The sequence below is a fragment of the Diadema antillarum genome, unplaced genomic scaffold (genome assembly GCF_040938485.1).
Source record: "Diadema antillarum isolate AM-2024a unplaced genomic scaffold, OU_Dant_1.0 seq00001476_RagTag, whole genome shotgun sequence".
Taxonomy (NCBI): Eukaryota; Metazoa; Echinodermata; class Echinoidea; order Diadematoida; family Diadematidae; genus Diadema; species Diadema antillarum.
Genome location: NW_027272215.1, coordinates 615,384 through 687,472, shown reverse-complemented (window position 1 = coordinate 687,472; position 72,089 = coordinate 615,384). Strand labels below are relative to the sequence as shown.

The window sequence follows — 72,089 nt, the reverse complement described above, 5'->3', positions numbered from 1 at the left end:
TAAAGAGTCTATCATATGAATTTTAGAACCCCGATTTCTTTCACCTAATTTGAAGCTTTTAATCAGCCGGGTCAGCTGTACGCGCATACACTAACCGACTAAGCGTACAATGTCCGATCAGCTGTGCGGTTGACTCTGAGTGGATCTGATTGGATCGCGTCAGGTCCGCGACCGTTCTATTTAGAGTAAGGGGGTGACACGTACGGAGCTCGGTGCCTATTTACGTGGCAGGGACACGAAGGCGATTTATTTACCCGGTCACGCACTGACTGCATCGGAACTGTTTCTTTTGCAGCAGATTTTTTGGCTAAATTGCAGAATACCCCGGCAATCCTTCATTCCGAGCGTGTCTCCCATAGACACTGTGCTTTATTCCGTCAGCGTACGGCCATAGAAACACGTTATTAAGGGGAAGCACGCACAAGAGTGCTGGGGTATTCTGCAATTGCTCAGATTTTTTTTTTTTCTTCAGATATAAAAAAAAAAAAATTCTATCACTTTTTACTTTTTTAAAGGCTAGGATAGGAAACGGCTGCCCTCGCCGTCTAATGTGGGGCATGAGCGTTCAGCTAACGTTAGCCGAGCCCGGGTCTGGCCCGCTAGACACAGCCGAGCGAACAGCGCTCGTGCTAACGTGTGCATGCATGTATACATGCATCTACTGCCCCCTATAAAGCTAACAAAATAGGTCCAGTTATGTTTTGTTGGTGGTTACAGGATGTTTAGATACTAGTATGTGATTAGATATGGTATTTTGTGGATATTATATTTCAAGTTTAGATACAAACAAAATAAATCATTTTTACAACGAACATGTTTGCAAAAGACTGAATAGCTCAGTTGGTAGAGCACTGGACTGATAAACCGAGGTTTGCAGGTTCAAATCCCATTTCAGATTTTTTTTTTTTGGTTCACTTTATGTATTCAAAAATGATTTTTCTCGGTTACTTTCTTTCTACTTATATGGAATTTATTCCAAAAACTTATTGTGAGAACAGCTTTACAAAATGATCTGATCAAACCAGTCAGTCCATTGACCTGCAAATGACATGGAAATATTCATAATCTTTGGAGTTTTAGATGTTGTAATTCGTGTAGTCATTCTGTATATTGTCTCCATGAATCTTGCATTATTATATTGACATGTAATCTATGAATTAGAAATGAGAAATCTGGCTCAAATTGCTGCAATCTCATTTCAAATTTCTTACCCGTATAAATAAACCTTACAATTCTCTGGGAAAAAAGAGGAATGTCTTTTGTACATAACAAATTGATATTTCCAGTGTTGGGTTCCTCTCTCTCCCATTCTTTCACTCGTTCTCTCATAATTTCATCTATCTCCTTATACTTGTCGAAATCTGCCCCCCCCCCCATCCCTTCCTCTCTCCCCCTCTTGCACACACTCTGTCTCTCTCTCTCTTGCACACACTCTCTCTCTCTTGCACACTCTCTCCCCCCCCTCTTTCTCTCTCAATTGCTTTCTCTCCTCTGCTCTTTTTATTTGTTTCTTCCTCATGTTTTGTTTCTGGAATGTCTACACTTTCATATCAGATAACTCGATTTCTCACTGACCCCAAGACTGCTTATTGCTTCCTCTGGCTCTCAAAATTTTGATAATTTTAATACAAATACTACACGTGGAAGTTTGGTTTCTTTTTCCAACAATTTATTCAAATGTGATAGAATTTCAATGGCAGAACAATTTTAGGCACTAAACTGAACTACATTTGGCAACACAAGCCAATGCAATAAATATACTAACAAATTCATTATTTGCTCAGAAATAGCAATACTGAATGGAAAAATTTTACAGTAGTTTCCATAACACTAAAATTGTAGCACTCATTTACAGGGGAACTTCGTTACGAGCTCCTTGGGACCACAGAAATTTCCTCATTATATCGGGTATCTCGTTATATCGGCTTGTACCGAAAGGTTGGGTTGCGTCGCGTCGCGTCACGTTGACGCCAACGCTCCCAACGCTCCCAACGCACCCTTTCGGTCAAACCGGGGGAGCTTTGGCCGAATGGTCGCGTTCGCGTCAACGCGACGCGACGCAACCCAACCTTTCGGTACAAGCCCGTTATATCAGGGATAAAAACAAAGAGTATAAAAAGAATGGGACCTGAAAAATTACCTCGTTATATCCGAGCTTGTTATAACGAGGTTTCACTGTACATATGCAGAGATGCCAGGGGTGCTATTCAAAATTTCCCGAACTACTATCTGTAACACTCACCTGTTTATAATAATTGCAATTTACCTACAAGAATGGACGCAAATGTACTGTAGTAATCATTATTTTCTTCTTTCACAGTCTTTTCTTCCCTTCTACACTTATTATTCAGGTACAAACATTGTTTAAATTTCCTGAAGTTCTGTTTTTCCTTGGAAAAATTTCCTGAATTCAGGAAATTTCCTGAAAAGTGGCATCTCTGTATGTGGAACATATTTTACAAATAATCAAATCTATTTAATGAAAAGCCTAATTACTGGCTTCTACTTGTCAATAAGATATTAATATTCATTGCAGTATGTTAGATCAGAATCATCAGATGTGTTGAATCCATAGAGTTACATACTACTAAGTACTAAAGTGCGCACTAACCCGGAAGAGACGCCCTTCATTGAACGCGCCCTGACATTTTAATAGGGGACTGTGCAACCATTGAACTCTATGCTGAAGACAAAGCTAGCTGGCTACTACTTGGCTACTGCCTACGTGACGCGTCAGATCGCCCCAACCAATGTGTGTAATTACGCATAGGTGCACACGCTAAAGGGACTGCGCTGTAGTTCAATTAGGGCTGTTTGATAACATGCACTGGTACGCGTACTACTCACTCTAGTCTTCGTAGTATGTAACTCTATGGTTGAATCACAGTAAACAACAAACCATGAGAAACTGATCAGAAAGAAGTAATCGTAGTCATGTTGCATGTTACTGCATACTTCGATATAAAAGGTATCAAAATCTTCACTAGCAATAACATCAAGTTAAAGCCTGTATCATATAACTCATGTTGAATGAAAAATATGATCTATGGGTTAAACTTCTTTTTGGTATAAAATCAATTCCCAATCTTCTCACTCGTGGAATTAGCTGAAAAATGCACGATATAATCTTCCTATGCAGGTTTCTCATACTAGTATACAATGACTACATTTTAAGAAGGGAAGGGCATTTTTTAAAGAAAAATGAAAACATTACCATGAAATGGTTTAAATATCCTCAAAGGTGAAATTCAAATTTTCCCAAAGAATCAACCAATGATAACAAAGATGTTATTGTCACTACGCTTTTGTAAGATTTGAATATTGGATACACTGTAGTCCAATATGCCTAACATTATCTAAACTTTAGCGAAGCTTTAGAAAAGGCTTTAAGTGAAGGCCAATGTTTTCCGAATTTTGCAGGCCATTAATGTGAATAATCAGTAATGCACAACTCCACATTCATGTTTGGTTGCTTTTTGTGTTTTTTTTCAGGACAGGTACGCTTGTTGTGCCCAGAAACTCCACACACACTGCATGTCTTTCTGTAACCTTCACGTTTACATGATGGTTCCAGGTACTCAACTCTATTTTGGATGTTCATAACTTGTCTCAATGCTTCAATATTGCGTCGATTTGAAGAAGAAAAATACCAGCTAGTTATTCGATCGTTCAATTTTTCAAAAGTTTGTTGTGAAAACTTGCTGAGATTGCCATGAAGGCGGATTGAGTCACTGACATGTTTTGCAAATACATGCATGTATACTGTGATATCACCTGAAGTATGGACTCGGTAGAATTTGTCAACCCATGCACAAGCTTGTGACTGGAATTCCACCAACTCGTCCTCTGTCATATCCTTTTTCATCTGGTTAACTAGCTCTCCAAATTTCGACCACAAAAACTTGATATCTTCAAGCTTAGGATTATCAGAACCATAAAAATCCTCTAAACATATGGCCTTTTGAATTTTTTGATGCTGTGGCCCAATGAAGTCTTGATGAGTGAGATAACCTTGTTTATCAACATAAAACTGCCATTCGATTCCGAGGTTTTGGACAAACTGTTCGAATTTCAACATAGATGGGCAATTCAATTTGTCAACATTCTTGTCATTCTTCTTAATGTTGTCGTTTGTCCTGATGCGTAGTACAAGTTGACGGGTCAGCTGGTCCGAGATGCGGAGATACAGATGGAGGGGATCTGGTATGACGTGAGTGACTGGAATGTGGGGGAAGATTGGAGCATGCAAACAATTGTAGTTTTCCGTTTTCTTGGTTTTCTTCTTTTTGCACAGCTGGTTCATTTCGGATATGTTCCTTGCAGTTCCAGATTGGTTGAGACGGTGAAATTCCCCTTTATGTGTTTGGCACCACACACAACAATAATTTGCCGAGCAGGCACCTAAGCCAAGGATGATATTAGTAAATTTCAAATCAGCACAAATAATGTATTTCAGTTTGATAGTTCTGCCATGAACTGTAATTTCCTGAAGTGACTGGGTATCTCGTACTATGTCTTGTAGTGCATCTGCCAATTCGTTGTACTTTTCAGGGATCTTTCCAATTGCTAACAATAGGTCATCCGACCGCCAAGAATCTGTAATTACTGTCATTCCAAAATTGGTTACATGTAGACGGCCAACCGATGTTCCATCACCTGTGATTTTGATTACAAGTTCATCATCAGTTATCGGCCAAGCACTTTCCAAGAAACGTCTGAGTTTTACTTCAAGTCTCTCTTGAACACCTTTTTTGTTTGGAAGTAGCTGTACAGAAAATGTGGCATTTAATTCTGCCCTGCGTTGTTGAATTGCATAAAGTGATGGATAATTGGTTCGTATAGGCAGGTGATCTTTGAATTGGTTTAAGAATTGTTGATTTTCTATGGCTAGTTCTTGGTAGGCATCATCTGAAATAAGGTTTGAGTCCTTTATGTATAGCATCCGATCCACCGAGGGTCCAGAGGGCAAGTCGTCTGTTGGATAATCATGGTAGCCTACAGTATTTCCATAGTGATCTTTTACAAGCATTTTCTGGATTTTGATGTTATCTTCTGCCAGCAGGTCACGAGCAAAGTTCACACTTTCATTAAGGTTTTTCTTTTGTACACTTTTCCAGGTTGGCCCATATTTTGTTTTAGGTAGGACTTTCCTTTTGTTTGTGCGTCTTTTAAGGAGTCTTCCTAATAACACATGTGCTGTTTTTGCACTCTTCTGGCATTCTTTCGCTTGTCTTTTCTGGCCTCTAACTTCGTCTTCTGCTACCTTCCTACGTTTCCTTTCATTTTCTAGTTCATGTTCCATTTGTCTTTTAACTCCACCGAGATTTAATTTATATATGGTGCTTTTCAACTTGTCCAAAAATTGTTGACCTTGCCTGCCACCAGCACTCAAAGCCTTTGATGCAGGTCGCATAATATATCGTATTTTGTCATCGAGACGTTTAACAATGCCAGCATCTGCATATTTTGCATCAATGCTGTTCAAATGAAATATTTTCTTTAGTACAGATTCACTCTGTTTGAGTCCAGGTCCCATATCACTTTCGCGTACTAGCTGGTACAAAGTAAAGCAATTGATGTAAATTACCCACGATTCTGAATTTGTTCCAGAAGGTGCACCAAATACTGCAGGTAGAAAACTTACACTAAATACTAAGTATAGTGCCAAAGAGGAAAAAATTAGCTTCACAGTCAACAGTTTCATTTTTTTTTTTTTTTTTTTTTGGGGGGGGGGGGGGTTTAAACAGTAATTTTTAGCACAATAGTCATAATTCAATACAAAGTAAAGTCAGCTGGAAACTTAGGTTTTTAGATTGAAGCTTACACAATTCAAGCAGTGTAATTCTCACTGTAAGTACTGTGTGTCCAAAGTTGAATCGACCAAAATGAGTCAGCGATGAACACAATCAAAAATCTAAATCAGTTGGAAGATTTCAAAACTTCCACCCAGTTCAAACACCAGTGTAAGTTACATCATTGTACACACACAGTTTGAACTCAGATACACGCATATCTGGAAAAGTTTCAATTAAATATGAATTTGAAAGTTTGATGAGCTAAACAACCATATGAATCGGTCCGAATGTGTACTTGAATTACTTGAAAGTCACAGTTTGAACTCAGATATATCTGGCAAAGTTTCAATTAAATATGAATTTGAAAGTCTAATGAGCTACACAACCATATGAATTTGTCCGAATGTGTACATGAATTACTTGGAAGTTACAGATGAGATAACAAGCCCATGCTTTATAAGGTGACCCCTACTTTGCCTAGTTCAAACTTGTTTCCTCGATCTTTCACGAAACGAAAAACAAGAAGATGTCCACGATGGAGTAGTTTTTTGTCAAGTTGTTTTGTTTCCACATTTACAACATATTGTTCCAGGCACCTTCTTTCATGTATCCATATCTGTATAGTGCTCTCCACAACATAAGCAAAGTCTCCTGCTGCATTGACTATGCGAAAAAACCAATCAGTCCCTAGAAATGTGGCAACGGATGCCCAATCAGCTGTGAAGATGTCTTTCCTTTTCAAACGGACTGGATGACCATTTATGACCTCCACAAACCTATTGAATGTTTCTACTTGTATGGGAATATGCAGAGTAACTTCGGTGTCCTGAACACGGGAAATATTGAGGTTTTCTTTCACCTTGACAAGCAAATCCTTTTTCACAAGTTCCAGAGCATCTGATTTTTCCTCATTCACATCTACAACTTCACTTTTAAGTCTCCATTCATTGTACTTATCTTCCCATCCGACATAATGGACTAAAACTTCATCACCTTTATCAGATATTCTTTCATCGAGGACTTCCAAGCGGAATAGCGTAGCTGTGGACCATTTGTCTTTCTTTTCGTGAAGACGTTCATTTAAGTTCACACTGACATCTTCAAAGCCATGGTCGTGAATTGAAGCATAATCCACACGCCTCTTCTTTCTCAGATCCATAACCTGAAAGAAATATTTACAAAAAGAACACAATTTTTGGCTCTGTGCATGGTCCCTAGTACATTTTATGAAGACCGAGGTGAAGTGGAACAGGAGGTGAAGTGGGACGGCTTAGTGCAAAAAGCGCGGCGCGTTAAATGGCCCGTCAATCAGCGCGTTAAACGGCGCGTTGCAAAAAGCTCAATTCTTTTCCGAACAATTGGTATTTGCGCTGTTGGTATTCATACAATGACATGCACTACGTGTTACAAAAAAAAACATTTCCCACTTTTGATCCTTAATAGTTCGAAAACTAAATCAGATAACACTGTCATGGATTTAGCTGAATAGTGTACAATAATTTAGTTGGAGTCGATTTGAATATGAAAGAATAGGTTTCATTAAATCCATGATTAATTTTAAAGTTAGGGTCCAGATTTTGGTCAGAGTGTGTGCTTACAATGACCCTGAACAATGGACATGAATACCACTTTTTCAGAGCTCTGCCGACTAGGCTTCTTGTCTCTTGCTCCAGGGCACATAAATACTTTATTATCAATTCATGTGGCTTGCCCTGGGCTCTGCTAGTCTGAATTCATGGTATCGAAAAAAAACTATAAATTTGTCAGATTACTAGTAAACAATTGTGTTAAAAAAACTTTAGATTTTAAGCTTATACCAAATTTAGTGATAGCCTCATTGAGACAAATTTTGAAAATGATTGTCAGCTGGAATGAAACGTGTGGTATGCAAGCACATGGAAACAGGGCTTACTTTTTTGTGCGTGCATTTTACCCTTTGCCATGAATTCAGGTTAGCAGTGTCTAGGGCAATCCAACATAAATCATTAATAAAGCATTCATGTGCCTGTGAGCAAGAGACCAGAAGCTTAGTCGGCAGAGCTCTGAAAAAGGTCATGAAGGTGGTATCCATGTCCATTGTTCGAGGTCATTGTAAGCACACACTCAGATACACAACATTGCTTTCTGTGTAATTAAAGATCAAGTTTTCTACCGAGAATTAGAATTTGACCAAAATCTGGAATATAACTTTAAAATCAATCATGGATTTATTGAAACCTATTTATGCTTTCGTATTCAAATCACCTCCAACTAAATTGTACACTATTAAGCTATTTCTCATATCCACGACAGTGTCATCTGATATATAGTTTCCGAACTATTAAGGATCAAAAGTAAGAAATGTTTTTTCTAACAAGTAGTACATGTCATTGTATACCTTACATACATTTAATAGCACAGCCATAGACATGACATCGTCTAAGTTACCGACCCAAAGTTAAATGAAATTCGTGGTGAGTAGCTTTTAATACTTGTTTTGCATATTTTATTTCCTTGTGAAAACCGCAAAACTAATTCAATAGAATGTCCTAATCAATTTATTCGGCGTTGATTGATTCTAATCGTCTAGTTTTAAATAGGGTTGGCCGCTCATTTCCCTATTAATTACAGACGTCCTTATAAAATAAGAGGCCAGTGAATTTCCGACAGATTTTCATTCGGTCTATCCTACTGGCAAATCAGTTGACCGATTAGCCAGCAAACATAAAATACCATATGTGGGACTGCACTGGTATTTTCACCAAAACACGCGCAGAATGGCTCCTAAAACTACAGACGATTAGAATCAATCAACGCCGAATAAATTGATTAGGACAATCTAAACTGAATTAGTTTTGTGGTTTTCATCAAAAAAGAATAGAATTTCCAAAACAAGTAAAGTTACTCACCGCAAATTTCGTTTAACTTTGGGTCTGTAACTTTGACGGTGTCATGCTGACTTTCCGTAACGCTCCACTACCGCCCATCAGCTACAGTGTATGCAATACCTATGGCATAATTATGCTGTGCTAATGTATATGTATATATGTATATGTATATGTATAATGATCGACATGTATAAATACCAACAGCGCAAATAGCAATTACTCGAAAAATAGAAAACTTTTTGCAATGCCACAAAAATCTATATTTTATTCATTTTTTACGCGCCGTTTGACGCGCCATTTCACGCGCCATTTAACGCGCCGCGCTCTTTGCACTAAGCCAGTGGGACAGCTCTATAACTCAAACACTAATAAACTGATGAACAGTCTGCTTTTGAAATATCCCTTAACAGGTGTTGCTAAGCACTCTTCATCTAGATTTAAAAACGTGTCCTTTTTTCACAGGTCTTGCTGCCTTCTTGAAATGGTAAGTAAATTTACAGATACCATACAAGGCTGTGGAGCTATTACACCTGAGTTACATAATGGTCTGGTAGATGTGTAAAAGAATTCACGAAATTTCTTAGGATAATACCTAAACCTCTGATTATGAGCTAATTTTTAGTATTTTTTACCAATGGGGTAAACTGACACACCGATTCTTATTGCACTCCCTGTCCAACTTCTCCCCACGATGTCCCACTTCTCCCAAATAAGTTTCTTACTGTCCCACTTTACCCCTGCCAGTGTCCCACTTCTCCCCAGGGTGTCCCAAGTCACCCCCTAATTCCCCAAATAACAGTTTGTAAAGTCATTGATTACATACAGAGGAAAGACGAAGGCCTAATAAAAACTACTGCACAATACACCGCAGTACCCATTGTCTTTGACGTGTAAACAGGAGCTGGCTATCCTAAATATTCTGGGAGTTACAGGGTAGAATTCATAAAATTGAAAATATGTCCCACTTCTCCCCAGTCTCCCCAACATATGCATAAATCAAAACTGAAATGACAATAACTGCCAGTATGACTAAAACTATTATTGACTTTTTTTTTTTTTTTATTCCAAGCAAATTATACAGTTTAAGTCCTAGCCTGGCTATTCATAACATGAACAGAAACAAAAATATAGTGATACTTTAAGTTTATAGCACAGTGACAGAGAAGTCAAAAAATTCATGCAGTGATTTTACCAGTTATAATTCTAGCATCTTGCTGTGCAGCAGGTCGACTGAACATTCGCTTGTACATCCTGGCTGATCAGAGTATTTCGTCTCTGGCTGAGCACCGACTGAACATCATGAGCTGCAGTAGAGGATGATGGCAGTGGAGGTCTGTCTGTGATATATAAAACAAAAGGAAATTGTTTTTGTCTATTGATGACTTTTAAAGAAAAAAAGAAAATTGTCTCAAATTCCTTTGGCTTGGGGCTAAAATCGTGTTTTTTGTTGTTGGGTTTTTTGGGGGGCCGAAGAGAAAACAGTAGATCTATAGGCTACACAGAATTTTTTCAAATTGCATTTTTAGGTAATTATTTTGCATACATGTAAATTTGCTTTGCAGCCAAATGAATTTCCTTTTATTCCCTTGAAGTGATGCAAGAAAACAAGAAAACAAACAAACAGAAAAGAAAGCCAGACCCAGAGTCTCTTTAAAACCAAAGTGAGAGAAAAAAAGGAAATGCAGTGTCAGTGCTAGACAGAAAGATCCGTCTGTCCGGAGGACTCTTTTGTATTTTGCCATTAACGCCGTCCTCCGTAGACAGACGGAAGGTTGTAGTACCCATTGCTGTGTGGATGTTCTTAACCACTGTCTCTATGGAAAATTGGGTGAGGTACCTCACCCTTCTCGATTGCGTCTAATTCACGGCCCTAGGTCGGCAAATTTAAGCTTGAATAGTTAAATCAACCCTATATCCCCCCCCCCCCCCCCATTGAGAATGATTTTCATTCAAGATTCTCTTGCTAGTCGGTGTGCGGTGACGGGAAAAAAGTGCCCCCCCCCCCCCCCACTGAGCATAATTTTGGAGATTCTGCTGACGGCGGCCGACGATGGAAAAAAGTGAGCCCCACCCCCCTTTAGTTTAGGCTTTAGAGGTTTCTACTAGAATTAGGGAATTCCTGGATCCACCGCTGCTAGGACTAAGTCTAAGCCTGTTCATCGATCAAATGAGTAAGATTAAGAAAGATGATGAATCATTAATATAGACATACAAATGCACACACACACACACACACACACACACACAGTTCAATACAATTATTTTCCTTCTGTATGCATGCAATGCACGAGTTCTGAGAGTACCCAGTAAGCGCAGCCAGCTGATCCGCGTTATTGAAACCCCTTGACTTCCCCTGAGCAAGGATGGTACGACCCGGTTCGCTGGCTGCCTGCAGATTTCAGTGTAACGACATCGTACCGAAAGAATTATGGATTTTATTCAATCATCCCTTTTAACGATTCTGTGCATGCCATCAGGCTCAACATACTTTACAATGTTCCTCAAACGTTTATTTATAAACAGGTATAACTTTGGTGATATAATATTAAAGAGAAACAAGTTAAACTTACCAAAATTTGCGGCTATGCCCGAGCCAGACAGGAGGCAACACAACCGGTGGGCAACGTAACACACGTAAATCAGTGCAATTCCGGTTTCCGCGGAACTCATAGCAAACTTCCCAAAATGAGACAAAGCTCCCAATTGGTTTAATCTTTTGACGGGGGTATTATTCATCCAATGGAAATGCTTTATATATCAAACTGTTCAGAATAACCTGAAGGACTTCAATCTTTTTCCGGTGATGAAAAATAGCCCACTCCCGGCAAGAAACCGCTAGATATAGTCGGAAGAGTTCAGTAAGAAAGATCGATACCACAGAAATTTTGACCAAATTAATGAAAAGTGAGCAATAAATGACGGTGCAATGGAACAACAAAAAATCTTAATTTTTACATCATCATAAAGAAGAAAAGTTAAATTTTCTAATGCTCTTTCCGGTGGTGAACTAGGCCGATCGAATCAGAAGATATGGTTGAAGAAAGGAGGAAATTACACATTTTTACTGCTATTTACTGCAGCGCGCGGTGGGTTTAAAGAGGTTGATGCTTAAGTGTATGGGTAAAATCCATATGATCTGGCAAATATTGTAATGACATATAAATACCTGTTTTGTTGTCAAAGGAACAGTATCATCAGATGATTCACTCATTATTATCGGCGACTTTGAGTGTGAGGTCCAAAATTTTCTAGGCTTTTTTTTTCCTCTTCTCTGTACCACTCCCTGTATTGACATCTGTTTTGACTCCATCACTGTCACAAACTTTATTTCGTTTCTCAATATGCTTCTCCTGGGGTGGGTGGGGGAGAGAGGAACGGGTAGAGAGAAGGGGGAGAACTCTCTACTGTAAAAGTGGTTTCTTTCGCGTACAGAAACTTTCGTGGTTTCCATCGGTGCCGACTTTTTCGCGTGTGTTTAAATTCGCGGTCGGTAATGGTGGCGTTGTAACAACCCACGAGTTCAAAACATTTTCGCGTGATGTTAAATTCGCGGTTCAACCTCAAAGCGTGAAAATAAAACCACCGCGAAAGAAACCACTTATACAGTATTTAAATCATTTAAACCATCTCCACAAATGCAAACATTGCAAGTTATTGGAGACATTCCTCAGGAATTTCAGGGAGTAACCACTTGCCAAAAAGAATGGAATGGCAGTAGTATGTAGACCCTATTTATGTCATCTAGAAAAAATTGTAACTTATAGCAAACAAGTGTGAAACAGGTTCTCTAAGTTGAATTTCATTGGTACATTAAAAAGAAAATCATTAAGATCTAGGCTTATGTCAACAAAATGGCATACATAAGCAGCTATGAAAGGCATGATGGATATGAATGACATTTACTGTATGAATTTGAAATAAAATATATCCATGCACAGATTGATTATTAGTCCACATTATCATTGTTCTGAGTGTGATTGTTATGTGCTGAAGGCTTTGGTTGATGTAATAAGTTTAAATAATAATCAAAAGCTCTTTTTCGATCAGATTCTTTTTTTTGAACAGTGGTAAATTGTTCTTGTGCGCCCATATCAGGATCCCAGTACTTGTCCCCAGGTAGGTGGTCATGGCACTGCCTCTCCAAAATCAAAAGAATTGAACAACAGATGGGTTGCAGTGCCAGAGTGCACATATCGTCAATGTCATTATTTGATAGCATCAAGACATCACTCTCACATTTTATTGATAAACCTCGTGAAGAAAGTGCAACACTGGCCACACTTGACAGGATGCAGATAAAACCTCTCTTAAGACCTCCCCAGTATTGTGTTGCTTGTAATCTTGGTACTTAGAGAATATTTTCTTGAATGCTGACACTGCTTGTACCAATGAGGTGTGATCTTCTGCTTTGTAAACCATGACAATGGTGCCTAAGGTTGGAATCGTATGCTCATCTTGGCTGTTGTATTTTTCAAAGAGAGGAGAATGCACAGGGAACTGCACAGCTGCATTGATGTAGCCCAAGTTCCCAATGTATGGGATTCCCTGAATGTAAAACGTAGGATAGACAACACAAATAATAATAATTAAAAAAAAAGATTTCTGGTCTCTTGAAGATGGCAATCATCTCCTCTTGAATATTAACACGATGAAAATAAACATTCAAATCCTCAAGACTTGATGACTGCCTCATCTGTTTTCCACCTATTTGACTGTTATTTGGAGCTGAGGATGAACTCGGTACATTCATCAGAATCTGAACAGGTTTCCTGTTGCACACGGGTGATCTGCAAAGTCTCTACAGATGAATTATCAGGATCACGATGCCCAATATTGCTCGTCGGCAATCCTGAAAGAGCATCTGAGTCTGATGACAAAGAGTGATCATCCAGGATGATGGCTTCATCAAAACTATCACATGTTGCTCCCAAACCATGAGGGTAAGGGATGGTATTGTCCAAGTGAGATGGAATGATACTACATTCCTCTATCACTTTCACTTCACTTTGGATGTCTTGTTCGTGGATCTCATTCGATACGGAGCTTTCTTGTGAACTACTGTCCTACCATTCTTCTTTCTTGTATTTCTTTGTACAGAGACACAATCTTAACATTTTCGCTTTTGTGTTGTCATAGTGTTCACCATCGGTCAATCATCCAACTTCCGCATCTCTGAAGTCTTGAATTGTCAGTTCAAATTCTTCTAGACAACCCTTCTTTGAGCTTCACATAGGAAAGAACAATCCCTTTGACAAATTTTCTATCAGCTTATTAGCTCCATGTTATTTGTTCACACTTAATTGGGGCTATCTCGCTGTTCTCGCTATGGACCTATTTGAACATTCACGTGAGTAATCATACTCCTATCGTACTTCTACTCTCATACTTCTACTTTCCTGTCCTTTTTTAGTGCATTCACATTTCCCTTCCAGGAAGTCGATGGTTGTTCATCAGGTTCAGGCCTCAGAAATGAGATCCTTCAGAAGACTGCTTTGCATCCCTTACAAAGATCACATAACCAATGAGGAAGTCAAAAATAGAATAAGGCCTAGCCATTGGTTCTTGTGAAGATCTTCTCACCACCATCAAGAGACGTAAACTAAAATGGTTCGGCCATGTAACAAGAAGAGATGGGCTTGTCAGGACAGTGCTCCAGGGAACAGTCAGAGGAGGAAGGAAGAGAGGAAGACAGAAGAAGAGATGGGAAGACAGAAGAAGAGATGGGAAGACAACATCACAGAATGGACAAGACTGAAGCTGAGCGAAGCGGTCACACATGCGAAGGACATGGAAGGATGGAAAGGACTGGTTGCTAGGTCATGTGTAGCGCCCCAACGGCAACCGCCATGAGGCAGCGTGAGCGTGATTTCCCTTCCAGAAAGTGGATGGTTGTTCATCAGGTTCATGCTCGACTGACTTTCCATTTCTACTTTTTCACCAATCTATTTTCATAACCCATTATTTTCTCTTTTTTATGTTTTGCTGGTAAGCTGCTGGCTCCTCAATTGCTGCAGATCCCCAGCAGACTTATTTTTCCTGAACAGTAAATCCATAGTCATCTAGTCATTTCTGCTAGATACCAAAAACAGATGAGGTGATAGCAAATGGGAGATGGTATATATAAATCATAATAAAAAGTACTTGTGCCTGCTGTGTCAATGAGCTGCAGCTTCTTCCCAACTCTGGTAATCTCTTGAATTGCCAGTGGTGTCTAGTAGACATTCAGGATATCTATTTGTTTTTTCTGAGTGGTCCATGTGTGCATAAAACAGGGCCCTGTCAGGTAGAGGTAGCTCAAGTGCGACATACAGGGTACTCATTCTGTGCCAGTTCTTGATGGCATTCAGTTTGCTTTACACTCTACACCAGTATTTTTGAGCTTTCTTTTCTTCTACCACCTCCCATTTCTTTGCTGATGCTTGCAGTGCCTCCCACTTCTTTCCCTTGATTTGTTTTTTTCTTGCAGAGTATTGAGCCAGAAGCTCATCAGAGCGCTGTCGAGCAGCCTTCATTTACTTGGTGCGTTGTTCTTTTGGGAGTCCATCCAACCATCGTGGTGTTTGATTATTTGTCCACATTATTGTTTCAAGAGTGATGAGTTTAGCGGATGTTTTTTTTTTTTTTTTTTTCTGATGGGAAGATCCAGCTGTGCGAAATCCCTTTCTCCAATGAAATTTGTACTTTGAACATTATGGTATGCTTGCTTCACGCTGTCGGCAACATCCCAATACTTCCCTCCTGGCAGTTGAGCTTTCCATTGCCTCTGAAGTATCAGTATCACTGCACATGAGATCGGCTCAAGAGCTTGGACTGTGATCATCTCAGACTGTGCATCACATGTCTCCAGAAGTTTCTGGGATATGATGTCAGTCACATCAATTGCAAATGGACTGTCACAGTGAAGAATTGAAGATGCATCTTCCTTCCAATCATTCAGCTTTGTCTGCAAGATTGTAAAAGTGAACTGGCTATTTCTTCTGCAGTATCTCTTATTAATTGATCAAGGGATGGCATGAATGAAGACTGTGCCCATGCAAAGTGTTCTTCTTTGATAAACTTGATAATGTCCTAATTTGACCCAGTTGGATGAAGTCCAGGCGATCTGCAACTCTTGGATTCTAGTACTCAGTAAATGTTTTGCACTCCTTAATAGCAGCTGACATTCGCTCCTTGAAGGTGTTGTAACTGTTATGGATTGGAAGCATTAAAGTGAAAGAGCAAGTATTTGCGCACAGAAATTCAGCGGAGTGTTGATTCTCCTCTGACAGTGATGCTGGATGCCTAAAAACCTAATTTCAGAGCTTTCCATGAATCCCATGTACGGGATCTTCCTTGCTCCAGTGGCAAAAGTCATTAGATCCTCCAGATGTCCAGCATCTACAAAACAAAAATGACATATTACATGATTTAAAATAAAAGATATTGCCATGAGTGACATGCTAATTTCATTTGTCCAAGCCCAGTTCTTGTGGCTTCTTACAAGGTCAATGAACAGTTGTGCTCAAAAGTTAGTGAACCCCACCATAAAATGCACTCCTTCATATTGGTTGAGCGTTGAATGCAGACAACAACACTACAATGTTCAGTGAGTCAGAAATTACAAACTTTATTGAATGAAATATAGTAGAAACTGCACATGCTGATCCTGTGTTACTCGAATTGTCAGACAACTCAAAGGAAAAAAAAAAATCAGATTTTTCTCCATAGACTTACATACGATATTAAGTAGCTGTTTTAGCAAATTTTTTGAACATCAAATATTCGCCCAACTCGATGAAAAAACAGAACAGTTAAGTAGAAAAAAAGCATGTGATTCACATCTTATCCGTAAAATTTTGTGAAACCCCCACCCCCCCCCCCCAAAGAACAAAAGGTCGAAAAACAGAAATACATAAATAATTCATAAAACAGTAGAATACAAAAATAAACACAAAACATGTGTATGTCCTTTTGGATGCCAACTGGTTCATTCTGGTACTCAGTAAATGTTGTGCAGTCCTTACTAGCAGCTAGCATTCTCTCCTTGAACATGTTGTAACTGTTTAAGATTGGGAGCATCAAAGTGAGAAAACATGTATTCGCATATTATGGAAATTCAGCTGAATGTCGATTCTCTTCTGCTAATAATGCTGGATGCCTAAAACCTATTTCAGGGCTTTCCATGAATCCCAGATATGGGATCCTCCTTGCTCCAGTGACAAAAGTCATTAAATCCTCTGCATCTCCATCATCTACAAAAGAAAAATTACATAGGATGGAAAAAAAATAATTTAATTTGTGCAACTCCCATCTCAAGATTCTTTCTCCCCAAAAATGAAGAGACGGGGGAAAAAGAGGAAAAACATGTGTTTGAGGTATTCATTAATTAATTTATATTGCTTCAACACATTTGAATAATCTATTATGGAAGACTGATTATAGTCAGGAGAAATGCAAACCTATGAATCCATTATAAAATGAACATGATGTGAAACATAGTTTTATGTTTGAACATGCACACATTTATGTTCAAAGCCAAAACTACCAGATCAGGAAAGCCAAAATTTAATTCCACTACAAGATCAGCAGATCTCATTTTTTTTTTCCTGCAGTTGTGTTTTCTAGGGGATGGCCTTTCTGTGCTCTGATATTCCATTTGATTGACCAACAACAGCAAACTCATTGATCATTGAAATTTGCTCGAAATTAAAGCAATCGCACACTTTTAGTAATTTCCGATGTAATTTTGATGTAAAAGACTGAAAAAGACGCCCTCTCTACCACCATTCTTCACCTGCTCAAAAGGTAGTTGAAGTTGACCTCAGCTGATGTCAATCTCCCCGTATCTGGATATCCCTTCATTAGCCAGGACCGAAGTGGATACGCTGGGTTCCCAATGATGAGTAAGGGTATTTCTACTCCTGCGATCAACCGCCTTTCCTGTAGAGAAGTAAAAATTAAGAGGTAGAAGGCATACTGACTGCCATGTGTGGGATTCACTGGTGTAGATGATGCTGGTAGATTTGTTACAAGTTCAGTGTCCTCCAAATCTAACAAAGGCAACAGTTCTGGTGGATCCTCATCGACAACGATAACATCCTCAATTTGAATGGTGGCATTTCTCTTACGTGAAGTACTTGCCACATCTGAAACAGCAGACAATACATCTGGTAGTTCTTCTGAGGAGTCAACCTTCTCTGAATAGGCTAGCAAATAGCATCTGAGATGCTTCAGGCCCAGACACTGTACTTCTTGGTGAACAGATTCATCTTCCGTTATACGCCGAGTGCCAGTGACATCCGTGGCTAAATAAAAAACGATAGTTAAGTGGCGGCCGCCAGTTAGCTCAACTGAAATTGTTATCCTTGCATGGCACGAATGGGCTTCCGTATAACTGTCATAAATGGGGAGCATAAAAGTGAGGGAACATGTATAAGCGCACAGAAATTTAGCTGAATATTCTCTTCTGCTAATAATGCTGGATGAAGCCTAAAACCTATTTCAGGGCTTTCCATGAATCCCAGGTAAGGGATCATCTTTGCCCTGCACTGCTAACTTGTGATTCTATGTGACATATCTGCTCATGCCCAATTGCAGAAGAATATGATGATACTTGCCAGTGGTCATCTTCCGCCATTCCAAATCTGAAGATGGGACGAAAAGTCTCAGTCAAGACGTACAAGCTGCCTCTATGTGAAGATTGTGGGGCAGTAATAATCAATTGCAGCTAGTTCGTTTTCAGTTCTTACTGTGATCCCCACGCAAATCGCATGCACCCAATTATCGTCACATCCTCTCTCATCGCATCCAATCCATTCTCCACTCAGAATTTTATTTTTTTCTTCTGAAAGCGACGTCTTTCCCAGTTGCGAAAACAACATTGCACTTGCGACACCTGTTTCTTAGTGATTTCTTTGGAGCCGGAGGTGGGGTTTTCTTTTTCCCAGGTAGATTTACGACTTTGCTCGTTGGGTATTGTTTTGTCTGGGTTCCTGAAATGGGAATGACTTGGGTAGGGGCAGGAGCAGAGGTTGGAATGGGGCAGGGGATGGGGTGGGGGATAGGGTGAGGATGAGGTTGAGTGGCTGGTATTGTCGCAACTGTCCTTCTCTTTATGGTATGAAATTCAGTGCATTTGCCGCTAGGGAATGTAATTCTGATCGCAATCTTGCACCTCGTTTGCGTATGGAGCTCTTTCATCTAAAAATGAAGTAAGATGAAAATGAGAAATATCAATTATCATGCAGATCCCCAGCAAGCTTATTTTTCCTGAATGTCAGTAAATTCCTTTGCAGCAGTAGTCATAGTCCTTTCTGCTACACCGTAGATACCGAAAAGAGTTAAGGTGATAGCAAATGGAAGATTGATATACACGTACATAAATCGTAATAAAAAATACATGTGCCTGCTGTGTCAATGAGCTGCAGCTTCTTCCCAACTCTGGTAATCTCTTGAATTGCCAGTGGTGTCTAGTAGACATTTAGGATATTTAGTTTTTTTCTTAGTGGTCCATGTGTGCATAAAACAGTGCCCTGTCAGGTGGAGATAGCTTGAGCGCGGCATACAGGGTACTCATTCTGTGCCAGTTCTTGATGGCATTCAGTTTGTCTTTACACTCTACACACCAGTGTCGTTGCATGCTGTGTTCAAAGCATGCCACTGAGCCACTGTTATGTTCTTGGGAACCTCTGATGCTGGCAAACACATGGATTGTTCAGACGAACTATAGCAGTAGCTCTGGCTTTTGGATTGCAGAGCTTTTTCATTGACTGCACAGTGTCCTCAGAAAACAGTACTGAGAAATGATGATTGTTACCTTTCCTCGTCTGATGATATAAACGTCGTCTCTCGAGTGGGTCTTGCAATAGATCTTTCTCTTTGTAGATCCATGATTGCCTCTCTGATATATCTTGAATCAACAAGGCTCTCCCCCATGCCTGGCATTGAATAAGGTCAATCTGTCTTCTGTTTCCATGTGTCTGATAACATGTTTATTTTTAATTGTTGGAGATGTCATCTCTCGAGTGGGTCGTGCAATAGGTCTGCTTTCTCTATGTCGATATGTTCCCCTCTCTGCGTCTTGCCTGTCTGATATCTCGAGTTGACAAGGCTCTCCCCCATGCCTGGCATTGAATAATGTAAAACTTGCACCTGTTTTCACGTCTGACAACATTTTTTAATTGTTGAAGAAGTTGTCTCTCGAATGGTTCTTGGAATGTAGATCTGCTTTCTCTCGGTCAAGAGATGCTTAACATCTCCGTTACAGGAAAGCTTCTCCAGAACATCATCAAAATCCTTCAGGATGGGTGACACAAGATTGCCGTAAACTGTACATGACCATGTTCCTCCTGACTTTATGGTCACCACCTTTTCTCTGTTTCCTTCATCATCCAGAGAAATGAGGAGTGGAAGTGATCAAAGGATCAGACAATATTGGAGCAGATTATCTGAGCCGCTGCCCTTTTGCAGAGTGAGAGGGTGATTTTGTAAATAATCTTGTATATAGTAAGCAAATTGTCAAAAGGGGAAGTTTCCAGGAGAAACTGATTTATAAAACCTTTTGAAATGTTGACATTTAGATTTGAGAATAAGAAGTTTGGAAGGAAAGCTGAAAAATAAATGTCAATTTTTTTTGAGGGGCAAATGTCACAAGTAAGTTGGAAATTGCCATGTATTTTAGGTTGTCTCAGGCACTACTGAGGAAATATCCCCCTGTGTGAGTTAAAAACTCTGTAGCACCAACCTTTCCCAAGAAGGTCATTAAACTCTGACAAAGATGGCAAGAAAAACTGAGATTTTTTACATTTTCTACCAAGTGTTGATATCTCATTGAACAGCCCCTTTGAGATAGGAGTTTTGACGATGTTCACCACATTAAAAATTAATATTGAAATCAAAAGATAAATATATTGCATTTACATGGATGCTTGCAAGACCAACAGAGTATTATGCCAGTCAGATGGGATCATATTGTATCACTACAAGCCGACTCAGATACATTTGTGTTATGAGGTCAACATTGATGAAGACATTTAAGTAAATGTTTGTATATTTAATTAGTACTTATTTATCACACACATATGCATAGATTACAAGTAAAAAATAATACAAAAAGACATGTTTTGTGTGTGATGTACACAAAATATGTTTACCAGGCTAGAAATTCATATTAATGTATCCAAAGGTTGCACATTGCAAAATCCATGGAATTACAATGAATTGTGAATAAAATCAGTCGTTAACATAATAATTGATTACATTGTAAGTGTTAATGATAACAATTTGCATAAAAATGCAAACTCGACATTTCCTCTTACATTGGCTCATGAAATGCTATGCACTTCCATTTGTGCACAAGTAAGGAGAAAATGAGTTTTGATATCGTCTCCAACGATGCGATGTGTGCTGATGGCTTCTGACGTACAAGTAGATCGAGATATCCAAAATCTCTCTCTCCGATCATGTTGGTTGTGGGGACATTTTTTAACCTTTCGTGTATTTTTTTTTGCTTGGGTTCCAGTACTTCCCACCAGGGAGGTTATCTTGACATTGCCTTTCCAGTATATTTAAAGTAGAATTGCACAGCATATCAAATGAAGGGCTTGTGTACACATATCATTAACATCATCATTTTCCGCCTTTGTGATGAGCTCATCGAAAATTGCATCTCTATCCACAACTGCTCCTTGAAATACAGGCTCTCCATCCATGAGGCCTTGTGGGTTGTCTTTCCAAATGTCCAGTTTGGTTTGAAGTTTATGAAGGGTGTCATTAGAGAGAGGATGTTGTCTTACGTTTTAACTTCGTGCTATAGTGGCTCTGTAATGAATTTATGGACTAACCCCAATGCTTTTAACTCAGCAAGGATGATTGCCTCAATTGCGTCTTCAAAGGCGGTCTCAACTCTTAACGTGCCATGGTCGCCGAACGGCGACCTTAGTCCTGACGTGCCATGGTCGCCGATCGGCGACTAGGAAGAGCGAGAAAAGCATTGATCATTTAAATTCTTATGGTACCGTAATGCGTTACACCAAGAAACTGCCAATGATATGTACTGGTAGCTAATTAGTATAGCCATCGTTTCCACTAAAAATATGAACATGCTTACATTGGAAAATTTTGAGTAAATACATGATTTTTCAGCTACATGTATTTTTTTCGCGTCGGGAAAATCCGCAGCGAGCCTGGCACATTAAGAGTTAAGTAGTTGGTTAGGATCTGGAAGTCCATTGACAAAGTCCCTGATGTGAGTCTGATGGTAAAATGTAGTTGCAGCCCCCTCAAATAATATATTTTGCGTGATTTACCTATATACTGTACAATGTGGTTGTGTTCGTTGTACCTCTTTTGACATTCCAATACAACAAGATGTTACGAGTATAAAAATGATATTTGAACGAACACCTACCATTCATTGTATATCTACTATCAGTACATCCGACCACCTATCTGTTATAGTATGCTATTATATCCCTATAATTGCCCATACATCGAACTAAATTTTTGTACTTCACTTATTTTAATACTTACTTCAATGGTCATAGATGGAGTTGACTCTAGATATACTCCTCTTGAGGATTCCGCAACTTCCACATTGATGATCTTTACGTTTGCGTTAGATTCCATGACCATATCGCAGTAGTTACCCCAGAGGGAAACACCAATGCCGTGCCCTTCCTGCATCAGGTTGACATTCCTGACTCTTTTAGATTTGTATGTCCTGACTTCACCGACCGAAAGAACACATTTATTTTAATAGTTTGAGTCAACAGATCTGTGAGACTAACAGAAGAAGAAGCATATACCCATCCCAAAAGAAAAAGATACCCTAACCAAATTACAAGTTCATATACACCATGTCTGTTGATTGCAGCTGTTGCATGTTCTCCATTCCAGGATGCTCTGGTGCTGGTATGCTCAGCATAATGTGTTGCAGGATACTGTGGACCATGATAGTTCACATGGGGGAAGTTTGATGACTGCATATCCCCCATCATCCTGGCAATCATGTTGGTCTGATGTTCCATAATGGCCATGACAGCAACGTTAAACTCCCTGGCTTCCCTTCTTTCTTCTCTTGCCCACTCTCTGTCTTCCCTCCTCCTGCGCTCTTCGACTTCCATCTTCCTTTCCCAATCTTTCTCCCTAAGTTGGTGTTCCCGATCCATAAAAAGGGTGAAGGGCCACATTACTACTGATGTAAGTAAAGGAACATTTACATAGAATAAATCTAATAGTCTCAGTGCACTTATTAAATGAAAAGAAACAGATTTTACAGATACCTTCATTGGCCATGGCCAGTTCATCTCATAGATGTTCCAACTCTCTCTCCTTCGTGAAACATTCCTCACAATCCTCTAATTCATTGGATGGTGTTGGGGCTCTGTTACGTACACTAGCATGTAGAATGCCATTAGTCTGATGAAGAAGAGATGAAATGCTAGTTCCACTTATATTAGAAGCTGGGAGTATGAAGTTTGACATAGATGGGTTTGTGGTGGAGTGAGCAGGGTTAGTGACAAGGGCAGGTGGGAGAAAAGATGAAGGGTTGAAGGCAGGTGGGTTGGTGGCAGGAGAGAGAAGAGATGAAGAGTTGATGGAAGGTGGGTTGATGGCAGGTGGGTTGATGGCAGGTGGGAAAAGATATAAGGGTTGAAGGCAGGTGGGTTGGTGGCAGTTGAGTTGGTGGCAGGTGGGTTGATGGCAGTTGAGTTGGCAGGTGGGTTGGTAGCAGGTGGGTTGGTAGCAGGTGGGTTGGTGGCAGGAGGGAGAAGAGATGGAAGGTTTGGTGGAAGGTGGGTTGATGGCAGGTGGGTTGATGGCAGGTGGGAAAAGATATAAGGGTTGAAGGCAGGTGGGTTGGTGGCAGTTGAGTTGGTGGCAGGTGGGTTGATGGCAGTTGAGTTAGTGGCAGGTGGGTTGGTAGCAGGTGGGTTGGTGGCAGGAGGGAAAAGAGATGAAGGGATGGTGGAAGGTGGGTTGATGGCAGGTAGGTTGATGGCAGGTGGGTTGGTGGCAGGAGGGAGAAGAGATGAAGGCATGTGGCATGTGGGCTGTCGGATGTCAGGTTATTGGATTGTCAGGACGAACTATGGAGCAGAAGCCCTGCTTCTGGATTGCAGAGCTTTTTCATTGACTGCACAGTGTCCTCGGGGAAACAGTACTGAGAAATGATGATTGTTACCTTTCCTCATCTGATGATGACAGAAAAGTCATCTCTCAAGGGGGTCTTGCTTTCTCCTTGTCGATCCATGTTCCCCTCTCTGCATCTTGCCTGTCTGATATCTTGAGTTGACAAGGCTCTTCCGCATGCATGGCATTGAATAATTTAAGTCAGGCACCTTTTCCCATGTCTGATGATTAATTAATATGTTTTTAATTGTTCGGGAAGTCTCTCTCGAAGGAGTCTTGCAATAGATCTGCTTTCTCTTTGTCGATCCATGTTCCCCTCTCTGCATCTTGCCTGTCTGATATCTTGAGTTAACAAGGCTCTTCCGCATGCCTGGCATTGAATAATATAAGTGAGACACCTTTTCCCATGTCTGATAATTAATATGTTTTTTTATTGTTAGTGAAGTCTCTCTCCAGCGAGTCTTGCAATAGATCTGCTTTCTCAACGCCAAGGAAATCAATCATTTATTTATTTCATTAAAATCATGTACCAGTAATCAAAAAATATTTACCTGATAGAGATGAGTGATCATGGCTTGATATCCATGAAGAAAATTCCGCATGGCACGTTCGAGGTGAGGTAGCCATCGGGTTCCACCAACATGTGTTGGGATAGCTGAACGGTCTCCATGAGCCTCGGCAGCGACTTTGAGTGAGCTCCTATTCTTTGAACTGTTCTTGTAGAAGAGGTACAGGTTTAGGAACAGTGTGTTCACAGTGTTACACAGATTTACTCGTTTCATGGCATCTTTAAATGCCAGTTCTAGGCGATGGGCAGAACAATGAACAGCCTGCAGTTCGCGGTTGAGTTGCTTCAACAACGCTGAAACACCACCCCTTCTTCCAAGCATTATGGCCGCTCAGTTTGTCTTTACACTCTACACTAGTATCGTTGCATGCTTTGTTCAAAGCATGCCAGCCACTGTTGTTTCTTCGAAACTTCTGATGCAGGCATGGATTGTCAGGACAAAATATTTATCAGTAGCTCTGGCTTCTGGATTGCAGAGCTTCTTCATTGACTGCACAGTGTCCTCGGGAAACAGTACTGAGAAATGATGATTGTTACCTTTCCTCATCTGATGATGACAGAAAAGTCATCTCTCAAGGGGGTCTTGCTTTCTCCTTGTCGATCCATGTTTCCCTCTCTGCATCTTGCCTGTCTGATATCTTGAGTTAACAAGGCTCTCTCCCATGCCTGGCATTGAATAATGTAAGTCTGGCACACCTGTCTATTGTCACAGCCTAGTTTGACAAAATTACGACTGTCCCAGAATAAGAGATCGTCTTCATGGGTAGTTCCATTGGCTTCCCAAGTTCTTCTTCCCTGTTTCTATTCAGTGAGTAATCAGCATCCCCAAATAGAAAGTTCTGATTGAGTTCAAGAACACTGACAGATCTTGTTGATTTCATCTGCCTTTTCAGCAAGGTTGTCTGAAAGATATCTTGTCTTTGTGATCTTGCAAGCCTTCTTTACCAGGTAAAAAGATGCCCTCTTTCAAACTGGGCTTTCAACTCTTTCTACAGCTATCACTGGTGTATTCTCTAAAATACTGTTACTAATGATAGTGAAATGTGTGCGACAAAACATGTTATTTACATTACCTTCTTTCAATTTTTATACCATCATGTGTAGAATGTACAAACACGCCAAATAATCTGATGGAAAGATCTGGAAAATCACACGATCCGAATGCAGTTTGATATTATCCCTCACAAGAGTCCAGTCTGGTTTATTAATTCACCTTTTCACAGTGAGTGGAGAAAAACTGTTGGGAAAGTATGTGATCAGTGAAGAATCTTACTTCATATGTTGGCATTGAGATGAGACATTGGTTAATAATTAGTTCGCTCTTTTTAAGAAAGAAGGTGAGAGGGCTGGAGATGGCAGCCATCATCCTAGCAGAAAAGAGAGAATAAGAGGAAAGGATAGGAATAGACGATTCTAGAGTACATGCATTGGCAACTGGGAACTCTGCAGTTGACGTAGTGCCCAGTGCCTGAATTTTAGTAATTAATTGATATTAGGATATGCCTCAAACCTGTTGCAAACATGAGCAGGTTGCCCAGGCGCTTTTCATCTGCAATGAATTCACTATGTGCATATCCGTTGAAAGTATTCAGATGTGAATCCAGGAAGGTTGTTTGTGAAGTGTGTAAAATGGTACAATGTTTTCTGGTGTGGTAATGAAAGTAAGCCAGACTCTCGTAAAAGCTTGTATGCCGATGTGGACTTAGCATGAAGCGATATCAATGCATAATCGTTATATGGCTCGGTGCCATCTCATGCCTTTTAAATTTCTTTCATTGAAATCTATCTGCTCTTCCCAAAGGAGTCGCTGGGGGGAATTTCTGGGGAACTCCTTTTCCAAGTTCTCCTTTTGCTGCTTCATGACTTTTGCAAATGTTTCATTCTCCACTTCATTAACTGCTGGAGCTTCCATATTGAACTTCTTTTTATTTGTGTTTTCAATCTTCGAAGCTTTTGTTTTAGAGATTTCCCACTCTTTTTTTTTCCTGTCTCAGACATTTGCTTAGATTTTTTATTTTTCATGTAGCGGTGTTTGCTTTCGGTACTGGAGAATGAATGGTTTCCCATCTTATGCAGAGCTTTGCTAAGTCTAATCTGTAAATGTGGCAAGCATCACATCGTGAATTGGTGTTGGTCAGAATGGGGCAGCTTTTGTGTCTAATTATACCCCCACCCACACACAGTGTGAAGGGGGGTATATAGGAATCACTCTGAGGTCTAGATGGCTCAATGCAAATATGTGATGGTGATCAACTGAAGTGAGTTAGAATAAAGTCAATAAGTTTTTCAGATATGACTCCAAACAAGTGCAAACAAGTAAAAACAATGAAAATACATGTCACGGAAATTGATATTTTCCTCAAAAAGCAAGAAAGGAATCTTTGGTCAAGGATGTGGATAAGTTTGAAAATTCCAACAAAAGGTGCGTACGGCTGTTAGATGTATCAAGGGTTTTTCTGGCTTTCATTGCTCTTGAGGTCTCATTATCAAAATACACTACTCAAAAAAAGTTAAGGACCACTTTTTAACGTACATAAAAATTTTATACAAGGTGTTTTATTTCTGGAAATACCTCAGTACAACTGTCCTAAATGTCCTTAAACACGCTGTAATCAATTTCACGCATGGGTGGTTTCAGTTGTTGCACAATGTCTCTCGCATCACTGCACATCCTGAAAAGTGGGCCCCGAGGGGTATCAGCTACCGACATGAAGTGGTAAAAACGAATGTCTGAGTGTCTTTCAGGCAGTTCAGTAACGAGTGTGACCACCTCCTGCAGCAATAACGGCTTCACAGCGCTGTCTCATGGAGCTGATGAGGCGATTGATGTCTCTGACATCCAGTGCATCCCATGCAGCCTCCAGAGCAACACCCAGCTGCTGCAGTCCAAGTGGATGGGCTTCGAGCTGCTCGAGACTCCTCCCCATCATGTCCCAGACGTGCTCTATCGGGTTTAAGTCCGGGGACCTCGCTGGCCACTCCATACGCTCAATCCCCTGGCCCTCAAGGAACTCGGTCACCACCCTAGCTCGGTGGGCACGGGCATTGTCATCCATGAAAATGATGTTTTGTCCCACATTTTCTGCAAATGGCACCACTATAGGTTCAAGGACCTCATCCCTGTACCTCACTCCTGTCATTGCTCCCCCTGGGACCACGTAGAGACGAGTACGGTTGGCGTAGGTGATGCCTCCCCACACCATGACGCTGCCTCCCCCATAACGGTCATGTTCTGCAATACAGGGGTCTGCAAATCTCTCCCCTGGTCGCCTCCAGACTCTCGAACGTCCATCATTGTGGTCAAGGGAAAATCTGCTCTCATCTGTGAACAGAACTCTACGCCATTGCTGTCTGGTCCATCTGACATGCTCCCGGGCCCAGTTGAGACGAATTCTTCTGTGAGCAGGGGTGAGTGGGACACACTGAGCTGGCCGTCTGGCATGCATATTGGCTCTGTGAAGTCGGTTACGGATTGTTTGAGTGGAAACAATCACTCCAGTTGCTGCAGCGAAGTCATTGTTGAGGCGTCGTGCACTGTGAAAGCGGTTGCGGAGGCTGAGATTCGTCAAGTAGCGATCATCTCTAGGGGTTGTCGAAACTGGTCGGCCACTGCGGGGTCTCTCGGAGTATAGCCCTGTCTCTCGGTGTCTTTGATTTGCTCTGCTAATGACACTGTGTGACACGCCCATCATTCTGGCTACTCTTCGCTGACTGAGGCCAGCTTCCAGCATCCCTAGGGCTCTGGCTACATCTGTTTCACTTAGGTGGTGTCTTGGCATTGCTGTTGTCGGCAAGTTGTTGATTGTACAGACTAAAGACAGAAAATGCTTTGGAAGACACTTGTCTTATGGCCCACTGCAATGATGCCAGAGACATCATGAAAGAACTGCATGTGTGAAATTGATGTCATTGTGTTTGATGGCATTCTGGACAGCTGTATCTTGGCATTGCTATTGTCAGCAAGTTGTTGATTGTAGAGACTAAAGACAGAAAATGCTTTGGAAGCCACTTTTGTACGGGCACATTGCAATGATGCAAGAGACATGAAAGAACTGCATGTGTGAAATTGATTTCATTGTGTTTGATGGCATCCTGGACAGCTGTATCTTGGCATTGCTGTTGTCAGCAATTTGTTGATTGTAGAGACTAAAGACAGAAAATGCATTTGAATCCACATTTGTACCACTTCACAATGGGCCCACTTTTCAGGATATGCAATAATGCGAGAGACATCATGCAACAACTGAAACCACCCATGTGTGAAATTGTTACAGGGTGTTTGAGGAGATTCAAGACAGCCATATTCGGGTATTTCTAGAAATACAACACCCGGTTTGAAAATTGTATACACACATTAAAAAGTGGTCCTTAACTTTTTTTGAGTAGTGTATATAGGCCTAAGTATCAACATCTGCAGCACCTTGGTTTTATGATGTCAGAATACATGGTGCCCTCTCGGCAAAGTTCATATTTGCTTAAAAAAACCATCTAGAAACAAACAATATTTACTGAATGTTTTGTCAAAATATGCAAGAAATTCACAAAATCATGTTAAATTTAACTTTTAGTGAACACCATCAAAATGTTAACTGTGAGAGCAATTTTATCTACGCAGTAAAAAATAGGTTCTACCAACCTCATCAGAGCCTGACATTGTGAACTCGCGGTACCCTTGGATAAGGTTGTGGGTGATTTTACCCCCCCCCCCCCCCCCCCCCCCCAAAAAAAAAAAAAAAAAAAAAAAGAAGAAAGAAATCTGAGATCACTTTGAGTACTCTTCTCCATCCGGAGGAATTGCATGGTTGTTTGGACCAAAGGTATTACCCTTCTGATTAGCCTGACAATCCTCTAATTCATTGGATGGTGTTGGGGCTCTGTTATGTACACTAGTATGTAGAATGCCATTAGTCTGGTGAAGAAGAGATGAAATGCTAGTTCCACTTATATTAGAATCTGGGAGTATGAAGTTAGACATAGATGGGTTTGTGGTGGAGTGAGCAGGGTTAGTGACAAGGGCAGGTGGGAGAAAAGATGAAGGGTTGAAGGCAGGTGGGTTGGTGGCAGGAGAGAGAAGAGATGAAGGGTTGAATGCAGGAGGTTTGGTGGCAGGAGGGTTGATGGCAGGAGGTTTGGTGGCAGGTGGGTTGATGGCAGGAGGGAGATGAGATGAAGGCATGTGGCATGTGGGTTGTCGGATGTCGGGTTATCGTATTGTCAGGATGAACTATACAGTGGAGCAGAAGCCCTGCTTCTGGATTGCAGAGCTTCTTCATTGACTGCACAGTGTCCTCGGGAAACAGTACTGAGAAATGATGATTGTTACCTTTCCTCATCTGATGATGACAGAAAAGTCATCTCTCAAGGGGGTCTTGCTTTCTCCTTGTCGATCCATGTTCCCCTCTGTGCATCTTGCCTGTCTGATATCTTGAGGTAACAAGGCTCTTCTACATGCCTGGCATTAAATAATATAAGCCAGGCATCTTTTCCCACGTCTGATAATTAATATGTTTTTAATTATTAGAGAAGTCTCTCTTGAGTGAGTCTTGCAATAGATCTGCTTTCTCTTTGTCGATGCATGTTCCCCTCTCTGCATCTTGCCTGTCTGGTATCTTGAGTTGACAAGGCTGTCCCCCATGCCTGGCATTGAATAATGTAAGTCTGACGCCGTTTCCCATGTCTGACAATTAATAGGTTTTTAATTGTTAGAGAAGTCTTCTCTCCACCGAGTCTTGCAACATACCTGCTTTTTCTCTTTTTCATCCTCTCTGCATCTCTGATATCTTGAGTTGACAAGGCTCTTCCCCAAGCCTGACGTAGAATAATGTAAGTCTGGCACCTGTCTATTTTCACAGTTTGACAAAATTATGACTGTCCCAGAATAAGAGATCATCTTCAATTCTAGATTGATTTTTTCTTCCTGGGAATAGTTGTGCAATTTCTCAACATCACTTTCCATACCATGGGCAGTTCCATTAGCTTCCCAAGTTCTTCTTGCCTGTTCGTATTCAGTGAGTAAGCAGCTTCCCCAAATAGAAAGTTCTGATTGAGTTTGTCAAGAACACTGATAAATCTGTTGATTTCATCTGCCTTTTCATCAAGGTTCTTTGAAAGGTATGTTGCCTTTGTGATCTTGCAAGCCTTCTTTATCTTTATTTAAGAAAGAAGGCAAGAGGGCAGGAGATGGCGGCCATCATCCTAGCAGAAGAGAGAGAATAAGAGGAAAGGATAGGAATAGACAATTGAAGTTTGCATGTGTTGGCAACTGAGAACTCTGCAGTTGACCTATTGATTTCAGATAGGCTGTCCCATTACCTGAATTTTAGTGTGGGATTTTCCACAAATCCCAACAGGGGGATGTGCCTCGAACCTGTTGCAAGCATTAGCAGGTCGCCCAGGCGGTGTTCATCTGCAATGAATTTACTATGTGCATATCCGTTGAAAGTATTCAGATGTGAATCCAGGAAGGTTGTTTGTGAAGTGTGTAAAGTGGTACAATGTTTTCTGGTGTGGTAATGAAAGTATGCCAGACTCTCGTAAAAGCTTGTTATGCAGATGTGGACTTAGCATGAAGCGATATCAATGCATGATCGTAATATGGCTGGGTGCCATCTCATGCCTTTTAAATTTCTTTCATTGAAATTTATCTGCTCTTCCCAAAGGAGTCGCTGAGGGAATTTCTGGGGAACTCCTTTTCCAAGTTCTCTTTTTGCTGCTTCATGACTTTTGCAAATGCTTCATTCTCCACTTCTTTGACTGCTTGAGCTTCCATATTGAACTTCTTTTTAATTTGTGTTTTCAATCTTCGAAGCTTTTGTTTAAGAGATTTCCCATTCTTTTTTACCTGTCTCAGACATTTGCTTAGATTTGCTTCGATAAATACTCTCTGGAAAAAATCTTCACATGAAAAGAAAGAAAATTTTGTCTTCCTTTCAAATCGTTTTGCCCCCACCCGTGCCCTCAACAAGAAATATGACATATTTCAATATTCAACCTATTGCATTCGTACAAATTTTGATGCCAGAAATTACATGTTATCGATAATCCGCGCGTGTGCCCACCGCTCGCGCACTCCTTATGTCCACGAAGTTTCACAATGCAGACTCTTTTCTGGCATAGCATAGAGTACATATGTTGCAAGAGCCACTACCTTGCAGTCCCCCATGGGCTCTGTCCAACTTTTCATCAATCATAGAGTTAAAAAAACAAACTCTGTGCCATCTCCAAACCGACTGAACATTGACAGCTAGTTCTTTTCCCTTCATTAGCTGCCTATTACACTCCATGTGATCAAGCAAAACTACCGCGGTGGCGTGATTGTTCTCATCGGCAACAGCTTCAACTAGAGGCCGGGTGATGAAGACAAGAGTCGGGTTCTGGCGGCTCATAGATGGTCACTCTCTCTCCTTTTGGCTTCTCTACCTCGCATTTTATTTCTGCAGTTGCTGCCCTAAATGCCTTGTCTGGCAACAGGCAGTCTCTTTTATCTTTGGTGATAGAGATGTCCCCCATTCCGTCTGCTCCATCCTTTACTGCACATGGTGAGTATTACATGCTCCTCCTCTGAATCCAGGCCAGCACGCTGGAGTCCCTGCACAATTTTGACATGTATTTCCTGCAGCTGGTGTTTTCGCTAGTGCATGGGGATATGGCCAAGCCACACCCTTCATGTTAGGAAATGACATCTCCAGGCATGGGCTCTCCACAGCTGTCAGGTCGACTGGCTCGAATGACGTCTCCCCAGAGATGTGCGCCTGTCCAGTTTTCACTGGAGTCTGGTGAATGATCTTTGTTCCACCGTCTATACGAAATCTCACGCTTTCAGGCATAAATGTTTTTTTCTAGATCATCAAGAACCCTTGGCGATTTCATTATGTGTATGCCCTTTGACTTCATGTTCATATACTGTGACTGGTAGTGGGATTTCGAGGTTTTGGTGGTTACTCTCATCGCGAGACAATCTTCTGCTGTCAGATTTACAGTTTCTTTGTTCCAGGAGGCCAGAATCTATATTCAGAATAAAGAAGAGAGAGTATAACCAGATTAGAATCACCTTTATAAATAATCACATGGTGAATATTATAAATGCATTTGATAAAATATAAATATTTAGTTGATTGGTCCTGGATATTCCGATAGACTGCAATGTAAAACCTCATTTACCCTACCACACCAGGTTTTGGTAGTTTTACATAAAAAGTAGACCCCGTAAATAAAGAATTCATTTTCCCCCTGTATTTGACCCATGTCATTCCAAATAATTCTGGCTTGTTGCCAATGTTAGTATAATAACCATACACCACAAAAAAGTCAAATGTTGTGATTCATTCAGACACTTAAGGCTAGCATGCCAGACAGCAAGCATGGCTTTAGCCTTTGTATAGGGACTATTTAGTTAGACTTGGGACTAAGTTTGGTACTACTTAGCTAGCATACCTGAGCAGGAAGATGTAGCTGTAGAAGGGTAGGCAGATCCTTGCTCTGGAATAGACTCACTGGTGTCATCACTATCCAAGACTGAGCCGCTTGGTGGGTTTATTGAGGGTCGATGTCCCAGTTGCAGATTCACTTCATCATAGAATTTCATTGTTCTTCTGTTGTTTCCTGACTTTTTGTTGTGTTCTAGCACTTTCTTAAATTGGCTCTTTATTGTATGGCAAGCCATTGGGGAAAAAACCGAAATATATTCGATGTACACAAAAAATATATGCGCAGTTAGAATATATTTCATGCTTGTGAAGATATGGGCTGAAAAACAAAGAGCATCAATAAATGTATGCGTTGTGAAAAAATATATGCATTGTGAAAAATATATGAGCATAATTTTATAAATATATTCGTTGTGCAACAAATATTTTGGGGGAAAATATATTCGATGTTCAAAAAAAATATATGCGCAGTTAAAATATATTTCATGTTTATGAAGATATATTGGCTGAAAACAAAGAACATCAATAAATGTATAACATTTACCTTGAATCTCACATCATTCACATCAGGATAGGGAAGAAGATTTGGATTTCGCCGATGCTGGGCCTGGGTTACAGTGGATACATTCAGACAGTCAAAGAACTTGTTGAAAATCTCAGCAAATTCTCTAGTTCCCCCTGTAGAACTGTCCTTAGTGTCCTTGCTCATTAGCTTTAGAGCATTGGCTACAGATTGACTTAGTACCTGTATTAAAATAGAAAAAAAAATCTAAGGTAGAGTTTTAACACTCATAAAACTGAAATAGTTTAATATTTAAATAGAATATAATAAAATCTATACTTGCAAAAAGTGGTGCAGGTTTCTTGGCATGTCAATCAATGGTTTGAACTTAAACAGTACAAAACTTCTTAAGTTACAATGTATAAAACTTTATTTTATTTGATGCTTTATCATGCTTGTCTATGCCTGCACCAAGTTCAACCTGACTATCATCGCTTCAAAGGGGACTTGCGTAAACAAACCCCCGCTGTGAAATGTCCTAAAATTCGATGAGGGAAAAGTAAAGATTCTGACAGCCCTCTTGACGAGGGGTAACAGGTGGAAACCATCAACTTTCCTTGTAGAATGTCCATTTTTGTAGTAGGTCCATGGTTGTAGCCACGCCAGCTTCTGTGAGGACTGGGGCAAAGTGTTCTGTGAGGGTCCTGACTTCCTCGCTTCCAAAGTCTGGTGCAGTGATCAAAATAGGCCTAAATTTTACGTTAAAAAATGTTGTAAAATGAAAGTTTACTTACAAAAAAAAAGTAAAATTATAACTACACTGTTTTGAATTCCTCCCAAATAATACACTACAGAGAGAAAGGGTATCACTTAAGCTTTAAATTTCTATTCATTGGAAATTCAGATTTTTGTCTGTCAAATAAACAAAGTGAAAGTATATAGATTTTAGAGAGAGTAAGGGTCTCTCCCTTGAAAACCCCATCCACACCGAAAGTCTGGAGATTTGGTGTCATCTTCCTGTTTCAATGGAAAGAACAAAATTTGAAGGGATGATTTGTTAATGGTTCACAATTTTAACAAAAAATAAAATTTCTCCTTATAAATGTTAAACTGAGGTAAAACCAGGTCAAAGATTAAATCTGATATCCAAGAGTCACATTAGCTGCATTCGGCATTGTGATGGAGTGACATTTGGAGAAATTGAAAAACTTTTATATTTAAAGACGGTAAGACAATTATCTAATACTAGTTAAGTAGCACATCTGTTGTGGTCACTCAGTTTGATAGCCAGTGATTGAATAGGGTAGCACATATTTCTGTCTTTTCAATATTACAGCTTCTTGTGATACTGATGATTGACTTAATATGTCACACATGATTACAATCAAAGCTTGATTTTGGAAATTTTAAGGGGTAAGGCTGAGCAGATCACTAAAAAATAGGTGGAAAAATATATACAGTCAAAAATATCTAACACCCAAAAGTCATAGATCAATTATGCATATCCTCATACATTAACAAAGAACATTTTTTTTTTTATGTCACTCAGGTTTATTTTATTGAAAGAAGGGAAAAAGAAAGAAAAAGTGCCTTTTCTTGTACTTAACCAGCGTCGCTGTAGCTGCCTCGATGGAAGCCGCAATCTCAGTTGTTGGCACGTTGAGCTTCCAAGGAGACTCGGGAAAGCACTACAACCACGTCAAGCATAAAGTGGGCAAACTTCATGAGATCATGTCGCCGCAGTTGCTTGAGAAATCGCTCCATATCAATCTCAAAGTCTGATCGAGACAGAGTCCCTATCATCACACCTGTGTCGATGCTCGCACCGTCAACACCAGCTTGAGCCACAAACATTGGCTCAGTATATGGCCTGGGCCCAAGGATGCCATCAAGCTCCTCAAACCAAGGGGCTGTCTTTCTTTCTACTCCACTCCATACTACCTGTAATTAATTTCGATGTATGTTTTTGTATTGTTTTAGTTTTACATTATTCGTTGATTAATTCTTTCTTGGATTCGTGTAGCCCTTAAAAGGGCCTTTGGTATTTATTCCGTGGGGCATAGAACCCAGAGATAATCGAAGTCGAAGTAGTGGTCCGCGGCCTCTTCGTATTCGTCGATGATGCCATCCTCCTCATCGTCGTCATCCGCGCAGAATTGGCAATTGCAATCTGGGTTTGTGGCACATTCCATCGCGGCAATCAAGTGCCAGGGCACTGGTTCGCGGCCATCCAGGTCTTCTGAAGTCGAGCAGAGTTTGCACTGGCAGTTGGGATCTTCAGTGCAGACCCTGATTGCCACGGCAAGATGGTATAGGTTCTTCTCGTCTGTCCATTGTCGATACTGTTATGACTTAATCCTTTTGGCAGCTTCGTATACATAGAGACGTGGGCGTTCCACGGTCATTGCTTGCCCTTTGTTCCGGACCAATCAGAGACCTTGATCGTACGCATCCGGGACGGACATAGAGCAGAGCATCGATTAGGGGTACATGCTCTGGCACCGGAGAGTGTAAGGGGCGGGTGGGGGGGGGGGGGGGGCTGGAATAGGGGTTTGGGTGTTGGTTGAGGTTTCGATGAAGTCCGGTAATACATTCTTGGTAATAATATTCTAAGACGGGAATGACGTTCAGAGTTGATTTGTATTGCTATCCGAGTATTTCATAGTTGACAATTGAATCCGCTTTGCTGGTACAGTTGTTGCCATGAAGGACAAGCAAGTGTTCTTTTTAATCTTATCAAAAAATTCTTTCTGAATATATTGTAGTTCACTATTAACAGTTGATGCTACGTCGGACAAACCACTCTTATCCAGTATGCTTTCGCATATGGAAATTTTCCTGCTCATAATTATCTCAGTACAAGTGTTAAAAGGATTCGTAAGAGTTCGCAAAGGGGTAACAGTGAGGACCATATAGGCATTTTTTTATACTTTTTTTTTTTCATTTTGACGGTTGTCGGTATAATGTGTTGTATTGCATGCATTAAAATCGAGTGATCGTGCAATATTTGTCGTTTCCGATTAAATTTTGACTAAAAAATACTGAGATTGTGCATAGATAGAATTCGAATAAGGCAAAAACATGCAACCTGTAATTAATTTCATTTATCATACGGTGCAAACAGTCAAAGGTCTAAAGGCTAGCTCGAATCCAAACCACCTCACATACATACTTATTATGTTTGACCTCCCTTAATACATGATTTTATTTACTATGCTAAACATATTGTTGTGTACTGTATGTTTTTGTATTGTTTTAGTTTTTTATTATTCATTGATTAATTCTTTCTTGGATGTGTGTGTGGCCCTTAAAAGGGCCTTTGGTATTTATTCCTCGTGGCACAGAACCCAGAGATAATCGAAGTCGAGGTAGTGGTCCGCGGCCTCTTCGTATTCGTCGATGATGCCATCCTCCTCCTCCTCGTCGTCTGCGCAGAATTGGCAATTGCAATCTGGGTTCATGGCACATTCCATCGCAGCAATCAAGTGCCAGGGCACTGGTTCGCGGCCATCCAGGTCTTCTGAAGTCGAGCAGAGTTCGCACTGGCAGTTGGGATCTTCAGTGCAGGCCCTGATTGCCACGGCAAGGGCTGGTATAGGTTCTTCTCGTCTGTCCATTGTCGATACTATTATGACTTAGTCCTTTTGGCAGCTTCGTATAATAGGTTGATTTTGACTCTCTTAACCTAGTTAAATTTCGGGCATTTTTTTCGTTGATCAACGGCTTCTTAAGCGTGAAGCCAGCATTGAAATGATAAAAATTCCTGTGAGTCCTTAGTTTTATTCAGATTCATTTTAGGCTTATTTTTTTTTTCAAAATATTTCATTCATGGCATGTGCACAGGTCCAAAAATTCCGAAAAAGACTTGTTTGAACCTCTTTGAAATTATTTTTAAGTATAAAATGATAATTTTGTAGACTAAGTTATTCATAGAAACATCATCTTGTTAGCCTTTATGAGACCATAACATGAGAGAGCCTGTAATTCTAAGTATTTGCCAAATAATGCAGAGGCAATTGAAAATTAGTTTTAGAATTCAGTGTTGGGTTTATGTTGCTTCTTCTTTCATTTGCATGTATACCCCAATTGTGCTATGACCACATAATATTAGAAATTTACGTATTCTCCTTCCACATCTTGACCACTCTTGATTTCAACCCCTCGATGTCTCTTTGAATGTTGACTTTTTCTGGCAATTGCAGGAGATTGAGCTCCAAGTTGTTTTGCGGCTATCGTCTACTACAAGAGAATGTTCGGCTCCTGCAGTTGTTTCTACGACCAGTTCGAATGGCCTCTCCATCCTAGAATTATGAAGATAAAACAAATATCAATTACAAGCCCATTATCCTTTTCCTTTTCAACTTCTGCTAGGCCAATCCGGTATATATAATGTACGAGTATCTGTATTGACCAACATGGTAACACATGGTGTATGTTTCTTTGTTGTTCCGTCTGTCTGTATAGTGATTGGCACATTGCTTGAAATAATGGCATCTTTAGCAACATGTTTTGAGAGAAGAGCTTGTTCAAAAGCCATATACCTAATGCACGTGGGTTTGTGAAGACGACCACAGTTAGTTTTACCGACCCGATTAAGTTTAATTATTTTACCGACATGTTTTGAGCCAACTCCAAGTGATATTAGCTCATAGCATACCACTCTTATTTTACTTGTATATGCTCCATTCTCAAATGTTAAAATTTCTTTGCTCCCCATTATTTCGTCAAGTTGTATCCGCAGCTCTTCATTCTCTTTGACAAGGTCTTTAGCTTTCTCCTTCTATGATTGATTTTCCATGTGAAATTTAATCTCAATTTCTGAATTTTTCTTCAGATTGTATCTGACTTGTTCTGTTCTGTTCTTTTTTGTGTGACACAAATAAGTAACAACTGAATTGAGTCTTTCGATTTCAAATTTTAGTTGACATCCTTTTTCGTTTTCTGTTTTGAGTTGAATGTTTTTCGTCTTGAGACGCCTGACTAATATTGACTTCTTCAAACTCCTGTTGATCTCTTTTTGAAGCTGTTCATTGAGGTCAACAGCCTTGCTGATCTCATGTTGATATTTAGTTTGTTGTTTCTTATGCTGTTTATCCATCTTCAACGTGTTCGTGAGCAGTCACATTTGCCTTTTCTGCCTCCCTAGCACGGCTTTCTGCCTCAGTCGCATGGCCTTCTGCCTTTCTTTTTTGCTCTTCGATTAAAAGATAAACTTTTAGAGACTATTTTCAAAATGGCACAAAACCCCCTGAGAACATGGAATGTTTTCATGACTCATACAGGAATGTAGAAAGTACTTTTATACATAGAAAGGTCTCAGTAAACCATATTTGGATAGATCATTTCCAAATATGGAGTGTAACATCCAAGGAGAGCCATTGAGATAAAGGAGGTTAGATGGTGCATTGGGGACTACTCAGCACAGTGCACCGTCAGTGGGTCAAATTCCAAAAATGTCTCCGAATATTGATTACCTGGGTTATGGTAATTCTTGCTTAGAATAAGTGATTTAAGTACTTTTTAGGTCAGTTTACTGTAACACACACTGTAAAGTTCTTGTTATACCCCCGCCAAACGAAGTTTGAAGGGGGTATATAGGAATCAGCGGACGGTCGGTCGGGCGGTCGGGCGGTCGGGCGGTCGGGCGGTCGGGCGGTCGGTCGGTCGGTCGGGCGGTCGGTCGGGCGGTCGGTCCGTTGCAAATCTTGCGTCGCGAACTACTTCCTCAGTTTTCAACCGATTCCCATAAAACTTGGCACAGATGTGTGCCTTGGGTTGTAGATGTGCAAGACGTATTTTTTGACAGTACCCAAAAGTACGTTGCCATGGTAACGGCATATTATGGGCAAAAATGGGTACAAATCTTGCGTCGCGAACTCCTCCCACAGTTTTTGATCAATTTTTATGAAATTAGGTACAGATGTTCATCTGAATATGTTAATGTGCAAGACACATATTTCCGCAGTGGCAAAAAGTGCGTTGCCATGGTAACAGCATGTTATTGGTAAAATATAGGGCAAAATGCTTCATGGCAAAACTGCTTCATCAGTGTTCTTCCAATTCTCATGGAATTCATATTGAATGTTTGTCTTAGGATATAGGTCAGCATGACACATTTCTTGACAGTGACAAAAAGTATGTTGCCATGGTAACAGCTCACATATTATGAGCCAAAATGATGGAAAATTTTGTGTTGCAAACTACTTCCTCAGTTTTTGCCCCATTTCCATGAAACTTGGTACAGATGTGTGCCTTTGGTTGTAGATGTGCAAGACGCATTTTTCGACAGTACCCGAAAGGACGTTGCCATGGTAACGGCATATTAATGGCAGAAGATCAAGGAAAGATCTTGCGGATTTAACTACTTCCTCAGTTTTTTGACCAAAGCTTATGAAATGTTGTTTTGACCAAAGCTTATGAAATGTTGTTTTGTGGGGGTATAACCAGTCGCTGTAGCGACATTTCTAGTTTAATTCTGATTTTATGCCACTCGCACTGGTAGGTTCTTGAAATCACATTGCCCTCTCCCGAACAAACAAGCAAAACGACCATGAAAAAAAAAAGGAACAACAATTTGGTAACTGCTTGAAAACTTCATATGAACTTGCGTCGTTTCTTTGTGTAAACATGTTATGTACATCATATACTGGTATCAAACAATCCTGGCAAGAATAAAATTGATAATGTGGCAGCTAGCACATGTTTCACATGAGAGTATGCCTTGTTTTATATTGTTATAAATATTTGTAGCAAGAAAAAATGGCAAATATTGCACCCATGAACTGATTTCCTTGAAAACTTATTTTGTGTGTGTGTTTACTGTATTTTTTTTTTGTGTGTGTTTTTTAACTGCAAGAGCAAATGCAATTTAGGAACATGAAAATAAGTGAGGAACCAATATCTCAAGAAGTTGCCCAACAAGATGACCTTTGTGTGTATGAAAATACTAGAATTAGAGTTCTTATCCATGCCGTAAACAAACTCATACAGTTTGTGAAATGTGCATGTACCAAGTAGTTACATACATGTAGGCAGACATAATGTATGTCGAGCTCTAAATTGTGACAGCAAATATTAATTTTCTACAGGTTTTCATATCTTGGAAGATTGTGGTATTCATGCCGAGATGGTAGTTGATTCTGAGCTTGTGGTTGTTGGCGTTGGTCCTGTAGTTGTTGGTGCTGGAGCTGTGATTGATGGTGAAGGTGCTGTGGCCATGGTTGCGGGTGTTGTTGCCACAAATGCTGGTCCTGAAGGTCCGGATTCTGGGGGAACGCAGTGTAATGATTGCGTGTGTTCGTTAGAACTGCCTTCATCATATGGAACTGCTGATCCCTCTCTGTCTGCCATGCTCGTTCCTTTTGTTCTCTCTCCTCCCTCTCTGCTCGCATATTTTCCCGGTCTGCGTTAAGGATGTCCCTCATCAACTGCAACTACATGTAGATGCAAAGATGCATTATTAGAAGTAAAGGAAATAATTGCATGTGGGTCAATCCACGTCAAATCATCCAATTTTCGGAAAAGTTGTCACCCGACCCCCTCCGATTTTCTTTAAAATCGCACCAAATGTTCCCCAAAGTGTCTGACAGAAAATCCCAAAATATTTTGCCCCAAGGTCAATTGGTTGCTAAGATACAGCCTCACATAGCAACCGGTGCGCATTCAGAAAAATTAGTTAAAAGAAAATTAGGCATTTTTGATTGATTGTGGTGGCATGGATATTTATGCAAAAGTGTTCATTTTCAGGAAATTGAGAGAACTTTATAGTCTTTGCAAGAAAAACTGACTGTGACGCGAAATTGACTTTTCGTTAACGCGCACGAGGTCACCGAAAATGGTGTTAAATGTTAATTTCCAAAATTTTGATGCATATTTAGAGGCTAGTATCTTCCACATTTTATCACCTTAGGTTCTAATATATTATGCTGTTGAAGGCTTTGACTTGCTCAGTAATTTTGAAAAAAATCGGCGCATTCATGCCCACCGTTTTTACGGAGAGCGCCCTCAAAGTTGACAAAAATGAAAAATGTGCCAAATTCAAGGTCACGGATCACCCTTCGTCCCACCTAGGAATGGCACCAATTTTTGTGTATTGATAGACATTTACCTATATTATCTTGGGTTACCAAAGAAATTTTGCTCCCGAAATGTTCAATGGCAAATTTACCCTACCGAAAATGGTCGTAAATGGCCAAATTCCCATGTAATATCACATATTGGGTTTAGAGGACATTTCAAATGTCCAGGCTTTCAAGTTAAAAAGGCCTAGCCCTGTGATATTTGCAGTAGGGATAGTCTGTTATACATATTTTAGTAATATACACCACAAAACACTTTCATTACATAATAATGACCTTGAAATTTAATCCAAATTTTGATAAAAACAATAAATTGCTCCATTTTCCTCATTGCTCTGCATACAATATTATGTAATACATGTTTTGTAACACTTTTCACAGAGCAATATTTCAAGAATTATGAAAGCTGACAGCCTACCACATTAAGGTTCTAAAGTATTTGTGCTCTTCTTTCAGATTTTGTGTCAATTTGATCATGAATGTTATACCCTTGACCTTGAAGTGCTTCTAAGAATAGCTGTAAATTTGTTAACTACAAACCTACACACAATCATGACAGGTGTATTATGGCATGCTATACTAAGCTGTGATTCTTTCACAAACACAAAAGCTTTTTATGGTGTAAATGTATATACTGGAATTAATCTATACATGCTTGCAAGATATGTTACAATGAATTACTTTGTTCTGACAATGACCCTCAATTTCAATCAAAAAAGGGGACAGTAATATTTTGTGATTTTGTGTGCATTTCCTATGGAAAACAGTGCTTTGTGGTGAAACTCATAAAAACTTGACCATTTTTACTATCTATCACTTTGATTGATTAATTCTATTGTAGTTATGTTAGAAAAGTGGGCTGTGACAATTTCCAATAAAAAAAAAACATGGTTATGATGTAGAAAACAGAAAAACAAAGAAATACATAAGAAATTCCAAAAACAAGAAAATACATAAGAATTGAAATGATTTTAGAAGTTTTCATATGGTACAGAACAAATCCCCCGAAAAAGAAGACTCTCAGTCCTTTTAATGTGCGTTTCACAGGCTAGAATAAGAGTCTCATTATGTTGGGCGCAATGTCCATAATTATCAACTATTATTACGTACTTAAATACAGGTCTTTATGGAGAGGAATAGGCATTTCTCATGATTTTGAAGGTCATAAATCGAGGGTCATTATCAGAACAAAGTAATAGACTGTAACATATCTTGCAAGCATGTATAGATTAATTCCAGTATATACATTTACACCATAAAAAGCTTTTGTGTTTGTGAAAGAATCACAGCTTAGTATAGCATGCCATAATACACCTGTCATGATTGTGTGTAGGTTTGTAGTTAACAAATTTACAGCTATTTTTAGAAGTACTTCAAGGTCAAGGGTATAACATTCATGATCAAATTGACACAAAATCTGAAAGAAGAGCACAAATACTTTAGAACCTAAATGTGGTAGGCTGTCAGCTTTCATAATTCTTGAAATATTGCTCTGTGAAAAGTGTTACAAAACACGTATTACATAATATTGTATGCAGAGCAATGAGGGAAATGGAGCAATTTATTGTTTTTATCAAAATTTGGATTAAATTTCAAGGTCATTATTATGTAATGAAAGTGTTTTGTGGTGTATATTACTAAAATATGTATAACAGACTATCCCTACTGCAAATATCACAGGGCTAGGCCTTTTTATCTTGAAAGCCTGGACATTTGAAATGTCCTCTAAACCCAATATGTGATATTACATGGGAATTTGGCCATTTACGACCATTTTCGGTAGGGTAAATTTGCCATTGAACATTTCGGGAGCAAAATTTCTTTGGTAACCCAAGATAATATAGGTAAATGTCTATCAATACACAAAAATTGGTGCCATTCCTAGGTGGGACGAAGGGTGATCCGTGACCTTGAATTTGGCACATTTTTCATTTTTGTCAACTTTGAGGGCGCTCTCCGTAAAAACGGTGGGCATGAATGCGCTGATTTTTTTCAAAATTACTGAGCAAGTCAAAGCCTTCAACAGCATAATATATTAGAACCTAAGGTGATAAAATGTGGAAGATACTAGCCTCTAAATATGCATCAAAATTTTGGAAATTAACATTTAACACCATTTTCGGTGACCTCGTGCGCGTTAACGAAAAGTCAATTTCACGTCACAGTCAGTTTTTCTTGCAAAGACTATAAAGTTCTCTCAATTTCCTGAAAATGAACACTTTTGCATAAATATCCATGCCACCACAATCAATCAAAAATGCCTAATTTTCTTTTAACTAATTTTTCTGAATGCGCACCGGTTGCTATGTGAGGCTGTATCTTAGCAACCAATTGACCTTGGGGCAAAATATTTTGGGATTTTCCGTCAGACACTTTGGGGAACATTTGGTGCGATTTTAAAGAAAATCGGAGGGGGTCGGGTGACAAGCACTGGATGATTTGACATGGATTGACCCATCAGTAAATGCTGAAGATACATGTCAACCGATGAATGAGTCGTGTGATGGACTGATGGTACCTTTGTTACAAAGAGTGTAACACCTACAGTGTTATCCATGCTTCACATTTTCAAAATCTGTGCCCTAATAAATCATTCAAAGAAGTCCTAGGAATTACCTCTCAAAAAAATATCTATATATTATATATGATATAGCTTCATTTCAAGACAATACATATAAAGAATAACTTGAGTGATAGTTCACAATTATGATGTCTGCACGAACACCCAATATGGCACCACAGTCACTGTGATGCTTATGTTGTTGGCTCATGCATTTGAAACTAGTGCACTTTGCAGTTTTAAAATTAACTTGCAACTGGCCCAAACTTGACGATATATTCATGAAAATCATAGCTTCATTTTAGATATTTTAAGGGGTAAGGCTTAGCAGATCACTAAAAAATAGGTGGAAAAATATATACAGTCAGAAATATCTAACATCCAAAAGTCATAGATCAATTATGCATATCTTCATACATCAACAAAGAACTTTTTTATGTCACTCAGGTTCATTATATTGAAACAAGGGAAAAAGAAAGAAAAAGTGCCTTTTCTTGTACTTAACCAGCGTCGCTGTAGCGGCCTCGATGGAAGCCGCAATCTCAGCTACAGTGTTGTTGGCACGTTGAGCTTCCAAGGAGACTTGTGAAAGCACTACAACCACGTCAAGCATAAAGTGGGCAAACTTTATAAGATCATGTCGCCGCAGTTGCTTGAGAAATTGCTCCATATCAAACTCAAAGTCAGATCGAGACAGAGTCACTATCATCACACCTGTGTCGATGCTCTCACCGTCAACACCAGCTTGAGCCACAAACACTGGCTCAGTATATGGCCTGGGCCCAAGGATGCCATCAAGCTCCTCAAACCAAGGGGCTGTCTTTCTTTCTACCCCACTCCTCATGTTATGGTCTTTGATATCCTTATACCGCTTCCACAAGTATATTTCATCCTTTTGGTCACTGCGTCTGCTGTCCGCAGTATCCCTTGTTGTTTCAGCGCCTCACTTATCTCAATGTGGGCAGCTGCTCTCTTAGGGCTATCAAGCATGGCCCTAATTCATTAATCTAATTCAATTATTTCCGGAATTAACAGTAAACTGTGTAAGCACAATGATCACTATCATTATGAACATCTTCAAATCATTTTGAGACCATCACTTGCCCCTGAACAACAAACAGTATGCTTATTCACTACTGCCCAACGAAGGTCACTCAGTAATTGGAAGAGCCCTGACAAATTTATGACTGTCCCAGAATAAGAGATCATCTTCAATTCTAGATTGTTTTTTTTTTCTTCCTGGGAATAGTTAGTGCAATTTCTCAACATCACTTTCCATTAGGTGAGTAGTTCCATTGGCTTCCGAAGTTCTTCTTGCCTGTTCGTATTCAGTGAGTAAGCAGCATCCCCAAATAGTAAGTTCAGATTGACTTCAAGAACACTGATAAATCTGTTGATTTCATCTGCCTTTTCATCAAGGTTGTCTGAAAGGTAAGGTATGTTGCCTAAGTGATCTTGCAAGCCTTCTTTATCTGGTAGAAAATGCCCTCTTTCAAACTGGGATTTCAACTCTTTGTACAGTTATCACTGGTGTATTCTCTTACATACTGTCACGAAAGATATTTAAATGTGTGTGATAAAACACATCATTTGCATTACCTTCTCTCAATTCCTTACCATCACCGTGGGTAGACTGTACAAACATGCCAAATAATTTGTTGGCAAAATCTGGAAAATCATACGATCCAAATGCAGTTCGATATTGTCCCGCATGAGAGTCCAGTTTGGTTTATTAATTCATCCTTTCACAGTGAGTGGAGAAAAACTGTTGGGAAATTATGTGATCAATGAAGAATACTTCATACGTCAGCATTGAGGTGAGACATTGGTTTGTGATTCGTTTGCCCTATTCAAGAAAGAAGGTGAGGGGGTGGAGATGGCAGCCATCATCCTAGCAGAAAAGTGAGAATAAGAGGAAAGGATAGGAATCGACAATTTGTGTTGGCAACTTGGAACTCTGCAATTGTCCTATTGAGCACAAATCTGCAGAGTCAATATCATGCTTGGTTCCAAAAAGTTCAGGTAAGAAAAACATTTCATCAGGTGTTCCACTTTCAAACTCTGACTTCTTGGTGAATGGTTGATTTATTTCGTGAACAACATTAGTTTGATACAACATAAAATAAGCACATTAGATAAAATAAAAAAAAATTGGAACACACCTAACACAATTCATTAATATACCTCCTGATTGTAATCATTACATGCTCATGAATGGAATGTTGAGAGAGTAAAAGCAAATTTCAAATTTCAAGAAGAAAATTTAGAGACAGGACTTGGAGTAAAACAATTTTGAAAGAACGATTGATTGTATGAAAGAGATAGACTCTAGAGAGGGAAGACGTGAAAAATTATGCTCTTGTAGATTTTTGCTCTGTCTGTTGAAACCAGAATTTATGAGGTTATATGGTGAAGTTTTCAACAGATGAGGAACATCACAACAAAGTATATTTTTCTGTCAGTGTCAGCAGGATTCATTGTGTAATGTCCAACACCATCTCCATGCTCCATGCACATCTTGTAAGATTTTCGATTGCATGATGTGCCATCCGATGCTATTCCTCTGACTTTAAGTCCGGCTGTTTCAACTTTCAAAACAGTTTGCATTACGCAGTCATAAATTTCCCCACTGTAAAGGGTAGATGTGGGGGAAAAAAATGCTGCAACTTCTTTCAGTAAACAAAATAAACCGCGAACCATTATAACAAAGGCATGAGTGGTTAGTTCAATAGCAGAATCTTTCTTTACATGTGTTTCAAATTCCTGTAACTCATTTTTATGCCTCCGCCACGAAGTGGTGCCGGAGGCATTATGTTTTCGGGTTGTCCGTCCGTCCGTCCGTCCGTCCGTCTTTCCGTCCGTCCGTCCGTCCGTCCGTCCTTCCGTCCGTCTGTAATGAATTTTGTGGACAGGGTAACTACCAAATCCTTTTGAGGTATCCTAATGAAACTTGGCATGTATGTGTATTAGGGGGTGAAGTTGTGCCTATCAACTTTTGGGTGCACATGCTCAAGGTCAAAGGTCAAAAGGTCAAGGTCAAATGCTTAAAATTTTACTATTTCCCCCATATCTATGCAATGCCTGAAGATATTTTCTTGAAACTTAGTGTATACATGTACTACCCAATTAAGATTCTCTGGTGAAAGTTTGGGGTCATGAGGTCAAAAGGTCAAAGGTCAAAAGGTCAAGTAAAATGTTAAAATTTCACTTTTTTCTCTGTATCTTGGAAATTGTTCAAGGTATCTTCATGGAACATAGTATATATGCATCCACTGACTGGCAGTGGCTATCTAGGGAAATTAGGGTTCATGGGGTCAAAGGTCAGGGGTCAAAGGTCAAGGGTAATACTTCAAAATTTTATTATTTTCCTTATATTTATGCAATGCCAGCAGGATTTTTTGTTTTAAAACTTGATGTATGCATGTATAACCCAATAGGGATTCTCTGGGATTTTTTTTTTGCCAAGAAGGTCAAAGGTCAAAAGGTCAAAGATCAAGTGAAAGTGCTGAACTTACTTCTTTCTCCATATCTCGGAAGTGGCTCAAGTTATCTTGAAACTTAGTACATGCTGAATTTATGTATGTTCTGCCTGACAGTGATTCTGTTATGAATCAAAGGCCAGATGAAAATGATAACAATTTACTGTTCAATACAGAAATTGCGCTTTTTCTCCATACCTTGAAAATTACTCAGTGCATAAACTTATGAAATGGTCAAAGTCAAGTTAAAGTTCTTAAATCCCCAAATACATGCTCTCTTATTCATCCAATTAAACATAGGTCAAGGAAGGTAAACATTCAATACATTTGTGACAAACATGTCATTTTAATATTTTGCCAATTTTGTGAAAATGTAATCACACATTGTCCACATGTACTATAGACCTATTAGGAGAACCATGCATTATGGCGGAGGCATACCAGTCGCCATAGCGACATTTCTAGTTTATTTCAGCAACATTGATGAAGCAAAGTAATTGTCCATTTGAGGTTGAATACACTAGCCCAGACTTCAGTTTCATCTCGTCACAGACAAGGGTCACATTTCTTTGCCAGTCTTTTTCTACATTCATTTCCTCCAACATTTGCTGTATGATATCACGATGTACACCTGTCTTTGGCATTTAGCGCAAAAGTCGGGGGTTTGTGATCAGTGAACAGGATGAATCACCAGCCCTCCAGTAGATGCTGGAAATGTTGGATACCGAGATAAGCCGCCAAAAGTTCTCGGCCAAATGTGCTACTCTCACGATCTTGTAATCTCTTGGAGAAGAAAGCCAACGGTTGCCATTCGTTACCCACGAGCTGATGAACAACCCCGCCGACGCCAACATCAGATGCGTCAACTGAAAGGCTGAGTGGCGTATCCGATTGAGGATGAGCGAGAAGAGTGGCTTTTACCAATTCGTCCTTGGCTTTGTTGAACGCTGAAAGTTTGCAATCATTCAACTCGATGGATTGATGTTTCTTCTTCCGGTTTTTTAGAAGATCAGTGAGATGTTGAAGTGTATCGGCACAATGGGGAATGAACCTCCGATAGAAGTTAATCAGCCTAAGAAATTCTCTGAGTTTGCGAAGAGAAGTTGGTGCCGGGAAATCGCGGACGTGTTGTACCTTCTCGTCCAATGGTCGGATCCCGTTGTCGTCGACCACGTGGCCGAGGAAAGTAAGCGACGAAGCATCGAACACACACTTGAGTGGATTAATGACAATGCCATATGATTGTAGCGCGATGCAGCGATGTAAACGTGACAAAGATCGCGGTAAATGTAGCGATAAGAAATCCACTGATGGATTGTAGGAATTGAAGAGATGGATTGTAGAAATTGAAGAGAAGGCGAGTCACGGTGTAGAATGCAGCGAAGCTCGATGTATAAAATCCGATACTATTGCTCTGACTTTAAGTCCGGCTGTTTCAACTTTCAAAACAGTTTGCATTACGCAGTCATAAATTTCCCCACTGTAAAGGGTAGATGTGGGGAAAAAATGCTATGTACAGCTTCTTTCAGTAAACAAAATAAACTGCGAACCATTATAACAAAGGCATGAGTGGCTAGTTCATTAGAAGAATCTTTCTTTACATGTGTTTCTAATTCCTGTTATTCATTGTTTATGTCACCAACATTAATGAAGCAAAGTAATTGTCCATTTGAGGTTGAATATACAAGCCCAGACTTCAGTTTCATCTCGTCACAGACATTGGTCACATTTCTTTGCCAGTCTTTTTCTACTGCAATTATTCATTTCCTCCAACATTTGCTGTGTGATATCACAATGTACGCCTGTCTTGGCATGAGTGAAATGTGTGTATCTTTGGAGTGTACCGATCACTGGTAAAATCATGAAACCGCTGTCTTTTATCAGTTTGTTGTGCTGCAGGGGATTTACTGTGAATTGCAAAAGCCCAGCGAATGATAGGTGGGTGCCATCCAATTTGCTTCCTGTCAGTGTGTTTAAGGGCTTTCATTTGTTCCTGCCATAAAAGTTGTTGTGGCTAGTCATTCTCTTGTAGTTTTTCAATTTTATCTGAAGCTTGCTCTACAACTTTTTTTCAATACATTTTATTGAATTGTCTTTCAATACAACACTCATGTTCAAATATTTGTTGTACTCTGTCCTTAAAGTCTTTTTTGTTGCAACTTCATCTTTTCGAAAAAGTTTTTGGCACGCTGGATTAATTGTCTCTTCTTTGCAAAAACTTGATAATGTCATCATTTCCCCCAGTTGGATGAAGTCCAACCAATCTGCAATTGTTGGATGCCAGTTCAGTCTAGTACTCAGTTAATGTTGTTCACTCCTTGATAGCAGCTAGCATTCTCTACTTGAAAGTGTTGTAATTGCTCAGAATTGGGCACATCAAATTGAGAGAACATGCATTAAATGCATGCAATACTGAAATTTCAGCGGAGTGTTGATTCTCTTCTGCTAATAATACTGGATGATGCCTAAAACCTAGTTCTGGGCTTTCCATGAATCCCAGATACGGGATCATCTTTGCTCCAGTGGCAAAAGTCATTAGATCCTCCAGAGGCAAAAGTCATTACATCCTCCAGATGATGTAAAACACAATTTCGTTTACCACCATCTTTTGCATGAATCCTCAAAACCAATGGCATTGAACTCAGCTTGCCCATCAAGGTATGCTCCCTCTTCTACTTGGCAAACCGCTGCACCACTACTACACCCAACATCTACCTAAAAGACCTTCCTCCTCAAAAACTACCAGTAAGTCACAAATGTTACAAAGGAGCAAATGCAGAAGGAAAGATTATATAATTATGTAGATCTCAGGGATTGAATTTAGTTTAACCTGACCCATACCAAACTGAAGGCCTTCACTAAGCAGTCAAAAAAAGTCTTTATTTGCAACGTGCATTAATCGATAGCATATTGTAAGCCTCCGAAGGGTTATAAGCATTTGGTAAGCCTTCCCACAGCCAAGTTAATATGGAATTTAGGAGATTTGAGAAAGAACTTTAAATCCAGTTTCTACGAAGTATGCACTTTTCACAAGAGCGTTGAATTGGGCTTGATCCTGTCATCGTAGTGAAATGTGTGTGATAAAACACATCATTTGCATTACCTTCTTTCAATTCCTTACCATCACCGTTGGTAGAATGTACAAACATGCCAAATAATGAGATCACAAAATCTGGAAAATCACATGATCCAACTGCAGTTTGATATTATCTGGCACAAGAGTCCAATCTGGTTTATAGATTCACCCTTTTGCAGTGAGTGGAGAAAAACTGTTGGGAAATTATGTGATCAATGAAGAATCTTACTTCATATGTCGGCATTGAGGTGAGACATTGGTTAATTTGTTTGCCCTTTTTAAGAAAGAAGGCAAGAGGAGTGGAGATGGCAGCCATGAGAGTATACCTTGCTTTATTTTGTTATAAATATTTGTAGCAAGAAAAAAATGGCAAATATTGCACCCATGAACTGATTTCCTTGAAAACTTATTTTGTTTGTGCGTTTACTGTTTTTGTTTTTGTTTTTTTAACTGCAAGAGCAAAGAGCAATTTAGGAACATGAAAATGAGTGAGGAACCAATATCTGAAGAAGTTGCCCACCAAGATGACCTTTGTGTGTATGAGAATACTAGAATTAAAGTTCTCATCCATGCCATAAACAAACTCATACAGTTTGTGAAATGTGCATGTACCAAGTAGTTACATACATGTAGGCAGACATAATGTATGTCGAGCTCTAAATTGTGACAGGAAATATTAATTTTCTACAGGTTTTCATATCTTGAAAGATTGTGGTATTCATGCTGAGATGGTAGTTGATTCTGAGCTTGTGGATGTTGGCATTGGTCCTGTAGTTGTTGGTGCTGGAGCTGTGATTGATGGTGAAGGTGCTGTGGCCATGGTTGCGGGTGTTGTTGCCATGAATGCTGGTCCTGAAGGTCCTGATTCTGGGGGAAAGCAGTGTAATGATTGCGTGTGTTCGTTATAACTGCCATCATCATATGGAACTGCTGATCCTCTGTCTGCCGTGCTCGTTCCTTTTGTTCTCTCTCCTCCCTCTCTGCTCGCATATTTTCCCGGTCTGCATCAAGGATGTCCCTCATCAACTGCAACTACATGTAGATGCGAAGATGCATTATTAGAAGTAAAGGAAATAATTGCATCAGTAAATGCTGACTGTTAGCTCATGTAGGAACTCCTTTAAGTCCAGAATGTTCTTCGCATTTTTGACAACATGCCAAAACGGTTCTGTTATCAGCTTGCTGAATATTCCCAGGGCTCTCAGTTCGGCCAGATGTACGTTGTTCATGAGGTCAGTTTCTATTGCTTGAAGTAGGAGGTTTGGCTCTGGCAGCATGTAGATAAAATGAAGAATGTGCTCCTTGTGAAAGTACAGAGAAGCAGCCCCTTCAAATAAATGTTGGCTCGATTGCCAATGTAGTCGCACAGGTGATTTTTATGCCTCCGCCACGAAGTGGTGCTGGAGGCATTCTGTTTTCGGGTTGTCCGTTCTGGATGTACGTACGTCCGTACGTCTGTCTGCATTCGTTTACGTGATAACTTGAGTAATGTTGACTGGAATTTTACCAAACTTGGTCCAAGTATAGAGTATGATGGGGCAATTAGTTGAGTAGATTGCGGGTGAAATCGGCCAAAGGTCAAATGTCAAATGTCAAGGTCAAATCATGAAATTGTAACCGTTTACGTGATAACTCAAGACTGGATCAAGCGAATTAACCAAACTTTGTCCGAGGATAATGTATGATGGGACAATTATTTGATTAGATTTTGAGTGAAATTGGACAGAGGTCAAAGGTCAAGGATCAAGGTCAAATCCTAAAATTTAACTGTTTACGTGATAACTCAAAACTGTATGAAGCAGCTTTCACCAAATTTGGTCCAAGGATGATGTATGATGGGGCAATTAGTTGAGTTGATTTTAGTGACATTGGCAAGAGGTCAAAGGTCAAAAGGTCAAGGTCAAATGCTAAAAATGTTATTTCCCCCATATCCATGCAATGTCCAATGGTATTTTTTTCAAACTTAGTGTAGACATGTACTACTGCGTAAAGATTCTCCAGATAGTTTCATGTCATGAGGTCAAAGGTCAAAAGGTCAAAGGTTAAGTGAGAATGTTACAATTTTACTTTCTTGCAAATGGTTCAATGTATCTTTATGAAATTTAGTACATACGCATGTACTGACTGGCAGGGATTATCTAGGGAATGTAGGGGTCATAGGTCAATAGTCAGGGGTCAAAGGTCAAGGTCAACTCAAAATTTTACTATTTCCTTCATTAACTAGTATTATATGCAATGCTTGCAGTATCATTTTTAAACTTCATATATGCATGTATTACCTAATGTAGATTCTCTCAAAGGTTAAGGGTCAAAGGCCAGGTTTAAATGCAAAAAAAATCTATTTTATACTGTAATTACACTCTTTCTTCATACCTTGAAAATTACTCAATGTATAAACTTACAAAAGGGTTGGTCAGAAGTCAAGTAAAAATCCTCACTTCCCCAAATGCGTGTACCTGCACTCTTAGACAATTATAGCAAACCTTGTTCAAGGAATGTGAACATTCAAGATATTTCTGACAAACCTGACATTTCAATATTTTGTCAGTCATCACACATTGTGAAGACATTGTACCATACACCTATTGGGAGAATTATGTATTATGGCGGAGGCATCAGTCGCCATAGCGACATTTCTAGTTCACACTGAATTGGTAATAAAGGAAGGACGTAAATGACTCTTCAACTCCACTCTTGTCTGAGCCACGATGGTGAAATTCATTGCTAGTAGTCCGAATGAGACACATTACTCCCTCTTCCCCACTTACTACAGTGTTGCCCAGTTTGCAGTCTGTAGCAATATCCTCGTAAGATTTGGTGACCAGTTTCTCGAGAATTAACAACTTAAAGGTGAAAAGTGCCCCTCACAGCTCAGCAAGACATATTTTGAAAATGTAAAATTACAGTCTTGCCAAAAAAATTCAAAAACATAACATCTGTAGTATGGGAGAATTTTCCACAATTCTGATGGACATTAAAGAGTGAAAGAAAACAAAAATTGAAAGCCTTATACAGCGCGAGTCAGGAGTTTATTCTACACTTATTACACTTCCAATTGTCTATCAATGTATGAAAAGTGTAAAGGTGTAGAATTAAGTGCATTCGACATCCACAAACCCCATCAACTTTCCCGTTGACGTTGAAAATGCTAATCCCGACTGCAGCTTCATCTCATCGAACAGAAGCACAATATTTGCCATATGATCTTCACTTACATTCATATCATTCACCATTTGTTTGATAACATATTTGTGTGCCCCAGTTTTGGCTTCTGCATAGTGTGTATAGTTGTGTACTTTGGGCTGGTAAAATCAGCATTCCACTTTCCTTTATTAAGTTTTAGGCAGCAGGTGACGTGTGGTATATGGCTATACACCATCTCAAAATCTCTGTACTCCATCTCATTCCTCTTCTGTCTTTCATCCTCATTGCCCTCTTTTGCTCCTCCCAGAGGTAACGTCCAGCTGACTTCGGCGGCAACAGGTTGTCGAGTTCTTGCTGGCAATTCAGCAAGAAGTCTTCTACCAAAGTATTATTTGCTGGGTCCTTCATGCATGTACTTTTTTCCTGAAAGAATGATTTTACACGCTTCTGAAGGGAGTGACTTTTTTTTCTCATTTTTTTCCTTTTCACAATGTAATTGTCTCGCACTCATCTGAAGTTCATCTTTGTCAAGGTAACTGAGCTTTTTTGAAGAGCTTGGTGATGTCTTGTCCAGGTCTTTGACTTTTTTCTCCTTCCAAGATACAAGGTCTCCTCTTCCTATCGAACAAATACTACACTTGTCTTTATCATCGCCGATCAATTTGCAGTGCACATGTATGACGTACTGTTGTTTCTGCTGTGGTTGTGTCTATTCTAAACACCCTGGAGGGCGTGGCTCCTTTTCCGGAGAGGAACTCCATGAAGTCTGGATTGCCAACACAAATCTGACACTCTCCAATGACTCTCACAAGTTCAACTGCTGCATCACTTTGCACCACTGTAGGGAATTTCCTCAACAAAGAATGATTGGCCTTTAATGACTGTCCAGCAAAAGATACTTCCCATGTGGCATCGTAATGCAAGGTCAAGCATTTGGGAATAGTAAATTCACTCTCAGACTTTGTCGCAATTGTCACAAACAATGTCCTGTCCCCCTGCTTTGAAATGGCCGCCTCCCTACATGATTCCACAATTAAATAAATATCTATCTGTTCCTTGTCATGGCAGATCCGGCAGTCTTCTGAATGTTCTGCGAATGAACACATCACGATTTTGACATTTGTTGCCTGCTTTTAAAGACTATTTTTGCTTGAATCTTCCAAGCTTGCATTCACATGGCTTGCATATGAAGGGTGAAAATATCACATCATCCTCTCCAACCACATCATTCTTGAGGGCATCTGATATCACTTTGCTATAGTTTTCTTTCTGGTATGGCTGCCTATCTTTCTGAAATGCATTTTTTACACCACATAAGCGACAGTACGACCGAAGATTCGTCTTATGTTGTGAAGCCATTTGCAGAACCTGTGACCTTGCACACTACAACAAAATGAAATGTAGTAGAAACAAATTGCGATGGTCAACAAATCTGAAAATATAATTAATGTAAAAGCAGTTTTCTTGCCTTGAGTTTTTTGAGTTTGAGCCCTTTGCGGTTCAATTTGCGCCACTATTGGCTGGTGTAAAGAAGAGAGTACACAGACAACACACGAAATCGAACCTATGGGACTGTACCGTACGCGTACCATACTTTTAAGTATACACCGCACACATGCTCAAACTTGACGCCTGACGAAACCCGGTCCGTGGCTGACAAATGTATGAGCTCCACGACCTCAAACAACAATATCGACCTGTCTTTTCATTTAGTTGTGAAACTGACGGGATTACAAATGAGTTATTGTGGATCTGATGCGCATTTCCGTGATAATATCCAAATTGATGATTCAATGCGTAACCATGGGTGACTGTGTCTGAACTTGCAATTCGACTCAATCATGACCCGGATATCACCATTTTGCATGGCAAAATTTTGAATCTGTGTGAACCGGATTGCGTAAGGGATTTTCAGACAAAAAAGGGTTAGATTACAGTGTTTTCTACAAATACGCTCGCAAACGCTCACGTATCTCATGGTCTTTTATGATAGCAAAATATATTAAACTCGCACAAACACCACACTACATGACAAAAAAAATCCATAGGAAATATGATAAAAAAGGCTCTTTTCTGATCGCAGTTGCCGAGAATATGTTCGCTAAACTTACCTGGAATTGTTCCGAGATGAAATATAGAAAAAAATCTGCAAAAAATTGAAAATTCGATCAAATTCCGTCAGGTTTTTTGGAAGATATCAAAGAAAGAATAGCGAAGAACGGAACATCGAGCACAAGTGTGACCTGGAAGTGTCTATTTTCTGCGTAAGCTCTATAGCTGCTGGGGTCATAAAACAATGTGGAATGGCCCAACAGAAACAAAAGATGAGCAGGAAGAAAGTTACTACGTTTCGACGCAAGAGGGCAGCATCATAATCGGCGGATATCGCCCTCGTGAAGAACGGTAATCAAAACACGCCTGCGGTGGTCGGTCATAAAACTGGGCAAAGGGAAAGTAAGGCTCGCGGACAGTAAGCAAATAATCAATGTTGGTGAAGGTGATGGGACAAACTATCACTTTCGAGGCGATCTGGATGTAGCTATCTTTCCGAAGCGCAGCTGAGGAAAGATAGCGTACACATTCAGATCGCCGAGGAAGTGATAGTTTGTCTCATTGCCTGAAACTATGAATTGATTATTTGCTTTATATTCCACATCTAGGGTCCTAGAAATTCCCGTTGTATTCCACATCTGAAAACATTTTAGCTGTCTTTAGGTTTTTAGGCTTGCGTGTGCGCGTAGATGACAAAACAATGAATTTGCTGCGCACACCGCGCGGCACCGAAGTGAAAGTGCATTGCACTGTGTACTACCAAGTGACCTAGGTCACATGATAGTCCACAGTGCAACGCACTTTTATTTCGCACGTACTCATCTTGCGTTAGGACTGTGTGGACTGTGTGGAGATCAGCGAAACAACAGGGACTATCAACATAGAGTGTAACGAACTTTTCTTCTCAGGTGATGTGATGGGCAAAACTATGCTTCATCACGTGATCAGCTCTGGACCAATCCTATTGCAACATTCTTAGTATGTGGAATATAAATGGCAATCACCTCCCTGTTGCAAAATCTGACTGTCGAAAGTCCATTCGTTGTAGGTCCATGGTGAACCCCACCATAAAATACACTCCTTCATGTTGGTTGAGTGTTGAATGTACATAGACAACACTACAATGTTCAGCGAGTCCAAAAATACAAACTTTATTGAATGAAATACAGTAGAAAACGCACATGCTGATTTTATGTTACTGGAATCGTCAGACAACTTGAAGGAAAAAAAATTCATATTTTTCTCCATAGACTTATGTACGGTATCGTATTGATTAGCTGTTGTAGCCAAATTTTAATGTCAAATATTCGTTCAACTCAATGAAAAGAACAGTTCAGTTAAAGTAGGAAAAAGCATGTGATTCACATCCCATTAAAGTCAAATTTTGTAAAAAAAAAATCCCCTCAAAAACATAATGTTGAAAAAGAGAAATACATAAAATATTCATAAAACAATAGAATAAGAAAATAAACACTGGATCATCCTTGCTCCAGTGACAATAGCTATGTCTGATATTGCTGGTTGCCATGGCAACCGTAAACTGACAACCATGTTCGTCAGATTTTGCATGATTTTCTGTTCAAATTTCAGTTAACAATATGATAATGGATGAAATGGGGGTTTTCTTGGCTGTAATTTGCTGAAGGACCAACATGTGAAGTAATTATGGTTGTGAATTACTGTGAAATGCTCTTCTCATTATTTCCTTTGTTATGTGACATAGGCGTCGAACAATATATAATAGAAATAATTCAAAATACAGCATTTTCCAAAGACAGCTCTTTCCAAAGACCACCCTTTTATTTTGTGTTATCTTCAAACAAGCTTTGCCAGCAATATCATTTGTTTATCATATTATCAATCTCCAACTCAAAATTTCAATATTTTGGAAATATGAAATGCAATATATGTGCCCATTCCAAGCAATACATCATAGGTTTCATATATTTCTTTTTATTGTAATGAATAGCGCCCCCACGTGTTGACCTTGAGAAATTTCAACCATAACAAATATTGAAGGTTGACTTGCTTTTCCTTTGTAGTAAATATGAATATGATTGATACAAAATAGAAACATACTGAGGATAAAGAAATAAAAAGAAAAAAACATGATTTTAGCGTATTTCATGTGTATTTCTATATTTTGGTAAATAGGGCCCTCAGTGGATGACCTTGAGAAATTTCAAATGGTGGGTCATGTAGAGTACGAGTTGCTCTACCTATGTGCCAAATATGACCTTCATACATCATATAATAATGAAGTTATATAGGAGGGGCACAATGTGCCCCCCTTGGGCCTGGAAGGGGTCAAAATAGCTTGGGCTTTATAGGGTTAAACAAATTTGATGCAGCCTAACCAGGCATAACAGATATGATGAGTTACATGATTGAAGACAAACATAACAAAGAGATGATGAGTTACATGATTGAAGACAAATGGAAAACAGACCTAGCAGATTGTGACAAAGAAAAGAGGGCTGCCAGGGCGGAAGGAAAATATAACATCTTCTGCCCCACACCCAATCAACAGCTATGTAAAATTGGTACGTAGAATAGCACTTACATTATGGGTCAATCCACGTCAAATCAACCAATGCTGTTATGACCCCCTTCGATTTTCTTTAAACTCGCACCAAATGTTCCCCCAAGTGACTGTCTGACAGAAACCTCCCTTAGCAACCGATGCGTGGTCGAACATCCTAGTTTGAGTAACATTTACTATTTTTTTTTGATTGACTGCTGCAGTGTAGTTATTTAAGTTACATTGCTCATTTTCTGTAGATTGGAAGAATTGTGATCTTAACAGGCACAATATAATTATGGCGCGGATCCGACTATCCATCATCTCGCACGACATTACCGAAAATGGTGTTAAGCATGGAAGATAATGTTTTTTGGTGCATGTTTGGAAGCTGATAACTTCAAACTTCAATTAGCTTAGTACCCAATACTATGCATATTCAGAGACTTTTACTTGCTCTACAGACTTACCAAAAATCGACAAAAAAAGTATGTGTCGTTTTCTTGGAGAGCGCCCTCACAGTTTGATTTTTTTTTCTTCAAAAAGTTGTCAAGTTCAAGATCAGAAATCCGCATCCGTCCCATCGAGGAGCGATATCAATTTCTGTGTATTTACAGACATTTACCTATAATTTCATGGGTTACCTAGAAACTTTTGTTACAGAAATGATTAGTAGCTGGTACAGGTTTACGCATTCGAAAATGGTCGTAAACATCCAAAAATCAATGTAAAGTGACACGTGGGGTTTTTAGCACATTATTTTTAAATTCTGATAAATCAAAGATGAAGTACCAAGATACAATCGTATCTTCTGTGATGATAGTCTGTAATTAGTACCAAAAGGTTATACATCGCAAATCATTTTGTCTACTTGGCAATGGCCTTGAAAATGCAGCTGGAAATCACCAAAAAAATAAATAAATCATTCTTAGTAATCATAATGGTTTAAAAATGTGTTTACATCGATTTTTAGTTGTGTGTCATTTTTCTGTATCAATGGTGACTTTAAGCTGAAAAAAGTAGATTATGTTTCATTTTTATTCTATTTTAAGCTGCAAATACTATTTCAAGTCATCTCATTAATATTACTAATAATCGCTCAACGTTTTCTGGGACTGCAAGCGCTTCATCAAATCTTTTAGCTCTTTTTGAAAACGTCGGCACTTTCTACTTTCGTAGGTATACATTGATCTCACAACATTGAGTTCCCATCTTAATCTCTCAATATCCTGAAGAGCTTCGTCTAATTTAAAAGATCTCCTCCCTCCTACTGTTTCCCTTCTTCTCTTTTCTCTTATTTCCCCTCTCTCACCTTGCGATGTCTGGATTTCCCCCTCTCTTGTCTCCCTTCTTCTCTTTCCTCTCATTCCATTTCTTCTTTCATCGTCAGTTCAGTTCAGTTTGGTTTATTTCATTCATCATAAAAATACATAAAAATACAAGGACATATACAACTATACAAACTTCGAAAATTTCATTTCATGTGAATGGGGATCAACAAAAAGAATTTTAAAGTCTTATGACATGCTAACCCCAGAAATATAGAATATTACATCAAGAAGGACACAAAACACAAACACAACCGGACAATCATAAAAAAGTAGATAATGATACAAAAGTAGCCTTCAGACAAATCAGTGATAGGAAGAATACAAACTCATAAGATGATCTTTATAAGCACGTTTAAAACCATTAAGGAATGGAATATTTTTAAAAAGAAGCGGTAAACTATTCCAAACGATTGGACCTTTAAAATAAATAGTGTTTCTATAAGCATTTGTTCGGACCAAAGAAAGGTGAAAGTGACCGGAACTTCGCGTATGATAATCCTGAATAATATTATTTAACTTAAACTTTCTTAACACAACTACCGGCATTAAACCTGTGGAACTTAAGTACATAAACATGGCCGTGTTCAACATATTTCAATAAGTGTAATTCACGGAAAATTGGCAATGCATGGGCATTAAAAGGGCCATTTGTAATTGATCGGACTGCTTTTTCTGTAATACAAATAACCTTTTCATGAAACAATCGGAGCAATTTGACCATGCTACATTGCAATAATTAATGTGAGAAAAAAATCAAAGCATAATAATTCATAATCAATACGCGTTTAGGAAAATGTCTAAGAAGGTAAAGCACACCAACACATTGTGCTACGCAGTTGCACATGGCACCAACGTGTTCACGCCATGTTAATTTATTATCAATATATACACCTAAAAACTTTGTAAAAACATGTGAAATATCATTATCATTGAAATGGATAGTTATGCTATCAATATTTATTGAATAGAATATTGAACATATAGAATATTGAAAATATAGAATATTGCACGAAGACAAAAAATCATATAATTTGTTATAAAGACATTTCTAAAAAATCTTAGAAAACAATGACAATACAGAAATCGGGCGATAGTTTGTTACATCATCAACTTTCCCAGGAACGACCTTCGCTATTTTTAGTCTATCAGGAAAAACACCATTAGACACACAAGCGTTAAAAATAGATGAATGATTTGTTTAACAACATTGATGTCAATACCGTCATATCCTGCACTTGTTCCACTCTTGAAATCACACACAACATCAATAATCACCTTTAATACTGGTTATGGGAGTAAAATACGCAGTTCGTTCATTTACATTCAGCTGCCGTTCATAAACACTGTTAAAATATTGCACATCATTAGTGAGATTAAAACTGATATTAACAAAATAATCATTGAATATATTATTGACCATATCATTTTTATCTACAACAATATCACCATTTGAAATGATACTTTCAATACAAACTTTGGTAGACTTATTACCCAGTTTCTCTTCTCTCCCCCAGTGGAGGCTCCATCCTTTCTTTTCCTTCATCCCCACCTGTTCTCCTTGTTTCCCCTTCTATTTCCACTTCTTCCACCTCTCCTGTTCCCTGTCTTACCTCCTCTCCTTGCTCCCTTTCTCCATCTTCTCTTTCTCCATCCCCCACTCTACCAGATCTGGCACTTGGAAATTGAAAGAGCGTTCGTAGGAACGCCCTTAATTTCTCTACGCCACTTCCTCTTTTAGTTTTTTTGAGCCTCCGCTCTTGATCGGCCAACCTCGCTATCTTCAAACGAAGGCAGGGCTTGTCTATCTGAGCAATGTTTACCTGAAACAATGCTTGCATTAGATTGAATATTATGTTGACTTGATACTTACACCTTCTTATCCATTTGTACAATTCTAAAACGACACCGTTAACCAAAAGTGCACCCGTCAACTTCGTCCATTCGATTGGTCTGTCGTTTGCGAGAGCCATCAAGACATCGTCTCCTATCCCCAAATCATCACACATAGGTCTATCACTCACAGACACATTCACAGTCGAACTCATACTTACCTCAGCATCCAATGCGTACATGCTTTTACCTTGATCTTGTGCAATCCCGCAAGATTTTGCTTCTTTTTGTGTCTTTGAAACACGAAGATTGTCAATGAGTGTGAAAGCAAGTGAAATGTAAGCTACAATATCGGAGGATGATTGAATAGTAATGTTACAGCAATCGTGATTCAACTGCAGTATATCAATAACTGAGATGAATCACAAATATCATTAATGTATATCAAAAATAATAATGGTCCCAATATTGAATCTTGAGGCACTCCGCAACGAATAGGTGTATATTAGATAAAGAACAGTGATTATCCACAGATACAAACTGATATCCATTAGACAGATAATTCTCAAACAAATGCCATAAATTCCCGCGTATTCCATAATCGTATAATCTACTTAACAAAATTGAATGATCTAACGTATCAAATGCTTTACTTAAATCAAGAAATAATCCAACAAAGTATTCTTTATTATCTGAAGCTAAAGTAGCTTTATGAATGAAATCAAGAAGGGCCATTGATGCGGAGTGCCCCTACCTGAAACCGTATAATATCTGACAATATTGCACGAAGACAAAAAAATCATATAATTTGTTATAAAGACATTTCTCAAAAATCTTAGAAAACAATGACAATACAGAAATCGGGCGATAGTTTGTTACATCATCAACTTTCCCACCTTTATGTACAGGAACGACCTTTGCTGATTTTAGTCTATCAGGAAAAACACAATTTTTTTAGACACACAAGCGTTAGAAATAGATGAAAGTGGAGAGGCAATAAGATGAATGATTCGTTTAACAACATTGATGTCAATACCGTCATATCCTGCACTCGTTCCACTCTTGAAATCACACGCATTATCAATAATCACCTTTCATACTGGTTATGGGAGTAAAATACGCAGTTCGTTCATTTACATTCAGCTGCCGTTCATAAAAACTGTTAAAATATTGCATATCATTAGTGAGATTAAAACTGATATTAACAAAATAATAATTGAATATATTATTGACCATATCATTTTTATCTACAACAATATCACCATTTGAAATAATACTTTCAATACAAACTTTGTTAGACTTATTACCCAGTTTCTCTTCTCTCCCCCAGTGGAGGCTCCATCCTTTCTTCTCCTCCATCCCCACCTGTTCTCCTTGTTTCCCCTTCTATTTGCACTCCTTCCACCTCTCCTGTTCCTTGTCTTACCTCCTCTCCTTGCTCCCTTTCTCCCTCTTCTCTTTCTCCATCCCCCACTCTACCAGATCTGGCACTTGGAAATTGAAAGAGCGTTCGTAGGAACGCCCTTAATTTCTCTACGCCACTTCCTCTTTTAGTTTTTTTGAGCCTCCGCTCTTGATCGGCCAACCTCGCTATCTTCAAACGAAGGCAGGGCTTGTCTATCTGAGCAATGTTTACCTGAAACAATGCTTGCATTAGATTGAATATTATGTTGACTTGATACTTACACCTTCTTATCCATTTGTACAATTCTAAAACGACACCGTTAACCAAACGTGCACCATTCAACTTCGTCCATTCGATTGGTCTGTCGTTTGCGAGAGCCATCAAGACATCGTCTCCTATCCCCAAATCATCACACATAGGTCTATCACTCACAGACACATTCACAGTCGAACTCATACTTACCTCAGCATCCAATGCGTACATGCTTTTACCTTGATCTTGTGCAATCCCGCAAGATTTTGCTTCTTTTTGTGTCTTTGAAACACGAAGATTGTCAATGAGTGGGAAAGCAAATGAAATGTAAGCTACAATATCGGAGGATGATTGAATAGTAATGTTACAGCAGTCGTGATTCAAACGTCAGTATATCAATAACTGAGATGAATCACAAATATCATTAATGTATATCAAAAATAATAATGGTCCCAATATTGAACCTTGAGGCACTCCGCAACGAATAGGTTTATATTAGATAAAGAACAGTGATTATCCACAGATACAAACTGATATCGATTAGACAGATAATTCTCAAACAAATGGCATAAATTCCCGCGTATTCCATAATCGTATAATCTACTTAACAAAATTGAATGATCTAACGTATCAAATGCTTTACTTAAATCAAGAAATAATCCAACAAAGTATTCTTTATTATCTGAAGCTAAAGTAGCTTTATGAATGAAATCAAGAAGGGCCATTGATGCGGAGTGCCCCTACCTGAAACCGTATAATATCTGACAATATTGCACGAAGACAAAAAATCATATAATTTGTTATAAAGACATTTCTCAAAAATCTTAGAAAACAATGACAATACAGAAATCGGGCGATAGTTTGTTACATCATCAACTTTGCCACCCTTATGTACAGGAACGACCTTTGCTAATTTTAGTCTATCAGGAAAAACACAATTTTTTTAGACACACAAGCGTTAAAAATAGATGAAAGTGGCGAGGCAATAAGATGAATGATTCGTTTAACAACATTGATGTCAATACCGTCATATCCTGCACTCGTTCCACTCTTGAAATCACACTCAATATCAATAATCACCTTTAATATTGGTTATGGGAGTAAAATACACAGTTCGTTCATTTACATTCAGCTGCCGTTCATAAACACTGTTAAAATATTGCACGTCATTAGTGAGATTAAAACTGATATTAACAAAATAATCATTGGATATATTATTGACCATATCATTTTTATCTACAACAATATCACTATTTGAAATGATATTTTCAATACAAACTTTGTTAGACTTATTACCCAGTTTCTCTTCTCTCCCCCAGTGGAGGCTCCATCCTTTCTTCTCCTCCATCCCCACCTGTTCTCCTTGTTTCCCCTTCTATTTGCACTCCTTCCACCTCTCCTGTTCCCTGTCTTACCTCCTCTCCTTGCTCCCTTTCTCCCTCTTCTCTTTCTCCATCCCCCACTCTACCAGATCTGGCACTTGGAAATTGAAAGAGCGTTCGTAGGAACGTCTTTAATTTCTCTACGCCACTTCCTCTTTTAGTTTTTTTGAGCCTCCGCTCTTGATCGGCCAACCTCGCTATCTTCAAACGAAGGCAGGGCTTGTCTATCTGAGCAATGTTTACATGAAACAATGATTGCATTAGATTGAATATTATGTTGACTTGATACTTAATCTTCTTGTCCATTTGTACAATTCTAAAACGACACCGTTAACCAAAAGTGCACCCGTCAACTTCGTCCATTCGATTGGTCTGTCGTTTGCGAGAGCCATCAAGACATCGTCTCCTATCCCCAAATCATCACACATCGGTCTATCACTCACAGACACATTCACAGTCGAACTCATACTTACCTCAGCATCCAATGCGTACATGCTTTTACCTTCCTTGATCTTGTGCAATCCCGCAAGATTTTGCTTCTTTTTTGTGTCTTTGAAACACAAAGATTGTCAATGAGTGGGATAGCAAATAAAATGTAAGCTACAATATCGGAGGATGATTGAATAGTAATGTTACAGCAATCATGATTCAAACGTCAGTATATCAATAACTGAGATGAATCTCAAATATCATTAATGTATATCAAAAATGATAATGGTCCTAATATTGAACCTTGAGGCACTCCGCAACGAATAGGTTTATATTAGATAAAGCACAGTGATTATCCACAGATACAAACTGATATCGATTAGACAGATAATTCTCAAACAAATGCCATAAATTCCCGCGTATTCCATAATCGTATAATTTACTGAACAAAATTGAATGATCTAACGTATCAAATGCTTTACTTAAATCAAGAAATAATCCAACAAAGTATTCTTTATTATCTGAAGCTAAAGTAGCTTTATGAATGAAATCAAGAAGGGCCATTGATGCGGAGTGCCCCTACCTGAAACCGTATTATATATGACAATATTGCACGAAGACAAAAAATCATATAATTTGTTATAAAGACATTTCTCAAAAATCTTAGAAAACAATGACAATACAGAAATCGGGCGATAGTTTGTTACATCATCAACTTTCCCCACCCTTATGTACAGGTTCGACCTTTGCTAATTTTAGTCTATCAGGAAAAACACAATTTTTTTAGACACACAAGCGTTAAAAATAGATGAAAGTGGCGAGGCAATAAGATGAATGATTCGTTTAACAACATTGATGTCAATACCGTCATATCCTGCACTCGTTCCACTCTTGGAATCGCACACAACATCAATAATCACCTTTAATACTGGTTATGGGAGTAAAATACACAGTTCGTTCATTTACATTCAGCTGCCATTCATAAACACTGTTAAAATATTGCACGTCATTAGTGAGATTAAAACCGATATTAACAAAATAATCATTTAATATATTATTGACCATATCATTTTTATCTACAACAATATCACTATTTGAAATGATATTTTCAATACAAACTTTGTTAGACTTATTACCCAGTTTCTCTTCTCTCCCCCAGTGGAGGCTCCATCCTTTCTTCTCCTTCATCCCCACCTGTTCTCCTTGTTTCCCCTTCTATTTGCACTCATTCCACCTTTCCTGTTCCCTGTCTTACCTCCTCTCCTTGCTCCCTTTCTCCCTCTTCTCTTTCTCCATCCCCCACTCTACCAGATCTGGCACTTGGAAATTGAAAGAGCGTTCGTAGGAATGCCCTTAATTTCTCTACGCCACTTCCTCTTTTAGTTTTTTTTGAGCCTCCGCTCTTGATCGGCCAACCTCGCTATCTTCAAACGAAGGCAGGGCTTGTCTATCTGAGCAATGTTTACTGATTGAATAGTAATGTTACAGCAATCGTGATTCAAACGTCAGTATATCAATAAGTGAGATGAATCACAAATATCATTAATGTATTTCAAAAATAATAATGGTCCCAATATTGAACCTTGAGGCACTCCGCAACGAATAGGTTTATATTAGATAAAGAACAGTGATTATCCACAGATACAAACTGATATCGATTAGACAGATAATTCTCAAACAAATGCCATAAATCCCTGCGTATTCCATAATCGTATAATTTACTTAACAAAATTGAATGATCTAACGTATCAAATGCTTTACTTAAATCAAGAAATAATCCAACAAAATATTCTTTATTATCTGAAGCTAAAGTAGCTTTATGAATGAAATCAAGAAGGGCCATTGATGCGGAGTGCCCCTACCTGAAACCGTATAATATCTGACAATATTGCACGAAGACAAAAAATCATATAATTTGTTATAAAGACATTTCTCAAAAATCTTAGAAAACAATGACAATACAGAAATCAGGCGATAGTTTGTTACATCATCAACTTTGCCACCCTTATGTACAGGAACGACCTTTGCTTATTTTAGTCTATCAGGAAAAACAATTTTTTTAGACACACAAGCGTTAAAAATAGATGAAAGTTGCGAGGCAATAAGATGAATGATTCGTTTAACAACATTGATGTCAATACCGTCATATCCTGCACTCGTTCCACTCTTGAAATCACACTCAATATCAATAATCACCTTTAATATTGGTTATGGGAGTAAAATACACAGTTCGTTCATTTACATTCAGCTGCCGTTCATAAACACTGTTAAAATATTGCACGTCATTAGTGAGATTAAAACTGATATTAACAAAATAATCATTGGATATATTATTGACCATATCATTTTTATCTACAACAATATCACTATTTGAAATGATATTTTCAATACAAACTTTGTTAGACTTATTACCCAGTTTCTCTTCTCTCCCCCAGTGGAGGCTCCATCCTTTCTTCTCCTCCATCCCTTCCTCTTTTAGTTTTTTTGAGCCTCCGCTCTTGATCGGCCAACCTCGCTATCTTCAAACGAAGGCAGGGCTTGTCTATCTGAGCAATGTTTACCTGAAACAATGATTGCATTAGATTGAATATTATGTTGACTTGATACTTAATCTTCTTGTCCATTTGTACAATTCTAAAACGACACCGTTAACCAAAAGTGCACCCGTCAACTTCGTCCATTCGATTGGTCTGTCGTTTGCGAGAGCCATCAAGACATCGTCTCCTATCCCCAAATCATCACACATCGGTCTATCACTCACATACACATTCACAGTCGAACTCATACTTACCTCAGCATCCAATGCGTACATGCTTTTACCTTGATCTTGTGCAATCCCGCAAGATTTTGCTTCTTTTTTGTGTCTTTGAAACACAAAGATTGTCAATGAGTGGGATAGCAAATAAAATGTAAGCTACAATATCGGAGGATGATTGAATAGTAATGTTACAGCAATCATGATTCAAACGTCAGTATATCAATAACTGAGATGAATCTCAAATATCATTAATGTATATCAAAAATGATAATGGTCCTAATATTGAACCTTGAGGCACTCCGCAACGAATAGGTTTATATTAGATAAAGAACAGTGATTATCCACAGATACAAACTGATATCGATTAGACAGATAATTCTCAAACAAATGCCATAAATTCCCGCGTATTCCATAATCGTATAATTTACTGAACAAAATTGAATGATCTAACGTATCAAATGCTTTACTTAAATCAAGAAATAATCCAACAAAATATTCTTTATTATCTGAAGCTAAAGTAGCTTTATGAATGAAATCAAGAAGGGCCATTGATGCGGAGTGCATGCCCCTACCTGAAACCGTATTATATATGACAATATTGCACGAAGACAAAAAATCATATAATTTGTTATAAAGACATTTCTCAAAAATCTTAGAAAACAATGACAATACAGAAATCGGGCGATAGTTTGTTACATCATCAACTTTCCCCACCCTTATGTACAGGTTCGACCTTTGCTAATTTTAGTCTATCAGGAAAAACACAATTTTTTTAGACACAGAAGCGTTAAAAATAGATGAAAGTGGCGAGGCAATAAGATGAATGATTCGTTTAACAACATTGATGTCAATACCGTCATATCCTGCACTCGTTCCACTCTTGAAATCGCACACAACATCAATAATCACCTTTAATACTGGTTATGGGAGTAAAATACACAGTTCGTTCATTTACATTCAGCTGCCATTCATAAACACTGTTAAAATATTGCACGTCATTAGTGAGATTAAAACCGATATTAACAAAATAATCATTTAATATATTATTGACCATATCATTTTTATCTACAACAATATCACTATTTGAAATGATATTTTCAATACAAACTTTGTTAGACTTATTACCCAGTTTCTCTTCTCTCCCCCAGTGGAGGCTCCATCCTTTCTTCTCCTTCATCCCCACCTGTTCTCCTTGTTTCCCCTTCTATTTGCACTCATTCCACCTCTCCTGTTCCTTGTCTTACCTCCTCTCCTTGCTCCCTTTCTCCCTCTTCTCTTTCTCCATCCCCCACTCTACCAGATCTGGCACTTGGAAATTGAAAGAGCGTTCGTAGGAATGCCCTTAATTTCTCTACGCCACTTCCTCTTTTAGTTTTTTTTGAGCCTCCGCTCTTGATCGGCCAACCTCGCTATCTTCAAACGAAGGCAGGGCTTGTCTATCTGAGCAATGTTTACCTGAAACAATGCTTGCATTAGATTGAATATTATGTTGACTTGATACTTACACCTTCTTGTCCATTTGTACAATTCTAAAACGACACCGTTAACCAAAAGTGCACCCGTCAACTTCGTCCATTCGATTGGTCTGTCGTTTGCGAGAGCCATCAAGACATCGTCTCCTATCCCCAAATCATCACACATAGGTCTATCACTCACAGACACATTCACAGTCGAACTCATACTTACCTCAGCATCCAATGCGTACATGCTTTTACCTTCCTTGATCTTGTGCAATCCCGCAAGATTTTGCTTCTTTTTGTGTCTTTGAAACACGAAGATTGTCAATGAGTGGGAAAGCAAATGAAATGTAAGCTACAATATCGGAGGATGATTGAATAGTAATGTTACAGCAATCGTGATTCAAACGTCAGTATATCAATAAATAAGATGAATCACAAATATCATTAATGTATATCAAAAATAATAATGGTCCCAATATTGAACCTTGAGGCACTCCGCAACGAATAGGTTTATATTAGATAAAGAACAGTGATTATCCACAGATACAAACTGATATCGATTAGACAGATAATTCTCAAACAAATGCCATAAATTCCCAGCGTATTCCATAATCGTATAATTTACTTAACAAAATTGAATGATCTAACGTATCAAATGCTTTACTTAAATCAAGAAATAATCCAACAAAGTATTCTTTATTATCTGAAGCTAAAGTAGCTTTATGAATGAAATCAAGAAGGGCCATTGATGCGGAGTGCCCCTACCTGAAACCGTATAATATCTGACAATATTGCACAAAGACGAAAAATCATATAATTTCTTATGAAGACATTTCTCAAAAATCTTCGAAAACAATGACAATACAGAAATTGGGCGATAGTTTGTTACATCATCAACTTTCCCACCCTTATGTACAGGAATGACCTTTGCTTATTTTAGTCTATCAGGAAAAACACAATTTTTTTAGACACACAAGCGTTAAAAATAGATGAAAGTGGCGAGGCAATAAGATGAATGATTCGTTTAACAACATTGATGTCAATACCGTCATAACCTGCACTCGTTCCACTCTTGAAATCACACACAATATCAATAATCACCTTCAATACTGGTTATGGGAGTAAAATATGCAGTTCGTTCATTTACATTCAGCTGCCGTTGATAAACACTGTTAAAATATTGCACGTCATTAGTGAGATTAAAACTAATATTAACAAAATAATAATTGAATATATTATTGACCATATCATTCTTATCTACAACAATATCACCATTTGAAATGATACTTTCAATACAAACTTTGGTAGACTTATTACCCAGTTTCTCTTCTCTCCCCCAGTGGAGGCTCCATCCTTTCTTTTCCTTCATCCCCACCTGTTCTCCTTGTTTCCCCTTCTATTTCCACTCCTTCCACCTCTCCTGTTCCCTGTCTTACCCCCTCTCCTTGCTCCCTTTCTCCCTCTTCTCTTTCTCCATCCCCCACTCTACCAGATCTGGCACTTGGAAATTGAAAGAGCGTTCGTAGGAACGCCCTTAATTTCTCTACGCCACTTCCTCTTTTAGTTTTTTTGAGCCTCCGCTCTTGATCGGCCAACCTCGCTATCTTCAAACGAAGGCAGGGCTTGTCTATCTGAGCAATGTTTACATGAAACAATGATTGCATTAGATTGAATATTATGTTGACTTGATACTTACACCTTCTTGTCCATTTGTACAATTCTAAAACGACACCGTTAACCAAAAGTGCACCTGTCAACTTCGTCCATTCGATTGGTCTGTCGTTTGCGAGAGCCATCAAGACATCGTCTCCTATCCCCAAATCATCACACATAGGTCTATCACTCACAGACACATTCACAGTCAAACTCATACTTACCTCAGCATCCAATGCGTACATGCTTTTACCTTGATCTTGTGCAATCCCGCAAGATTTTGCTTCTTTTTGTGTCTTTGAAACACGAAGATTGTCAATGAGTGGGAAAGCAAATGAAATGTAAGCTACAATATCGGAGGATGATTGAATAGTAATGTTACAGCAATCATGATTCAAATGTCAGTATATCAATAACTGAGATGAATCACAAATATCATTAATGTATATCAAAAATAATAATGGTCCCAATATTGAACCTTGAGGCACTCCGCAACGAATAGGTTTATATTAGATAAAGAACAGTGGTTATCCACAGATACAAACTGATATCGATTAGACAGATAATTCTCAAACAAATGCCATAAATTCCCGCGTATTCCATAATCGTATAATTTACTTAACAAAATTGAATGATCTAACGTATCAAATGCTTTACTTAAATCAAGAAATAATCCAACAAAATATTCTTTATTATCTAAAGCTAAAGTAGCTTTATGAATGAAATCAAGAAGGGCCATTGATGCGGAGTGCCCCTACCTGAAACCGTATAATATCTGACAATATTGCACGAAGACAAAAAATCATATGATTTGTTATAAAGACATTTCTCAAAAATCTTAGAAAACAGTGACAATACAGAAATCGGGCGATAGTTTGTTACATCATCAACTTTCCCACCCTTATGTACAGGAACGACCTTTGCTACTTTTAGTCTATCAGGAAAAACACAATTTTTTTAGACACACAAGCGTTAAAAATAGATGAAAGTGGCGAGGCAATAAGATGAATGATTCGTTTAACAACATTGATGTCAATACCGTCATATCCTGCACTCGTTCCACTCTTGAAATCACACACAACATCAATAATCACCTTTAATACTGGTTATGGAAGTAAAATACACAGTTCGTTCATTTACATTCAGCTGCCGTTCATAAACACTGTTAAAATATTGCACATCATTAGTGAGATTAAAACCGATATTAACAGAATAATCATTGAATATATTAACCATGTCATTTTTATCTACAACAATATCGCTATTTGAAATGATACTTTCAATACAAACTTTGTTAGACTTATTACCCAGTTTCTCTTCTCTCCCCCAGTGGAGGCTCCATCCTTTCTTTTCCTCCATCCCCACCTGTTCTCCTTGTTTCCCCTTCTATTTCCACTCCTTCCACCTCTC

General features: G+C 39.0%; 1 long non-coding RNA gene and 3 pseudogenes across 1 annotated transcript; all 4 read right to left on the bottom strand.

Annotated features, from left to right (window-relative positions):
* Positions 1-5,796: 5,796 nt before the first annotated feature.
* LOC139709882 (uncharacterized) lies at positions 5,797-11,526 on the bottom strand. Its single transcript, XR_011709418.1, has 3 exons — positions 11,233-11,526; positions 9,855-9,999; positions 5,797-6,957 (listed from the first exon to the last, which is right to left on the bottom strand). It is a non-coding gene; the product is annotated as an uncharacterized lncRNA (long non-coding RNA).
* An 18,173-nt stretch (positions 11,527-29,699) lies between these two features.
* LOC139709871 (V(D)J recombination-activating protein 1-like) lies at positions 29,700-32,288 on the bottom strand (annotated as a pseudogene).
* Positions 32,289-37,626: 5,338 nt separating this feature from the next.
* Positions 37,627-38,367, bottom strand: LOC139709870 (uncharacterized; annotated as a pseudogene).
* Positions 38,368-46,170: 7,803 nt separating this feature from the next.
* On the bottom strand, positions 46,171-49,454 carry LOC139709869 (uncharacterized; annotated as a pseudogene).
* Positions 49,455-72,089: the final 22,635 nt, after the last annotated feature.